At 36.3% G+C, this 71,146-nt stretch overlaps 5 protein-coding genes and 1 non-coding gene across 15 annotated transcripts; 2 read left to right on the top strand and 4 right to left on the bottom strand.

Annotated features, from left to right (window-relative positions):
- Positions 1 to 4,392: 4,392 nt before the first annotated feature.
- Positions 4,393 to 4,499, bottom strand: LOC131623094 (small nucleolar RNA R71). Its single transcript, XR_009290128.1, has one exon. It is a non-coding gene; the product is annotated as a small nucleolar RNA R71 (small nucleolar RNA).
- A 9,281-nt stretch (positions 4,500 to 13,780) lies between these two features.
- Positions 13,781 to 17,915, bottom strand: LOC131623033 (putative disease resistance protein RGA4). The gene is made up of 3 exons (XM_058894043.1): positions 14,484 to 17,915; positions 14,103 to 14,246; positions 13,781 to 14,023 (listed from the first exon to the last, which is right to left on the bottom strand). Exons 1-2 carry the CDS (start codon positions 17,794 to 17,796, stop codon positions 14,149 to 14,151), a joined length of 3,411 nt encoding a protein of 1,136 aa, XP_058750026.1. The 5' UTR covers positions 17,797 to 17,915; the 3' UTR covers positions 13,781 to 14,023; positions 14,103 to 14,148.
- Positions 17,916 to 18,738: 823 nt separating this feature from the next.
- LOC131623032 (protein DETOXIFICATION 34-like) lies at positions 18,739 to 69,309 on the top strand. 3 transcript variants are annotated; one of them, XM_058894042.1, is made up of 7 exons: positions 18,739 to 19,023; positions 19,221 to 19,846; positions 20,120 to 20,176; positions 68,363 to 68,601; positions 68,682 to 68,800; positions 68,894 to 68,980; positions 69,090 to 69,309. In XM_058894042.1, exons 1-6 carry the CDS (start codon positions 18,763 to 18,765, stop codon positions 68,930 to 68,932), a joined length of 1,341 nt encoding a protein of 446 aa, XP_058750025.1. In that variant the 5' UTR covers positions 18,739 to 18,762; the 3' UTR covers positions 68,933 to 68,980; positions 69,090 to 69,309. The 3 variants fall into 3 exon arrangements, with proteins under 3 accessions (XP_058750025.1, XP_058750024.1, XP_058750023.1); XM_058894041.1 differs by lacking the exons at positions 68,363 to 68,601; positions 68,682 to 68,800 and adding exons at positions 20,493 to 20,731; positions 20,812 to 20,930 and having other exon boundaries at positions 69,090 to 69,303; XM_058894040.1 differs by lacking the exons at positions 68,363 to 68,601; positions 68,682 to 68,800; positions 68,894 to 68,980; positions 69,090 to 69,309 and adding exons at positions 20,493 to 20,731; positions 20,812 to 20,930; positions 21,037 to 21,123; positions 21,233 to 21,518.
- Positions 24,258 to 32,982, bottom strand: LOC131623030 (uncharacterized). Of its 8 annotated transcripts, XM_058894038.1 has the most exons (10): positions 32,573 to 32,982; positions 31,560 to 31,660; positions 30,933 to 31,066; positions 30,021 to 30,522; positions 29,667 to 29,868; positions 28,732 to 28,848; positions 27,873 to 27,976; positions 26,237 to 27,757; positions 25,051 to 26,145; positions 24,258 to 24,979 (listed from the first exon to the last, which is right to left on the bottom strand). In XM_058894038.1, the coding sequence occupies exons 8-10, from the start codon at positions 27,752 to 27,754 to the stop codon at positions 24,359 to 24,361; spliced, it is 3,234 nt and encodes a 1,077-aa protein (XP_058750021.1). In that variant the 5' UTR covers positions 27,755 to 27,757; positions 27,873 to 27,976; positions 28,732 to 28,848; positions 29,667 to 29,868; positions 30,021 to 30,522; positions 30,933 to 31,066; positions 31,560 to 31,660; positions 32,573 to 32,982; the 3' UTR covers positions 24,258 to 24,358. The 8 variants fall into 8 exon arrangements, with proteins under 8 accessions (XP_058750021.1, XP_058750015.1, XP_058750018.1 ...); XM_058894032.1 differs by adding an exon at positions 32,376 to 32,466 and having other exon boundaries at positions 26,237 to 28,848; XM_058894035.1 differs by adding an exon at positions 32,376 to 32,466 and having other exon boundaries at positions 26,237 to 28,848; positions 30,933 to 31,027.
- Positions 58,503 to 62,167, top strand: LOC131623028 (putative disease resistance protein RGA1). The gene is made up of 2 exons (XM_058894028.1): positions 58,503 to 61,824; positions 61,920 to 62,167. Exons 1-2 carry the CDS (start codon positions 58,503 to 58,505, stop codon positions 62,021 to 62,023), a joined length of 3,426 nt encoding a protein of 1,141 aa, XP_058750011.1. The 3' UTR covers positions 62,024 to 62,167.
- On the bottom strand, positions 62,746 to 66,844 carry LOC131623029 (disease resistance protein RGA2-like). The gene is made up of 3 exons (XM_058894029.1): positions 63,461 to 66,844; positions 63,085 to 63,225; positions 62,746 to 62,990 (listed from the first exon to the last, which is right to left on the bottom strand). The coding sequence occupies exons 1-2, from the start codon at positions 66,771 to 66,773 to the stop codon at positions 63,131 to 63,133; spliced, it is 3,408 nt and encodes a 1,135-aa protein (XP_058750012.1). The 5' UTR covers positions 66,774 to 66,844; the 3' UTR covers positions 62,746 to 62,990; positions 63,085 to 63,130.
- Positions 69,310 to 71,146: the final 1,837 nt, after the last annotated feature.

The raw sequence follows: 71,146 nt of genomic DNA, 5'->3' as shown, positions 1-71,146 counted from the left end.
TCTTCTTTTTAAGGTGGACTTCTAGAAAGCTTAAGATAATGTGTCTTGGGATTTCCTTATATTCATGTTGAGGAAGATGGAGTTTGGAGCTACTTGGATGAAGTGGATGGAGGCCTTAATTTTTTTGAGCAAGATGTCGGTGTTATTCAATGGGGGTCCAACGAAGGAGTTCATAGTTGAGAAAGGGTTAAGGCAAGGCGATCCTTTATCGTCGTTTCTCTTTGTGATTTTGGCGGAGGATTTGAAGGGTATGGTTAGTAAGGTGGTGGAGAATGGTGATTATGTTGGTTTTGATGTTAGGAGAGCTTGTAGTGTGGATATATTACAATTCGCGGATGACACTCTTTTGATAGGCGAAGGGAGTTGGAAATAAGTTTGGTCCATCAAAGCTATTTTAAGAGGTTTTGAGATTGTGTCGGGTCTTGGGATAAACTACTTCAAAAGCAAGATTATAGGCATTAACTTTAATGATAATTTCTTGGATATTGCCTCTAACTTTTTGTCTTGTAGAAGGGAGGAAAATCATTTTTATTTTCTTAGTATTCCTATAGGTATTAATCCTAGAAGGATATCAACTTGGAACTTGATTTTGAATAAAATCAAGTCTAGGCTCTTGGATTGGAAGGCTCAGTTGTTAAGTTTTGGAGGTAGATTAACTCATCTCAAATTGATTATGTGTAGTCTCTCGATCTTTTTGCTCTCTTTCTACAAGGCTCCCAAGAAGGTTCTAAAGGAGATAACGAGGTTGCAATCCAACTTTCTTTAGGGTGGTTCGGGCGATGGTAGGAAAATTCATTGGGTAAGTTGGAGAAATATTTGTTTACCTATAGATAAATGTGGTCTTGGGTTGCGAAGAATCCAAGACTTTAATCTTGCTCTTCTTCATAAGTAGCGGTGGAGAATTTCTGGTGGTTTGGAAGCGTTATGGTATAAAGTTTTAAAAGATAGATATGGAGATATTAATCTTAATGTGGTGGCGAATGTTGGAAATGTTACCAAGACGACTTTGAAATCTTCATGGTGGAGGGATATTTTGTCTTTAGAAAAAAGTTATTGTGACATTTTCTTTGTTGATAAGTGTAGGCTTGTTTTAGGGAATGGTTACAACATTTCTTTTTGGCACTCGAATTAGATGGAGGATAAGTGTTTGATGGATTTATTTCTGGAGGTGTATGAACTTTCGGAGTTGAAGTCCGTGGCATTGGCGGGAATGGGCGGTTGGAGAGATGGTGGATGGGTGTGGGGGGATTTTGGGTTAAGGCATAATAGCAGCCCGGCTGCAGTAGCTGCAGTACTATTGGGGCAGCGGTTGCTGCATTTTTGGGCGGTGTGCATCCGGTGATAGCGTAAAGGGATGGAGTCGTTTGGTTGCCGGAACCGGACAAGGTGTTTTCGGTTAGTAGTTGTTATGCTCTTTCAAATAGTTTTCATGTTCATTTGGGTCCGGAGAAGGAGTTTGCCAAAGTCTTCAAACTTATTTGGAATTTGGATGTGCCCCAAAAGGTTAAGGATTTTGGATGGAGATGTTTTATTAATAGATTGCCCACTAGTGCTTCTCCTTCATAGAGGTATTTTCTTTCCCTCTTCTATTTCTTGTGTTTTTTGCGGCTTGGAGAGGGAGTCTTTGAATCATATTTTGTTCAATTGTGGGGTTTCCAATTTAATTTGGAAAGAGGTGGCTAGTTGGATTGGATTTTTTGATTATAATTTTGTTTGAATTATGAGTAGTTTTTAGAGTTGGTTTAGTTTTTGTAAATCCAAGAAGGTGAAGTCGGGTAGAGAAGGAACTTTTTGGTTGGCTACTTGTTGGTCCATTTGAAAGCTTAGGAATGGTATCATTTTTCGGAATGATTCTTGGAATATTTTTAATTCGGTTTGGAGCATTAAGGCACTTATTTGGCGGTGGTTTTTCATAGGGAAACTTACTCGTTCCAATTATAACTTTTGTGAGTTTAGCAAGTCCCCTTTGCTATATCTTTCTTAGGTTGTATTTGGTTTGTATTTTTTCTTTGGTTCGTGTTTTGCCTCGCCCTTTTGTAATCTTTGTCTGAACTTTTGGTTCTTATTAATGATATCTTGATTAAAAAAAGAGTTTCACCATTTTTTCAAATGATGTGTCCTTCTCAACTTTTTCAAGTGCCCCAATAATGACATTATACAAAGTCATCAAACTAGCAAGAATCCTAAAGTGGGAACCTAACTGAGTTTCACCGTTATAGCAACAAATGATTATTGATTTAATCCATTACCAGACTCCAAACTGAATTACTTGTTTGTATCAAAGTAATGTGTCTCTTTTTAGAAGATCACATAAAATTAATAAGCATGTTGAACTTACAAAAAAACAACTAACATCTTTATGAGTCTTAGCACATGCAACAATTTTTCTAGAGGCAGTCAAATTTATAGTGTGTTTAAAAACAGTGTTTTCGTTAATTGGGGCGGCTAAAGCTGCCACAATTTTCTTAAATTGACATCCATAATTAACATATTTTTATAAAATATATATGACACAAAAAAAATGGTGTGGCTATACCCACACTCAGCCATAGAGTGGATCCACCCTTGTTTACAAATCTCTTCAAGGATACTAGTCAAATTTGGGTGTGTTTGGAATGGCGGTGGACAGAATTGATTCTAGTAGAATTGAGTTTGGTAGAATTGATTCTAGCAGAATTGAGTTTAACAGAATTGATTTATGTTTGAATACATTTTTGTAAAAGTGAGTTGAATAATAAATTACAGTGTAAAAATCATCCAGAATCAATTCTAGAGGCAGAAGCTACAAATTCTAGCTTCAAGTAGAATCAATTCTGGAGACAGAATCAATTCTACTTTTGTCAAACCAAACATCTTAAAATCACATAGAATTGATTCTACACCTCTAGAATTACTTTTGGCCTTTTCAAAAGCCAAACCAAACATGCACTAAGTCTTTATACAAAATGTCCTAATCTCTCTTATGAAGGGTAATTCATGACTAAGGATTCTTTCTCTTATAGGGTAATTCACGATTAAGGTCGATGAATGCTTTTTCTATAACTCAAATATTATACTCTTGGATAAATTAGTCACTTGATTGTTCGAGTATTTGCAGATAAATACTCTTTCTATGAAGCGACCCTATCCTCTATCACTTAATATTTCTCAAGGAAAGTTCCATTCAAGATTAGGGGTGGGAACGCGATCGGTTTGCGTTTAACTCAAACCCAAAAAGTCAAACCAGCTCAAGCCATGAGTTCAGTATTTAAGCCCAATTTCGAGTGAATTGAACTTCAGTTTGAATGGGTTCGGTTTAATCGATTTATCGGTTAATACAAATCGATTTGTTCAATTAGTTGATCCTTATTTTATTTTTTTTAAAAATCAGCACATAAGACTTTCATGCATTTTAATTTTTTAAAATATTTTAAACTACATAAAAATAAAACAAAACCATCTAAAAATCATTTCCATCAACCTACATAAAAATAAAACACAATAAGTGGTCTCCAAGAAATCATTTCCATCATCCTGATAATTAGATAAAGCCATAACACAACCATCTAAATATTAAACACAAATGGTCTTAGTGCAAAGCCACATTATAAATGCCCTATTTGGAACATTTCCATCAACCTAATAATAACATAAAGCCATAACACATCCATGTAAATATTACAATCATCTTAACTTCAGTCTTGAAATATTTTACAACTAAACTCTACAATTCAAATATCCAATAGTGTTTGTGTCACTAGCAGTCAAGGTGAAGCAGTTTGTTGATGGATCGAAGGTGAGATTCTTTTTGCACTTGCTGTAAACACATACATATTTAAACACTTTAAATGTATATAACTATATAATTTGCAAAACAAGAGATTGCAGAATTCTTCTGTTCGAAATACATACAATGTATAGAGGCTGAAACAATGTGTGGCCAATTCTGAACATTCAGAGCAAACAACTACCATTTTCTCCTGCATTAGAAATTGAAAAAAACAGTATGTAAAGATACTCATGGTTGCAGCAAGGCTTCTCTTTTTTGTTGTATTTTAAATGAGAAAAAAAATCCAAACTGTGCTTTGTATCTTAATATTGTTCCTTGGTGTTATTTGAGACATCCCATAATCATAATCACTATCATCATTATGGTAATACCAATTCTGGATCGATGCTTACATAGCATGCAGTGTTAAAACAAGAAATGACTAATAATATTCATTTCATGAAAAGAACGTAGAAATGTCTAAATCTTCTTCATACTCATACCTTTCACACGTCTTTTTCCATTTTCCCTAAGGGACGGAGCCAGAGTCTAGCTACAATCCTACCTTTAGACTGCATTACTACATGAGACCAACTAAAGAAGGCTTTTTTAGCACGATATTTCCCTCCAAGCAAAACCACACTATGCTCAGAAGTCAAATAAACGGTTTTATGCAGAAAGAAACCGAGTCACTTTTTGAGGCTTGGGAAAGATATAAGGATATGATGAGACTCTATTCACATCACGGATTAAAACAATGGTTGATTATCCAAACCTTTTATAATGGTCTTCTTTATAATACAATACTAACCATAGACGCTCCAGCTAGCGACGCTTTGATGGACAAACCCTTTCAGGAAGCTTAGGAGCTTATATAAAACATGGCCCAAATGGGGAAGCGAACATACTCATGTAGAGATGTCCCAACCTAAGGGCTCTATGTATGAAGTTAACGACATAGACCATGTCAAAATGGACGCTCTTACCCAAAAGGTTGATAATCTAACCATAACTCTCGCGGCTACCGTAGCTGCTGTCACTCCAAACTGTGAAGTCTGTAGTATTCTTGGACACACCGTTGTTGAATGTATCCTTCTGACTAGAACCTAACCTAGCTAGGTAAACTATGCTCAATGGAATGCATATTCCAACACTTATAACACCGGCTAAAAGAATCATCCAAATTTTTCGTATAAAAACAATAATGCTTTGTTTGCTCCTAGCCCACCACCAACCACTCCTCCGGGTTTTCAAAAAGGAGCCCCTGTTGCTCCTAATGCACCTAGAAAGTCTAACCTTGAGCTAATTATGGAAAACTTCATTGCCTCACAATCTAAACAAAACAAGGAGTTTTTGAACAAAAACGTTCACACGAATGAACATATCAAAAAACTAGCGAACAAGGTAGATGCTTTGGCCACCCACAACAAAATGATTGAGGCACAAATCTCATAAGTAGCTCAGCAAAAAGCGGCTAACGCTACTCTTGCTGGCACATTTCTAGGCCAACCTCAACCAAATCCTAAGGGTCATGCTAATACCATCATACTACAAAGTGAGACAAAGTTGGAAGGACCCAAAGACTCGAGAGTTTGAAACCAATCAATGACTGAAAAAGTAAACAAATAGCCATAGAAGGTAACTGTCAATACTCATGCAAGAGAGCTCGAAAATAATGACATCCAAAGAAAAGGGGGAAGTTAAGAAAGAAACATCATATATACTTCACCTCCATATAAGCCACCCATTCCTACCCTCAAAGGCTAATCAAATATAAAATTGATTAGCAGTTTAAGAAGTTTATAGAACTCTTAAGAAACTTTACATTACTATCCATTTCTCAGAAGCCATCACCCAAATGCCCTCTTATGCTAAATTTCTTAAGGAAATCTTATCCAACAAGAGAAAGCTAGATGATGATAGCACAATGGCACTCATCGAAGAATATAGTGTCATCCTCCAAAAAAAATGCCTCCGAAACTAAAAGACCCAGTGAGTTTCTCCATTCCTTGTTTTATTGTCAAGTTTGTAATCCATAAGACACTCTGCGATCTAGGAGCTAATGTTAATTTAATGTCGATTTCCATTAGCAAGAGGTTAAACCTAGGAAGCCTAAAACCCACTAGGATGTCCCTACAGTTGGTAGATCATTCATATAAATATCTAGCAGGAATCTTGGAAAACGTTCCAGTAAGGATCGATCCACTATACATCCCCAGACTTAGTAGTGATGGATATAAAGTAAGACTCAAATATCCTGATTCTTTTAGGAATACGCTTTTTGGCTATTGCATGTGCAATAATCGATATAATATGAGGAAAGCTTACTTTTGAAGTTGGTGAAGAGAAAATTGAGTTTTTTTTTCAATTTTATAAAAGCACCTGCTATAGACGACACTTGTTGTTTTATAGATATCATTGATGAGTGCGTAAAGGAATTTGAACTGAAAAACCCTCCAGATACAGAAGTTCTAAAAATTCCTAAACCACCTATGCTCGAAGATTGTGAATTTCATCAACCATATATAGACGACATCCTAATAGAATGTCTAGCACTTACCACTGATCACATGCCTGACCCTAAGAAACCATTAGTAGATCTCAAAGAGCTACCCAAAAACCTTAGATATGAGTTCCTAGACGAATAACTTAACTGTCCACTAATAAATAATGCATACCTAAGAAAGGAAGAAACTGAGAAACTCTTAGTTATGCTAAGAAAATATCCTAAAGCTTTGGGATATAACATATCTGATTTAAAAGGGATCAACCCTTCCATATGTATACACATGATCATGTTTGAAGAGGACTCAAAAACCTCTAAAGAACATCAAATAAGGATTAATCCTATCATGAGTGATGTATTCAGGAAAGAAGTGCTGAAAATACTTGATGCTAGAATTATTTATCCTATTTCAGATAGCCAATAGGTCAGCCCAATACATGTGATACCCAATAAAGGAGGTGTAACAGTGGTTAAGAATGAAAAGGGTGAATCCGTGGAAAAACAAGTTGAAACAGGTTGGCGAATGTACATTCATTGTAGAAAATTAAAAAAAGCCATTTGTAAAAACCATTTTCCTTTGCCCTTCATAGACCATATGCTTGAACGCCTAGTTAGACACTCACATTTCTGTTATTGAGACAGATATTCTGGATTCTTCCAAATTCCTATCCACTCTGACGACCAAGAAAAAAGAACATTCACTTACCCCTATGGTACTTTTGTCTACCGTTGTATGCCATTTGGTTTATGTAACGCACCAGCTACATTTCAAAGATGCATGATGGAAATATTCACATATTTCCTAGATGACATCATGGAAGTTTTCATTTGATGACTTCTCCGTATGTGGCAAAGTTTCGAAGGATGTCTTACTATATGTATGATGGTTAATTTAGTTCTTAATTGGGAAAAATGACATTTTATGGTAAAGGAAGGCATTGTCCTTGGACATATATTGTCCGAAAAGGGGATTGAAGTTAACAAAGTTAAGATAGAAGTAATTGATAACCTTTAGCCACCTAAAACAGTAAGAGAATTACGAAGATTTGTTGGACTCGCCGACTTCTACCGACATTTTATTAAGGACTTCTCTAAAATAACAAAACCTCTTACTGGTCTTATAATGAAAGATGTTGAATTCGTCTTTGACAAAAAATGTCTTAAAGCCTTTGAGCTACTTAAGCATGCTTTAATTTCAACACCTATTATGCAACCACCTGATTGGAGTCTACCTTTATGTGCAATGCAAGCGACAATGTTGTAGGCGTTGTCTTAGGACAGCAAGTAGATAAGAAATTGCACGTTATTTATTATGCAAGTAGGAATTTAGATGAAGCTTAGATTAATTATGCCACAATAGAAAAGGAGCTTTTAGTCGCGGGCTTTGCAATCAATAAATTTCATTCCTACTTAGTGGGAGCTAAAATTGTCGTCTACGCATACCATGCTGCCATTATGTACCTACTAAGCAAGAAAGATACTAAACCGAGACTCCTTAGATGGATCTTACTGCTACAAGAATTGGAATTAGAAGTAAGAGACAAAAAAGGAAGAGAAATTGTGGTAGCAGACCATATCACCAGATTAAAAAATGCCAAGTCTGAACATGTACCAATTAATGATGATTTCCCTTATGACAGACTTATAACACACTTAAAAAGTGACATACCTAGTTTTTCCTAACTCGATGATTCCTCTAAAGGGGATAGTACCAGTAATAAAAACGAAGAAGATGTGGAGACTGCATTAGCTCAATCCACAGTCCCTTGGTATACTGACTATGTCAACTACCAGCAGACGAAGTACTACCCCCCGAACTAACTTATCTAAAAAGAAAGAAAAATTTCCATGCTCTGAAGCAATATTATTGGGACATACCCCTCCTTCTCAAAAGAGGTGGCGAAGGTATTTTTCGTTGTTGTTTCCCAGAAGAACGAAGGGTAGAAAAACACAAGAAATTGGGGTTTGAATTGGGGTTTTTAACAAATAAAACTTTTAAGACAAGTTAGTTATCATGATTTTCTTATAAATAAAGCTACTCCAGTCCACCCTCCAAGGTGATTTCACCTTTCTCAATCGAGGTCTTAATTCACTAATCAAATTTGATTACAAAACACGAAGACTACCGTCAACTTCTTCTTAAGATCAAACCACAACTTGGTTTCTCAAGGAATTACAACTCTAAAACAATTATACAATGTGTTTACACTTGCTTCAGAAAGGTATATCACAAATATGATGTTTACACACTTTTAGCACAAAAATAAAGTAAGAGATACAATAATCTTTGAAACGGTTTTGAACGTTGTTATTTGTATGCGTGAGAATGTTGTATCAGTTCTTCTTCATTGTCTCCTTTATATAGAGATTAAATTGTGAGATTCATCGGGAGACATCTTTGATGGTTTTGGAAGGATGATGAATTGAGAATAATTTCCTTTCCAAAAATAATGATATGCAAATCGATTTATAATGTTTCCAAACGTTCCTTTCTTGATCCAGTATTAAATGTATTTAATTTGATGTTGGATCTTCAGAGCTTCAGAATGACTTGTTCTTTGAATGCGTGGCTCGAAACTTTAATTCACTGTTCTTTAAGAACTTCTTTATAAACAACTAGATCTAAGGTTTTAAGGAGGCGGAAGACGTGTGAAAAATACTTCTATAAGGCCTTTGATTTGAGTGTTTGTTGCTTCTTGTTTGTCCATCATTCCCTTGATCTCATTGTTGGTTTCATTTTGTTTATCCAATATTTGTCTAACAACTTCATTTTCTTTCTTCAATTCATCCATAGTTTTCAGCACAAGAGATGTTGGAGCAACTTCTTCAATCGGCGGTTTCTCAGAAGATTCCTCAACAGATTTCCCTTTGTCTTGAAAAATGACCAGAGGTTGAAGTTCAGGAGAAGGTTCTCTAGATTCGGGTTGCTGTGGGGATTCCCATGGAGTATTGTCCAGAAGGAGAAGAGGTTTCTTTTTCCACAGCTTCAGAACTTGTTCCTTGAAGACATTGAGCTGACCCGAGAAGTTATGTTGTGCATACTCATAGTTGAGTTCCTTCAGCTTGATGGATTCAGAGTTGAACCATTTTCTGAACTAGGTCCAGAGAGAATTAGAAGTAGTTAGGTTGAAGTTGTTGAGAACTGCTTCAGAGTGTTGAGCCATTCCCGCACTTCTGTCTCAAAATCCAGCATCAATTTACCAACATCTAGCTTGGTTGATTTTGGTTTTGGGATGAAAATTTTCTGGGAGGAGTTGATTAGGTTGTTTCAGGCTTGCTGATCAACTACAAATCAGAGATGATCTTCTTATTGTTCTATGGAGGTGTGATGTTCTAGGGAGATGTGAATGGAAGGAGGTGAATTTTGTTTAGATGTTTGAGGAGATAGAGTATCTGGAATGATGTGAATGTTTTGTGGTTCGGGGATGTTTTGAGGGATAGTTATGCCTGATATTTCTGGTGTTGTTTCAAGCATTTTTTCCAGAGATAACGTTTGTATTTTTTGGTTAAGGAGTATCTTTGGATGGTTCATACTGATCAATATCAGCCAGGACTTGGTGTTGTTTCAAGCATTTGTTGTTCAGAGACAACGTTTGGATTTTCTGGTTGGGGAGTATCATTGAATGGTTCATACTGATCAATATCATAAAGAACTTGGGAAAGTTCTGGATGAGATTAATCAATGGAAGTAGCGGTGGGATTAATTAGAGTTTGGTTGGTGGTTTAGGTGGTGTTTGTTTCAAAGTCAAAATCTTCACAAGTTTGGGGTGAGTAAGGTTCATAAGGTTTTAGAGACGATGGTGTTTCCGATGTTGATAAAAGAATTGGTTCAACGACAAAAATGAAAAAAGGATCGCCTTGTTTCTTAGCAGCTTTTGAAGTTCTTGTAGAAGTTCATTCACCATCAGCTTTCCTTTTCTTGGTTCTTCTGAGGTTCACTTCTGGTGTAGGTGGAAGGTTGTGAATATCAATTTATGGAGGGATTCCAGCTCTTTTGCATGCATCTAGATAACTAATAATAACTTTAGGAGGATCTTCTTGAGTAAAGAGAGGAAAGTCTTCCAGAGGGATTCTCCTAGTTGAGATAACTTCCTTGGTGACTTTTGCTGGGTTTCAGATTATGTTTTGTATGATCTTCATCTTCTTGAGGTTTTTGGCGTTGAGTGTTTTTCCGACACAGGTTTCCAGCTCACTTACTTGCTAGGCTTCAGTAAGATATTCTATCAACTTGTTTTCTGTCAGAATATATGAGATTAGCCTTCCCAAGAGAATCCAATCTCTTTTGGTCTTTTCTTCTTCTCTTGTTTCTTTTACCATGCTCTCCATATGATTGAACAATAGAAATGGGAGGTTGATTTTGACTCCGCTGGCAATGTAGTACAACAGATATTGTTGATCATGTTGATGTAATAAGGAGAACTTGTCAGCTTTATGTGGTGGATACATCCCAGAATGATTCTTGCCTATATTCTGAGGTAGTCCTTCAGATCTTTGATCTTGTTGGAGTGCTGGCCAGAAACAAAGTTCTCTTTGGAGACCTTGTCGAGATCAAATTTTCTTTCAGCCATGGCGTGACACCTGAGTCCAGTTCCATCATGCCCAATTAGAGTTGCGATGAGTTTTTCTGTGATGACGATCTTATTCCCATTACAAAGGAAGTAACTTGAATATTTGAAGCTTTTGCATGAATCCAGAATTCCTTAACCACATTAGGGAAAACTGGTCCAATCATTTTATCAAAGAACTTAGACCAACCTTGAGTTTCAACAGCACTGATGAGGTCGAAGTTATTTTATTTAAATCTTGAATCCACCATGAGTTCACATAGAACTTCAAGGTTTTTGTTGGGAGTGAGAAGGGTTCTTTCCGATTCGGTGTAGTTCTCTTCGTTTTGGATGGAACTTGTTGCAGGGATGGTGGTTGCATGTTGACCGTGTTCTTGTGAAGCAATTTAGTGAGTCAAAGAAGACATTGTTCACACAAGTTTTAGAGTTTGAGAAGAGAGAAAAATGATTCAAAAAAGGCAAGTGTGTGAAGGTGAATAAATGATATGTGTAACGAGTATAAATAGACAAAAATAGTCAAGTAAAAACATGAATTTAATCACAATTAATAAATTACACACAATGATTAAAAACATTAAATAATTTCTGACAAGGGAGTGGCATAAAAATATTCAAAACAGTTACCAATGTGACTCGTGTAATGTGACTCGTGTCTCAATGCATCAACTCAAACGTTTCTGACCAACTAGAATGTGAACATGTGTCCAAACTCAGAGATTGACGTTACGTTTTAGGTAACAGATGTTGATGTGGTGAACTGCTGACACTATCTTGAAATGAACCGTTTATACCTTAAGTTCTGATCTTTTAAATAATTTTAAATAGTTTCTGAGTCAATCTTCATTCTCACTTCTGAAGAATAATTTAAAATAAATGGTTAATGTTTTGTATTTTGTTAGTTAACAAAATAATAAAATAATAAAAGGTTTGTAAAATAATTGATAAATTACAAATATTTTTATTGTTATTGAAATGATAATAAAAGTTGTTTTAGAAATATTTGTAAAATAACTTATAAATAAATAGAGTGTACTTATTCATTTCATTTCAATGAATTTGAGGGAGAGAAAGTCAGTATTTCAATGGAAGAAAACTTTTTCAAGTGATACTTTCCTTTCCCTAGAAAGCTTCTTATCCGATGGATCCGCGTTTTCCCCGTGTAACGGTGTCGTGCTCGTAGCTAATGCCTAATCCAACAATTATTTTGTTAGCATTATCTTTCATATCGATACAACATACTCAGGCTGTCAGGCATGTCCCATCCCCTCAAAAGGGGAAAAAACCATTAAACTAATTTTTAGAATTTACAATAATAGTATAAATAAAAATTAAATACTATATTTATCATAAATTATAAGACTAAGACCATTTCACTTAAATTAAAAAATATAATTGATTTTAAATAAAAAATAAAATTGTTTATTACCTTATGAAATCATGTGTTCGATTCTTCTATTATAATATATATCTCTAGAAAGAAAACTCTTAGAAGGTATTTGGATGAGTATTTTTACGAGGTAATGTAATATTTTAAGAAAATTTAAAATTAATTGTTGTTTAGATAAAAAATAAAGAATTGTTAAAATGATAAAAATTTATGGAGTATTTTATCTAAGTTAAATTTAACCATTTTGAAATAATATATCAAAAATCAAAGAATTTTATAAAAAATGACCTAAAAAGACTAACAATGAATTATCTTAATACTCCATCCAAATAAAATAATTTAAAAATGAATGAATTTCAATTGAATTGCTTTGAATTTTAAATTCCTTTAAAATTTCTTATTACCTTACACACTGAATATATTTGAATTGAGTATTTTAATGAGGAAAAATAATTTTTTGAGGAAATTGAAAATGACTTGGCCAAAAATGGAGAATTGTTAAAATTATATAAATTTATGATGTATTTTATCCTAGTTAAATTTAAGGAATTTTAAATTACACCAAAAAATAAAGAATTTGAAATTATTCATCTACTCTATACAATGCAAATGTTAAATTGTTTATTATTAATGTTTCAAAATTTGCAAAATAGTCTTCATATTTTATAAAAAATTCAAATTCATCAATAAAAATTTTCAAAAATTACAAATAAGTCCTTAATAATTTTCAATTTTTACAAATTAATCCCTTCAAATTTCAAAAATTGTAAATTAGTTCCTATTTTTCATTTTTTAAATTTGACCCAAAATTTTTAAAATTTATGAAAATGATCCAAAAAATTTATCAATGAATCATTTTAATATTTCATCCAAACAAATGAATTTAAAAATGAATGGATTTCAATTAAATCATTCGAATTATTTAAAATTTTGAATTCTTTAAAACGTCTCAATTACTTCATCCAAAGACACTTTTAATATATCACAATGTGTTATTTTTAGAACAAATGAGAAAGTTTTGAATTCACTTCAGACCAAAAACATGGTTAATCCACTTTTGTCATTTCGTCCAAATACAAAAAATTGTTTTAAACTGGTCAAGGATCAATCCGCTTTAAGTTAAGTCTTAACTAAACAGACATAATGTGGAATGGATACGCTCTACTCTACAAGTGCATTTGATTAAGACTAATTAACTAGTGCATTTGAATAAGACTAATTAACTTTTAACTACTGTTAAATGAAAAAGAACGAGAATACTCTAACACCTCGTAAGTAACACAATTGTCTTAAGAAGGGTTATAGGGCATGTATACACTAAACCCTTGTTATAATGCAGAATTAATAGTTCATATTCAACTACAAACTATTTGAAACTCAAACTTCACATACAACTTTTATTAACTTTAACGTCAATAGAGTACACAATCATTCTATCTTTCTACTAATTTCTCTAAACTTCCTCTGTGTGTCATGAGTTGATCTCCAATAACAATAATTTATAATTTGATTAATTGAATTGTTAAGTATCACAGTCAAAATAATATTCATACTTTTCAATGACAAAACTAGTATATCATAAATCAAGCCAAGAAGATTTATTGCATAAGATAGTTTAGTTGCAGTTAAAACTGAAATATAAGGATTCTTCCTAAGCATAAATTAATTACAAAGAACCACTCCATTGCATGAAGATAATGAATTACTCATTCCTTCCAATGTCTAACTTGAATAAGGAAAATGACTTTGAATTACTCATTCAGCCTGAGAAATATTTCCATGTGTCTAGAATTTCTTCGGCAGATTTCAGTAAAAACCTGCAAGTAAGTTTTTATATAAATGGAATGAATGTAGCAATAGTAAAGAAAGGAGAAAGATATGTTTCTTAGGGCTCACCATTTTTTGTCATAAAGGAGTGTTATCCTTATGCCATTAGGTGCATTCAAAATGTATCGACTACCAGGCTAAAGTCATTATCTAAAAGTAGACCGTAGTAGTACCCCAATTCAGAATCCATCTTCGATCTTGAAAGTTCATTCCCTACATTCAGAATTCCAATGTCAAAAATCATCAAACATTTGCTGCGAAAAACAAGATATATGACACCGATAATTATTTGAGAAAATACAAGTTAAGTGATTCAATATAACTAAATACGTAGGTGTTGTGTATGTGTAGACACTTGTGAAACCTTAAATCAGAAATGTATGTACGCATAGAACTGAATATATAGTTAAAAAGAACAAGATGAAAAAAGCAAGGGATTCATTAGATTACTCCAGTTTGTTCCTTTTGCAGGAAACTTCAATTCAGGAACGTGAGCAATCTTGTGCCAATCTTCCCCAGTTCCTTTCTTGCATCGCTTCTCCAACTTAGGGCATCCAACAATAATCAAAGTATGCAAGTTTTTGAGGTTCTGAAAGCTATTTGGTAGCCATCTTACCTTATCACACAAATTAATTTGTATTCTTTGAAGTGAAGTCATGGCTCCCAATGATTCGGGCAAGTCATCAAAGAATGATAGAGTCAAACTATGTAGGAAGGGGATAACTTCTAAACCCTGTAGCACCCTGCTGTTTCCATCATAGCACTTAATTGTCACTTGACGAAGGGAAACTAGCTTGTTCATGTTACTTGGTAAAACTAGTTGTGGACAGTCATCAATTTCAAGTATCTCAAGACAAACCAAGTCTCCAATACCTTCAGACAATGATATTAATTTGGGACAATTCAAAATGGTCAAAATTCGAAGAGAAATCAAACCCTGCCACGCATGCATTGAAAAAGACTCAAGTTCATCACAGCGTGCAATGTGAAGCTCCTCCAGGGCACTAAGAGAGCCTAGCTCATCAGGTAATACCTTGAATTCTTTGAAAAGTGTGAAAAAAAGTGACTTAAGATTATGCATATTACACACAATTCCCTTAGGAAATAAATCCAAATTTTCTTTAGAACAGTACTTAGGGAAGAGACTAAATAACCTATCGGTTATTCCACCAGAATGAAGGGTTTCAAGAGATGGAAGTGATGGGAGTGCCAACTTGGGAACACCAGAAATTCTAAAGTAGGAAAGTTGTGGTAGCATCTCTACACCTTCAGCTTCTAAGATCCTCTCTAAGTTAGGTAAACCACGCAGAGTCAATCGCTTCAATGACACGAAAGCCCTCTCCGATGTAGATTCATATAAGTCATCATCAATGTACTTTAAATCTCTCATTCCAGATACATAAAGAGTGGTTAAATAAGGTAATTTACCAAGTCGGGGAAGCCGCTGACAGTTTTTACAGTTGTAGAGTATAACATCAACTAAGCCTTCCAAAATAGAAATATTTCTCATCCAATCGGGAAAATGTATTCCTGCATATCCCTTAATCCCAAAACCCTTGAGACCTGTGTGAGGCTCAAGGACTTCAAGTACTCGCTCAACATTAGTATCAATGCCTTGTGAATTAGCATAACTATCCCATGACAGGTATAAGCGATTTAACTCCTTTTTACCAATCAAATTAGCTTCTTTAGCATCCCATTCACTTGACACATTCTCAAGGCCTTTGATGTGCAGCTTCCCTCCTAGTTGCAAGTCACGTAACTCTGCTAAACCAAATCCCTTCTTCGAACCCACTATGAAAATGCTCAATGTTTTTAGACAGGTTAACTTACTAATGTTGGAAGGCGTTGATACTAATGAATCGCAATTTTTAATCACAAGATGCCTGAGAGCTTGTAATTGTGTCAATTGGTTGGGTAGACTTGATAGATAGAGACAATTATCAAATTTTAGTATTTCCAAATTCTGCAACTTACAAACAGACTCAGGCAAGGTTTCGATGAAACAATAAAAAAGTTCCAAATACCTTAGATGTGTTAAACTCTTTAGTGCCGAAAGTTGTGGGCAACTTGTTCGTAATGCTCGAAGAGAAGTGATTGATGGAAATGAACCTGTGTTTTCAAAAGGAACATCTAACTGAAGAAAAGTTCGTAATGATTCAGCTTTCTTGAAAGGGATGGTGTTGTACTTGATTGGCTTATAAAAATTAATAACGGAACAACTTATATGGTGAACTCTGATAGACAAACTAGTCAAGCTTTCAGCCCCAGAAGCGAGACATTCTTCTCCCATAATAGACTGAGCTAAATCATGAAATAAATCATGCATTTTGAAAGTAACATTACCCTTTTCATCAGTTTTGACTTCTTGAAAAAACGACTTCGCGTATAATTCATTCCACACTTCATGACCAACATGCTCCACCTCTAAATTTCCTCTGGAAGCAATAAATCCATTAGCCAACCAAAGATGGATTAGTTGTTCCTTCACCATTTCAAAATCCTTAGGAAAAACAGCACAAAAAGTAAAACACAGCCTCAGTGATGATTTCAAATTAAAGTAGCTTAGTCTCAAAGCAGACATGATAGGATTATCATCGGATAAATTCCATAAGTTGCTTTCCTTTATAGAAAGCCATTGATGTTCCTCACTCTTAAAGCGCAAAAGGCTTCCTAGTGCTTTGGCTGCAAGAGGCGAACCCACACATTTTCTAACAATCTCCTTGCCTATTGCTACAAGCTCTGCACGCCCCTCTCTATTTGGTCCAAAAGCGCATTGTTTGAACAAAGACCAGATGTCATCATCAGCTAAACCTGCCAAACGATGAGACGGATACGTTCCCATAATGGACGCAACAATGTCAAGTCGAGTAGTGACCAAAACAGATGCCCCTTTCGTTCCATTTCCACATTGCAACAAATACTTCAACTTATTCCATTTCTCTTGGTCTTCACTCCACACATCATCAAGAACAAGTAAATACCTTTTGCTTTCCAAAATTTCTCTAACCTTTTTTTGCATTGCTTCTAAAGACGAGAGATCTGGATTTTTTCCATCAGCAGATTCTATAATGGACTCCAAAATTCTCATCATACTAAAATCATCTGAAACACAAACCCATATTTTCAAGTTAAAATGTGTATTTACCCTTTCATCATTGAAGACCAGTTGAGCAAGTGTTGTTTTTCCATATCCACCGTGGCCAACGATGGAATAGACAGAGAGTTCCTCATTATCACTAGCATCGTTAAGAAGAAACTCGATAATCTTGTCTTTATCTTTGTCTCTTCCATATACTTTTGGTTCAGCAAGGACAGAGGTAGTTTGGCGCCATTCATCATCTCCTTGTAGGTGTTCCTCTGGGACTCCCACTTGTAATCCATACTTCAGTCTGTCTTCAGCGATAACATCAATCTTTTCAGCAACTTGTTTCATCCTCCTTCCGATGTTACGACGAGCGAGAATCTTCTTAGGATGGAAACGGGTGGTCCATTTGTTTTCTCCATGTGGTTTTGAAGTTATTGAACAATCATCCAGTATATCATCAAGAACATGAGCGACATCAGACAGTTTTTGCAGCCAATTTTTGACAGCATGGCTTGTTATTTGCCTCTCTTCAGCATCTTTGAGAACAGCTCTAATTGCAGTTAGATTTCCGGATAGCTTTTTGGTCAAGTCATCAACACCCAAAATGGATGAAAGCTCGTGTCGAACAAAGGATTCGAGGTTTTGAATCAGGATTCCAAGTAAAGCATCAGCCATTTGAAGGTATGAGAAGAGAAATGAATAAAAGTTTGTTGGATAGATTTGGAGATAAGTTAGGTGTAAGAAAATGAATTATCTATTAAATGAATGGTTATACGGTTTATGACAGTGAGACCAAACAACAAGTTGTGAGAAAAAATCAAAATTTGGATTCTTTTCATATGAAGCATCATGTCCATTCATTTAAAGTTGATAAGGTTAGACCAAATTTCAGTGGTATAGCTATGTGAATTAATCACAATTTGTCTTTTAACTGTAAAAATGGTGAATAAAGTTTTGTCTCGGTCGTTTTCCTGGTAACGGACTGTTTTTCAAACCTTGATTATTTTCCTTTTTGAAAGATAATGGTGAATATTGTAATTATTGGTAGAAAAGTAAACCTGAAGTGCAAGTGGTTAATCTTTCGGAGGAGGAAAATTTCATCGGCCATTGTATGGTGGTTCCTGTCCGTGACAATGATGATGACCTTGCACCGGCAAGTTCCGTCAAAGTGAGAGTACGTATTTAGGTGGTTCACATTCTGAAAGGAAAAAATCATGTTGTGGACTTGGTATTTGGAATTAGAAATGACACTTGAATGAAAATGATGGGAAAGGATTTACTGCCTTACTGACTTGGTATTTAAAGTTTGGGTCCTTTGCAACCGAAAAAGGTAGACTGTCTTTTAGAATTTATTTGGTGCACAATATGTCATATGGCCCTCTCCTTCACTCTCTTTTTATGGTGGTTAGCTTGTACTGTCTTTGATCCATCAATTATCAAAGTATATAAGATAGAGTTACTTTAATCAATCTTTATCCAACGTGGGACCTCTCAAAAAATATGTGACATCATCCATAATAAGGACAAATTACATTTCCAAAATAAGCAAAGTCTAGATCTACCATATATACTATAAACATTGTGCTTTTGAGTCTTGATTTAGAAGCTCATACCAAACTTCAGTTAAAGAATCTCACTCATATGGAAACTCCTTTGGTAATCAAAAGCTTTACTACAGAAAATGATTATTTGGCAGTGAAAAGCTTAAAGGATTTGAAACATGTTTTGTTGAGTGAAACATTGAAGATATGGAAGATAGCAATTCCAGTGGCTTTGTCTTTACTTTTTCAGTTTCTTAATAACTCTTCAACTTCAATCTATGCTGGTCATCTTGGAGACATTCAACTCTCTTCTTTCTCTATCTATCAAACTGTCATTTGTTCTATCTATTTCTCTTTGCTGGTTAGTTACTCACTCACTCTCATTCATCCAAACTTCTTATCTATTTCTCTTTTTTTTTTTAAAAAGTTGTTGATTTGTAAATATCAACAACTAGCACATAAATATAAAAGTTTACACTCATTTAGTTTAACTAGCACATATCAGTTGATTTTTGAAAACTAGATAGAGTTGTGAAATCTACTCGTGTAAAATTGCAGTATGGAATGTCAAATGCAATAACAACACTATGTGGGCAAGCTTATGGTGCAGGACAATTTCAAAATGCTGGTATTTACCTTCAAAGGTCATGGATTGTACTCATAACCACTTGCATACTTTTGTTACCAGTTCATATATTTGCAACTCCAGTCTTAAAACTTCTTGGCCAAGAAAGAGAAATTGCTGATCTAGCTGGAAAATATTCAATTCTAATGATTCCATATATGTTTTCCTATGCTATTAACTTACCACTCATGAAATATCTTCAATCACAAAGCAAAGTTAATGTTATTATGTACATAGCAATTGTTACATTGCTAATACAAAACGGTTTACTTTATACCTTCATCAATGTATTTGATTGGGGAATAATTGGTTTAGCAATGGCAAGTAATGTATCAGGATGGGTATTTTCTGGTGCATTGGTAATTTATACGATTGGTTGGTGTAAAGAAGGATGGAATGGATTTTCTCTGATGGCTTTTAGAGAATTGTGGGAATTTATTAAACTAAGTATCGGTTCATGTGTAATGATCTGCTTGGAACAATGGTATTCTGCTTGCATTATACTCCTTGCTGGTCATCTTGATAATCCTGTCATTGATGTTGGTTCCTTTTCAATTTGGTAAGAATACCTTTTTTCTTTTAGTTGTGGAATAAATTCACTAGAGTTATTATTAACTCGCACTAGGATCTTGCTTTGGCTATCCCACCAAACCGAACAATGGTTATGATATTATCTGATGAAAAGTTCAAGGGAGTGTTGTGAGCAACAATTGACTAAACATCTAGAACCATAAGAGAATTTGACACCACACATATTTTTTTTTGCCACTTATACTTTTAAACTGTATTTGTTCTTGGTTTCCAATTCATATTTTTACTTTTGTATTTCTAGCTTTAATATTCAGGGTTGGCACGTGATGTTGCTACTTGGAGCAAGTACAGCAGTAAGGTGCGTGACTATAAACTTGTAGTGAAATCTACTCAAAGTCAGGGCTATCTTTGAAAACGTGTAAGGCAGACGATAATATATGGTCCAAAACTTGTTACGTTTAAACCGTCACTAAATAGAGTCTCATAAAATATTATGACGGTTTAATTGTGGTTAAATAAGACTGTTGTTTGTTTTGTCATGATTAAATTGCGGCTAATTTATACATGGCTTCAAAAAACTTGAGACGGCTCTACTGAAAGTGTTGATTATATTTTTTTCCATGTATTTTTTCAATGCTCACACTAATTATTTATTCATTCTAATGCTTTGCAAGTGTTCGTGTGTCTAATACACTTGGCATGTCGCATCCAAGAGCAGCCAAATACTCTTTTTTGGTCTCAATGTTTGAGACTCTTCTCCTTGGAATCATTTTCATGACTGTGATTTTCTTAAGTATAGACAAATTTGCCATCATCTTTACCAACAGTGAGGATATGATACATGCTGCTAGTGAATTAGCATACTTTCTTGGTATAAGCATGATTCTCAACACGGTTTCGCAGATTATATCAGGTAATTGATTGTTTGCTTTTATGAATAGAAAAAAGTTATATTTTAATAGCTTCTAATAACTTTAAAGAGATTTTATATAGGTGTTGTAATTGGATGTGGATGGCAAGTTATGGTTGGTTACATAAACTTGGCATGTTATTACATTGTTGGACTCCCCATTGGAATTTTTCTTGGTTTCCACCAACATTTAGGGGTCAAGGTATAAAACTATTATTGTTTTAGAAAATTTATCTTCAATAAATCATCAATAAACTTCTCTATTATATGATTTACATTTCATGAAAATTTGCATCTTTGTGGTATAGGGTCTATGGAGAGGCACAATGTGTGGCATGATTCTTCAGATTTTAGTCCTCATAGTCATTATTTATAGGACCAACTGGATCAAAGAGGTATTTATGTTTTCTTTTTGTATGTTAAAATCATAACAAGAAATTTGCTTAGTTAAAGTATTTTTGTTAAGATTTTATAGTGTAATTTATGAAATATGATTGTTTGTAGGTAGAGCAAACAGCTAATCGCATGCGAATCTGGAGCTCTAACAAAGAACAACCTTCAAAAGGAAGTGATTGAAATTAAATGTTGTGTGAGAAGTTTCTTTCAAGTCATAGAGTTAGAAATTTGCAATTAAGGACCATGTATAATATTCATTTATGTTGTTCAAGTGAGATAAGTGTCTATCATGGTTTATCTCTAGGTCCTTCCATCCTGCATTACCATTCTATAAACTTGTAAGGAATGAAACTGCATTTAAATGAACACCAAAGTGTGAAACTGTCTTTATCAAGCTCAAAGAAGTATTGTTGCAACAGCGTGTTTTGGTTTCACCCCGGGGACCGGAAAATGCTTTTTTCATATTTGTATTCAGAAGCCGTAAATGTCATTATGGTACGGGAATGCAATATTTCTCATTACGTGGTGTATTTCATTAGAAAAGTACTACCAGAGCCAGAGGTATACTATAACAAGATGGAGAATATTGACATAACCCTTATAAATGCGGTAAGAAAATTGAGGCATTATTGCCTTGCTGTTGTGGTAAGAATAGATTACTCCATTAATCAGATACTCTTCAAACCAAACTTAGCAAGGAGAATGACAAAGTGGATTCACTACAAGAAAATTTACAATTAGCTACGACAAAAACCGAAGCTAATTTGAAGCAAATCTCTATCAAACAAAATTAATCTGAGATTAGTTGTGGATTGACTAGATATATGCCATAGCATGGATTGAGTGGCTAATTGTCTAGGAAAATTTTCCTAGCAAAATTCCAACTAATATTTCAATATCTCTAGCTAAACCACAGCTAAATTGTAGTAAATAATGCTTCTAAATTAAACAGCTTCAATATTGCGTAACCAATATCATAGTAAATCTCAAGCTAATTTAGGCTAGTTGAGTTTTTTTTTTATAATTATCTTGACAAACAATCGTTAAAACTCATTGCAAATTAGTAGAGCTTAAATTGCTAAGCAATTCTAGAGACAATTCATGAGTATTCATCGGCAATATATATAATTTTTGTCCAATTATATTCAACTATATGAATCATTGGAAGCAATACAATATACAATTGATAAAGAAAAAGTTCAAAAGAACTTTAAAATACACAAATTTGAAGCAAGCAACATATGGCCCCTAATCCACTATCCTAACTAGTGCTTCTACACAATTTCTTTACATATGGTCCCAATCATCTATAAGACTTTACCTATGAATCTTCATCAAATATAGAGCTCCTCAAATAATATATAAGTTTCTGTCTGCCATATCTGCTAGCCCAATGCCCCTGATTCATGATTTCGGGGAAGCATTAACAATCACATGAATATACCTAATTGAAGGCAAGAACTCAAAACTAAAGATAAATCACATCATAATATAACACTGGCATAACCATTCTGTCATATTCTAAACAAACAACCATTATATTAGTAACAATCAAACCCTTCGCGTTCAATGTATAACTATTTGTTTCACTTTATCAAACTTTTTGAGAAGACATATAAACCCAGAACCAATACCCACATCACACACTCAGTGAATAATAATGTTCCAACAATTGATGGAATGCTTCATTTGATTCTACAATTGATGCATACCCATATTATAACTTCAATGTTCCAACACTCAACACCCAAAAAATTAATGCTCACAATGATTATCTATATCAAACTGAAAACATTAATATTTTATATAGGGTTAATTATGCCAGGGGTCCCTACAAAAACGCGACCCTGCACTTTTAGTCCCTGTAAAAATTTTCTTAGAAAAATGGTCCCTATAAAATTTGGCGTCACGTAATGTTGTCCCTCCCGTTAGTTTTCACTAACGGAGGGTGACGTGGCTGGCCAGCTGTATGTTTTCATTTGACACGTTGGAGTCTCATTATAATTATTCCGAAAACCCTAATTGTTCCCTCTCATTGCCTTATTCTCCCCTCTCACCCATTTATCGTCTTCTTCCTTCTTCATTGTTCCAAGCAATATTCTTCTTCATCTTTCTGCTTCGTCTTCTTCAGCTTCGCGTGAAATCCATGGCGCCTTCTTCAAATAGAGGCAACTCGATTTCAGCAGTTCATTCAACAAGTGTGAGCAATCGTAGATGGAGAATGTGTGCCTGCAATGTTCGTATGACATCGTATCGCTGCAAGAACGGCCGTAATCGAGGAAGACTTTTCTGGAGGTGTCCCTTTTGGCAAAGCCATGAAACGTGCAACCTCTTCGAATGGGATGATGATATGGAACCAGGGCATAACATAACGGAGAGTTTACATGAAGAATGGACAAATGACCCAACTAAGACAAGAGAGATGCAATCTGTTGAAGCCTTGAAGGAGTTATATGAGTCAGCAATGAAGAAGAATGTTGAATTGCAGATCCAACAGAAGGCAGAGGGATTTTATGGAAAGATGAAGACAATTTGCTTAGCAATTTTGTTCATGGTTAATTTGTATTTGTTAATAAAATGTAAATGTTAAGGATCTTGTGTTAAGGGTTAAATGTATTTGTTCATGTGCAATTTTAAGTTTAGCAAAACCTGTGTAAGGTGTAATGTTCAATTTTAAGTTTTCTGTAATGTACAATTTGAAGTTTCTGAAATTGAATGCAATGTTGTGGATTGGGTTTAATAATTGTTTGTTACTCATGTTGTTGTTTTAAAAACTACAAGACCTCTAAGTTGACAGGTTCCATAGTGAGCTATAATCCTGTTGGCAATGTTACAATTTGTATGATATAAACCTGTTGGATATGGGTAACATCTAACTTGACAGGTTCCATAGTGACCTATCTACAATGACCTATAAATTGACTCATATATTTTGTTTACAGCAGCAAGTGTATTCCATAATATATAATGCATTGTAATTGTCGTATTTAACAGTAAGACATAGTATAATTAGTAACCTCTAATTTGATTACAGCACAGAATATATAAGTAATTGTATTCCATAACATAATAATGCATTGTAATTAGCACATGTTTGCAGCATATTAAGCTGACTTGAGTTAAACAAAATAAATGTCTCAAAAGATGGTAAATAACCATAACAAGCAGCACCATAACAAACAAAGCAGTTGATTACAAAAAAATAGTTTCCAAAATCAACAAAAACAAATTGAGTCACTGAGTTAAGCCTTTGTAGATGTCATCCCATTTCTTCATCTTGGGGACACCACTTGTTGAATCCTCTGTTGCTTCATCCTCCTCAACGATCACCAATGGATCATCTGGTTTTTTCCCTGGCCCTGGAATAGCCTTTGTCTTGAGGCTTCTGAGTCCATCACTTTGCCTTTTTGCCACATCCATATCACTTTTACTTTTTTTTGCTTTGGGCTGCACTTGTGCTGAAGATGTTGTAGGTGGTTTAGGAGGAACCTGTCCAACAGATGATGCACCTACATGTTGTTTGAGTGGTTTGTTCTTTGGCTTTTTTGGAGCTGGGCCAAAGAAAATTTTGGGTCCATCCCTGGCCTTTGTAGCAGTAGTTGCAGTAGATGGTCCAAAATCATTGGCAGCAACAACTGGTTCTTTATCCTTTGTTGGCTGAGCATCCTTTTTCTTGATGGGTGCAGAATCCACACTCAAAGGCCTAATGTCCAAAATATCATCCCAATCCAGCAAGGCTTCTAGTGTTTCAGCATCCCATTCATAATACTTATCAACAGGTGAAGAGTTTGATGGTTGTGTTGTACCACTTGTTCTAGACTTGGCATTTTTTGAAGCTTTGCCCTTAGCCTTATGCTGCAAGAAAACAAATTAGTTAAGTGAATGATTCAGATAAGTAAACAATACATTTAAGTGAATTTGAATACCTCTTTTTTTGCTGCCACATTTGCTTGGGCAGTTTGACTGGCCTGTGTAGGCACATCCTCAGTAGTTATCACATTATTAGGTGGAACTTCTTCATTTTGCACATTTGCTTGGACACCACTTGTTGGACCCTCTTCAATTGGTACATTTGTTGGGACACCTATGGCAACAATTTGCTTGTTTTTCTTGCAAGTCCTTTTGTTGTGACCTAGTTCAAAACAAACTTTGCATCTATGACTAGTATTAGTTCTCTGCCATTTATTCTGATTAACCTCATCAGCTTCTCTCCTACGTAGTTTTTTGGGCCTCCCTGCACCACGTTTGTACAGTGGTGGAAACATATCAGGTTGAGTTGTTTTGGGCCATTTGTTCTGGCCATTCAAAGGGGTGATGACTTCATTATAGCATGCCTCATAGGTACTCTTGTGATAGCACTTGTTTACATAACTCACTGGGTCATCCACCTTCCTATATATGGCTGCCACTGCATGTCTACATGGTATCCCAACTATTTCCCAAAAGTTACAACTACATGTATGTTTCTCAAGGTCAACTACAAAGCTGTCAGTAAAGAGTACATGGGTAACTTGAAATGAATACCTACCAGCATATGTTGCTGTCCAACTAGCACTCTTCTCAATCTCTCTATCTAATCTCTTTAATGGTTTAGACATTATTTGACCATTGTATCCATCTACTTTTTCTCTAAGGGTTGCAAACCTCCCCATTAAATAATTCCTAATCCACTCAAGCATTGTAATAATTGGCTTGTCCCTTTGCAATAAAATGGTTGCATTAAAAGACTCACTCAAATTGTTCATTAACACATCACACTTTGAGAAAAAAGGGAAAGCATGCTTACACCATTTGTTCTTGGGAATTGCCTCCAACCACTCATAAGCTTCCAATTTGGCCTCCTTGATCATAAGCATCTTTGCTTCATGTGCCTCAAAATAGGTAGCCTTGGCAGCTGCCATCATGAGATCCCTGTACAAAGTTCCTCCACCAAACTTTTTTTTGAAGTTTGCATATAAATGTCTTAGACAAAATCTGTGCTCATAAGCTGGATACTCCTCTTCAAACACTTGCACCAGTCCCTATTCAAACAACATGAATAATCAATATTAAGATACTACATGTTACATTTAAACAACAAATAATAATCAATTTTAAGATACTACATGTTACCTTCTGTTGATCAGATATGAAACACCATCTGCCATCTCCAATATCTTCAATAAGTAACTTCATAAACCAGATCCAAGAGTCTTTTGTTTCACTCTCAACTACAGCAAAAGAAACAGGAAGATATTGGTCATTTGGATCTCTGCCCACTGCAATGAGTAAAATACCACCATATTTGTGTTTCAAATGGCATCCATCCAATCCAATAAAGGGCCTGCATGCCTTTGTCAATGCTTTCTTGGTCCCATCAAAGGATATGTAACACCTCTCAAACCTAGGCTTCAATCCTGGGGCAAATGAAGTAGTGTTGATTTTGAATGTATTGCCTGCTGAAGCCCTTCTCAACTCAGCACCATAAGACCACAACATACTAAATTGTTTGCTTGAATCCCCCTCAACTATTTGTCTTGCAATTTGTCTTGCCCTAAATGCCCTGCACCTTGGAATTTCAGTGGAATACCTTTGTCTAATATCAGCAACTACCTCATTCAGTTTCATCTTAGTGTTGTTCTTCAAACCATCTACAATAACCTTAGCAACCCATTCTGCCTTAGCACTTTTGTTAAAAAACTTTCTCCCACACTTATGTTTTGCAAATAGTGTCTTTATCCTAAAAGTTGTGGATGTTAACACCCTACTACACAATACTGTATAATTACACTTTTTCTTGTCCTTGCAAACAACCCTGCATCTATTAGAATCATTCTTCTCAAACTTCACATCTCTTCCATTTAGCACATTATGCTCAAGTATGGCATCCTTAAACTGTCTCAATGAACGAAATTCCATTCCTACTTTGAAGACATAATCCTTGCTCAATTTATCTTCCTCATTGAACCTTATAACACATGTCCTTTCATCAGAACTATCATCCTCAGCCCCACTATCCAACTCATCTGTCATGTATTCTTCTTCAATGACATGTTGCTTCCCCATTTCTTCTGTGATACTAATTTTGTTAACTTGTTGACTTGCTGCACCAGGATTTGCTTCCCCATTTTCTTGATTTATATGCTCAGCAGAATTTCCATTCACCACATCATCCATTTCTTCAGCAAAACCCTTCATTCTTTCCTCCTCACTATCATCAAAATGCACATCCCTTACTGATTCATCACTTGATTCATCCTCACTATTATTCTCATTTTCTGCTTTGCCCTTCCCCTTCTCCCTAATCCTATCCATAAAGGTACTACCACCTTCTTCAGGTTGTGGTTCACAAAATATCTCAGCATCACAGTTATTTCCAACAACAAACATCACTAACTCAGCAGCATCTGAGTCATCCCTAAATGGCAACATGTCTTCTTCAAAACTACCATTTCCAGGTTTCCACCACATCTTAACAGTTTTTTCATCAAAGTCAGGTTCAATGGTTTTCACTAAGTCACGTGCTTCATAAAACGACCAATAATCTATGTCTTGGTTGTTAAACCCAATTACAGTCCCACCTTCGTATCTAATCTCTGGGTCTTTCACGAAACAACCTTTTATATAAAACACTACCTTAAACGTAATCATTTCCTGACCAATACATATTACTAACAGTTTTAGGTTGACTTCAGATAAAGTATAAACTAAAGAGAAGTGAATATAATACGAAACCCTAACAATTCTAAATTGGGAGAAGTGCGATTACCTGGGTCCACGAAGATGGAGACAGCAACGATTGTGAGGGACCACGAGGAGACAACAACCGGAGCGAGGGACCACGCAGAGGATAGAATAAGAAGCACACAGAAGCTGGGACCACCAATGGAGAACCAAAACCACGCGCAGCTAGGGTTAGAGTTTGGGGGGGGGAACGAGAGTGTGAATTTGACTTTTGTTTTCTGAAGATGTGTATTTGATAGACTTAAGTTTAAGTTAATCTCCTTATCCAGTGTGGCAATTTCAATTTTTCTTTTTTTCCATGTCAACAATGCCACGTCACACTCCGTTAGTGAAAACTAACGGGAGGGACTATATTACGTGACGTCTAATTTTGTAGGGATCTTTTTTCTAAGAAATTTTTTAGAGGGACTAAAAGTGCAGGGTCCCTTATTTATAGGGACTAAAAACGTATTTAACCCTTTTATATATCATGAATATAGAATTATGATCCCTAAGCAATTTTTGTCATTATAAGAAGCTAATTGACAAGGTGAAGGAACTGTAAGCTCTCTGCTTCTTTTTTTTACACATACACAAATCATTGACTATCAAAGCAGAATCTTTGGAAATGTAAGATAGTGTTGTTTAGTTCTAAAATTGCATAGGATTCATGTAACATGTAGGTATAATTTCCGCGACTTCATAACAAATTATCTATTTTGGTTGTTTACTTTCCATCAACTATAACTCAAAACATAGTGTAGAACAAAAATGAGGAGTTAAAGTAGATTACCTTAATAACTCATTCATTATAATAGTAGTGGAATAACTAAGTTGTAGAAGCAAGAATTAAGCAACAAATTACAGTAGCCATTATTTATGTAAAACACTAGATGAATACTCACCTTATAGGGACCTTTGATAAAAGGGATTGCAATTGGCCTAAAATATTCACTTCATCGGCGAGTTTCATTGCTTTAGTGTAATCCTTCATCCATGAGTCTGAAGAGGATGTCATTGGCCTGAAATTATGTGAAAAATAAAGAAAAAAACAATGAGATCCACATTATGGTGATTAAATAGAAGAAATCATTAATGGAAGTCGTACGCTTGTAAGATTATACAGTGAAAGACACCAAACATGAACAAGATATATAACTATTCCATATAATCAATAATTTAGAAAGTTCCAAAAACCTTTGAGTAGTTTCCAGCACTATAAGGAACTATTTCACTCCACATATTTAACACAGGATGAATTCTACATGGCTAGAGAAACACTCATAAAACTATGATTTTGATATAGTAACATATTTACTAACTACAATTTATTTGACATGGCTAGAGAAACACTCATAAAATAGAATACTAGCGTTCAATCTGGAATATAATTGTGATAATATTAAATAAATGCTATTCTGTTTTACTGAATACAATTTATTATATTATGTTTGTGTATTAATTTACGTGACAAAAAATCAAAGTTACCGGTATTTTATTAGTTGTCGCAAGTCAGAAGGCATATTCTAGTCAAAAAAAGTAGTCAGAAGGCATGAAATCTCTTACGAACTCTGATGCCATGAGTGACACAATGAATTGGACTTCTATCGAAAATATTAATGACACAAACTATTTCAATTGTGGTGATAATAGAGTTATAATAGTAATATTTTATTTAATATTTCATATAGTCGTTATTTTGGACATAAAATAACATCCATTTAATTTGTGACACATCCATTTAATACTATACGACAATTATTAAAATTGATATTACCATTTTAGACACAGTTCACCTAATTATGAATTTACATACCAAGAAGAAGAAAAATTATAGTACCTTTTCATTGAATCCATTGACGTAATTGACAGTTCCACATCCACAAGTAGATGGGGGTGAAGATCTTAAATGATACAAAGCCTTGTTCATCAAAAGCACTCAAGGAGAGTCAGGACCACCTAGAAACTTATGTGGACTGATAAACACAGCATCATACCCATCAACCTTCCCTGATCTCATCTTGATCTCCTCATAAGGACCACTAATTAAACAAACAAATTAATGTAACTATTATTATGCTATCAAATAGATAAATGGTGCAACGCACTTAGTCCTACTTATACAAAAATCAAATTATTTATCATCTGGATCGTATTTGAGGACGTGCAAGAAAGAATATCATACTATGCATACCTTGCTGCAAAATCAAAAGATGCAAATCCGTTGTATTGATGGAGAAGCCTAGCAATCGCGCGCGTATCCGAGTAAATTCCGGTAACATTACTACAAGCAGAGAAAGATCCCAACAATGGTCTATTAGAATCTTTATAACCTTCAAGTTGCATCTTTAAAGCTTCCATGTCAAGCAATCCTTTATCATCAAGTCCAATCTCTACAACCTCAGCCAAGCTTTGCCTCCATGAAAGTAAATTTGAATGATGCTCATAAGGTCCAACAAAAACCACCCATCTTTCTTCTTCATCAAGGCACCTCAACATCCTCTCCCTCATAATAGAAGGGGCTGCAATTCCCATTACTTCTTGTAGCCTCTTGATCGCCGCGGTTGTGCCCGAACCGCATAAAATGAGTGCTTCGTCTTCTCCTCCTCCTAAACATTTCTTAATATACTCGGTTGCTTCATGTAGCATTTTTGTTGTTCTACTTCCAACGTGACACTCAGAAGTATGAGTATTACCTATATACATAATAGAAAACAACTTTCATTAACACTATCAGAATATTAATACCGAGATGCATAACTATACGTAGTGAATATTAATACCGTAGAAAGGAAGAACATGTTTGGTGATGAATTTTTCAATGCAATGAAGACTGTGACTATCAGAATATTACAACTGAATAAGTCCTTCCTAGTTTCTAGTATACTCTGACATTATATGAATTATGAACTCAAGCTTTAGAAACAATATGGAGCCATAATCCAAAATGTAATGTTACAATAACGTCGAAAATGTACAATGTGACCCAATACTCCAGGATTACTGAAGTTAACCATCGCAAATAATTCTTTCGAGTCAATCTACAAGTGGCACTTGCCATACACGTTTAAAATAAAATAAACAGAGACTTGGGATAATAACTCACAGCACAATGCACATGGCTAATCATGCATAGATCCTTGCATGCAAAGCAGTTTCTGACAGAAAAACTCTACGTTTGCACATGAGAGCAGCCAATGCCTAATCCAAGAAGCATTTGTGAGTAACTCAGAAACATGCCTGTAAAGAGGAGGGGAAGGAGATTAAATAGCTAACTATTCTTATATGCAGAAAACAAATCACTGGACAGCGCAGTTGCTGCTAGATATATAGGACTGCTGACTTGAAATTGAATATTCAGAATAGCATATTTTTGTTACTGGTAGTTAGAGTGAATCTTTGACATAATATAATAGAAAGTTATAAGAGAAAAGATAAAAAGAAATAGCACACATATTAAGACTTGTTTAATTTCCCAGACATACATAACCCTTGATTAACATAAACTATGCACTTAAAAGTGAATGCACATAACTAATGTTCTTAGAAAACTAAATTATTTTTGTTACGGTTAGTCAAAAGTCTATATTTGTTCTCTTTTATATAAAAACCTATAACTCTTATATGGATTCTGTTTTATCAGTCTTGCAAAAACTATCAAGGAATATAATCAAACCATATACAGTGATAGAATATGAAGAAAAAAACTTCAAACATCAAATCTCAACCATACCTTGTTGGAGATCTTAAATGAGAGTTGCTTCCATGTAATTGAAGTTCTTTGTATTCTTTGTAGCAATCAAAAGGAATTACAGCTTCAACCTTTAGTCTTATCTACAATTATAATGAAAAGGAAATTAGACATAGCTACATATCGCTTAACGGTAGACCCAACACCCCATTTCATAAACTACACAATAACAAAGAACACAAAACATCCATACTCTCTGCAGCTGAAAGTACAAACACTAAGTTTATTCAGCCAACATATTAACAAGTTTTCTAGAAGTATGAAGACACAAACAGAGCCAAACAAGCACATTCAAATTCCAAATCTAGCTCAATTCATGTCATAGGCATAACTGATAGTGCTATTGGTCTAATCTTAACAAAACCTTAGAGGTTTTGAAAACAAAAATTAAGGAATTTGTGTATTAAGACTTACTAATTTAGGGTCGGTTTTCCATTTGAATTGACTTATTGGAGTTTATCTACTATCATAAGCAATCGTGAGACTAGTGAAACAACTTATTTCTTAAGCTGTTTTCTCCTACAACTTATTTCCATCAAAGGTAAACCTAATAAAGCAATTTATAAAATAACATGAAAACACTAAATACTTGCACTATACAAGTGTATAACTAAACTATCTATCCAACTTTGTCTAGTAACTTGGAAATCAGTTTCTACTAACAGAATTCTAAAGAATATTCATGATAATTTTATCTAATTTAAATCAGTCTCATGTAGCTTTATCTACTTATTGATATTATATGAGGATATTCATGATAACTATATCTGAAAATTTTAAAATCAACATCAACTATACCTTAAAATAACTAAAAAAGAATATCGATTGTGTCGATCCGAGAAAATGCATCCTTGTAGCGAATATCGAAAAGAGATTCCGCAACAACGAACTATTATGATGGAAACCGTGTGAATCGGAGAAAGAGATTCTTCAGATAAGTTTTACTAGAGTGAATGAGTGATTCTGTGAGATTTGATTCAAGAAAAAACAATTACCTCAAGTATTAGGTTTTGAGAAATGCGTGAGTGATTTCGAATGGTAAAGTAACTAATTCGAAAGTTGAAGCAGCGATTTTCGAAGAAAAAGTTGAAGCAGCGGTTTTCGAAGAAAAAGTTGAAGCAGTGATTTCCAACGAAGAAGGAGAAATAGATATTTCGGTCCATGAAGGAGAAGCACTGATTTCAATCAATGAAGGAGACGGTAGGGATTTCGATCAATAACAGAGAAGCCTTGATTTTCAGTTGATGAAGGAGAAGCAGTTGTTTCGAAGACGGAGAAATAGTGATTTTGATCGGAAAACAACAGTTTCGATGGAGAAAAGTGATTTCAGAAAAAGTGATTTTGATAGAGATTTTCATCTGTGAAGGAAAAGTGATTTTTGGAGAAAAGGATTCAGTGAGATTTCTTTTAATTATAAAATGATTTTCCTTAAAAGAATAATATGTTTTAAGAAATCACCGTAACATATGGCAATAATATTTAATTTTTTTATTTTTTAATTATGTAATTGGAGTTTTATAGATGTTTTTTAAATTAAAGTTAACTATGAAAATAATTTGTAGTAAATTTTGGTAGCTAACCTGTCATTTTCTTGTAGTGATTGTAAAACTTGTTGTGAAAATATAGTAATTTAAGTTGGTGTAACCACTTACATTGAGAGTGGCACTCTATTTTTGTGAGGCCAAATACATTGCAGTGTCTATGTATGCGTCTCAAATTGTATGGTCGATGAATTTGATGAAGGAGTTGTGCAGCGAAGAGTATGAAACTGTGACTTTGATGATAGACAATGTTTCAATTATAACTCTTGCTAAGAATTTCATTGAACATGGGTGAAGTATGTCATGAAAATTGGCTTGATACATTTCTCCATTGCATTCTATACTATATATAATAGTATCAATAATTACACGTAATTACATATTATAGGAAATAGGTTCGATCATGCTCATAGGTTATCGTCGGGTCAGGTCAACAAGACATGTTCTAGGAAATTGGTTTCTTCAGGACGCGGCTTGTAAGAATCTCGTCCCCGGAACAAGCCCCCTAAGTATATGTTCTTGTTTTGCTGAGAGGATGTACTCGGATGTAGTCCTCGGATTCTTTTATAGCCATTTGAGGACGTGTCAGTGGAGCGAAAGGATGCATGTCTAGCAGATTTTTAGGCTTGTAATGATGGCTTTTTATGGGAAACGAGTATTTCTAGGGGAACTGTTCCACCTAGCCCTCATTATTACGTTAAAACCCTATAAAAACCCTTCCATTCCAAGGCTTCTTTCCATCATTATCGTAGACACTGTTCTTCCTCTTCCAAGCCCTTTTTTTAAAGCAAGTCTTTTAACTCTCAGGTATTATTTTTCCTTCTTTCTCTTCGCTCATCTTAATTCGTTTTTGTGTGCGTAGGCGTATTTTTAGAAAATGGCACGTATAGGTAAGTACCATGAACTAATTTCCAAACCTACTAACGTTGTTGAGAGGAAAGAGACGTGGGATTCGATTTTAAGGGACATGGAGGAGAGTTTAGGGAAGGATGAAGTAGATAGGGTCCTTAGAGAGGTCTATTATAACCCTGATTCATCTTCCTCTTCCTCCTCAGGTTCCGTAGAATTTATCATGCAGACTGTCGTTCCCTTTGACTATGAGGTTATGAGCTATAAAGCTAGCTCATTCGATGAGGTTGAGATTGCCAAACTACGTTCCCTCAGACAAATATCTTCGACCGGAAACTAGGATGACGTGGTTTTAGAGCCCTGTGGTCCCGGGAGAGGGTTTGTACTCTTCGCCCAGCCAGCTCGGAAGACGAGTTGTTTTACTTCTACCCGAGCGTGATAGAAACTTTTGATGTGAGGATTCCCTTCGCGGACTTTGAAGTGGATCTTCTCAAGACTGTGAACGTCGCGCCCTCACAACTTCGTCCGAACAGTTAGGGTTTCATAAAGGCTTTCCAGAGAGTTTGTGAGGCCGTTTCCATAAAACCTACAATGGGCCTATTCTTCTCTTTCTTTGAAGTGAAAGGTTTAGAGAAGAACAGTTGGATTTAGATCAGCGGCATTCCCTCTCGGAGTTTCTTGATTACTTTTACCAGCAACTATACAAATTATAATGATAAGTTTGTGAGGGTGAAGGTCGGCCCAACCTGCCCTCAAGTCTTGTACGCGGCTGATGGCCATGCCCGGTTCCCTCATTACTGGACGAATGATCTGGTTCCTATTTGTGGCTTTGCCTTTGAGACGCTCAGTGAGGTGGAGCGTGTTTGTTTAAAGGATTTATACTCCTTCAGAATGATGAAAATTAAAACCCTGCTTCCGGTTCCGGACAAGGAATTTATGGATTTCCTTGGTAATGTCCCTTTTATCGGATAAGCATTTGTTTTTATTTTCCTGAATTGTATCTAATTCGTTTAATTTCTCTTTGTGCAGATAAGATGACTGACTTGTCTCACCGAAAAGAATAAACTTCTGCTCGAGGCCCGTGCTGCTCGGAGGGGAACTGGAGGTCCAGCCGAGAACAAGTCCGACCTTACCGGCCTTAAGACCCGGGTTAAGCGTAAGAAAGTGATGGCTTCTAAGTCATTGTCTGCAGATGTTGCCGAGTAGGAATTACCGGTTAATTATGCAGTTGGGGAATAGTGTCAGCCCACTCCCAAAAAGCAGCGGGTGGTCATGAGCGGGGATGCCAGTCACCGTGATGCTGACATGTTGGCACTCGTGAAGGGACCCGGCGAAAGCAGTGGTGACAAGTCCGGGGAGTTCAGGTTCTGGAACAATGATTTTGATGGGCTTAAATATGCCTATGACTACATGAACACGGAGGGTGACGTTCAAAGGGAAAAAGCGTGGGTTCCCAAGAACTCTTTCAGAATCCCAACGCCTACCTCATGAAGAGCTTGGTTCTATCCAGGGGTTTCTTTGAAATCGGGGACAACAAGGTGAAGAGGACCCGCGACCTGGAGAAGGGACAAAAGCTCCAGTCGGAGAAGATGTCCAAGCTGGAGAAGAGTCTAAAGGACGCGGCAAGCAAGGCTTCTTCCCTTGAAAAGGACCTTGCCGAGCTCAAAACCAAGAAGGAGTCCTCTGATTCTGAGTTCACCAAGACCATCGCCGATCTGAAGGATCGGTTGAAATCGGTGATGGACGCGAATGAAGATCTAAGGGACTCTTTAAAGAAGTCGCAGATTGAGGTGCTTACCGCCGGTGACGAAGCTTTTGACAAGGCCAAAGAGCAAGTCTTGGTCCTTTATCCTGAAGTTGACCTCACCAAGGTGGATTTCCTTAAGGTGGTGCAGGATGGCCTCCTTGTGGATCCACTGAAAGCAGAGCCTACTCCTTCCCCCAAATCCGCCGAGACTGAAACCGACAATGCCGCCGGGCCCGATCATGCAGCCGTGTGAAGATGAAGTTTGTGACCCTCTATTTCAGTTAGTCATCTGTTATGGATGCAATTATGTAATGTTTATTTTATGGATTTGTTGTGCCCTCCTTTTTTGAATTTCCTTCATGTAATCCAAACATAGCCCTACCGAGGCTTTTAAATTTGTGCTTTATGGATCTGTTACTAATTCAGTTGTCTTTTTAAATTTATTTAACTTTTACACTTTGTCCAGATATGCAGCCATAGGTCGGCCGAGTTATGGACTTCAATGTGTACTGTATTTGATAAATTTTTAGACTTTGAGTGCTCGATAGTGAGCCCCGAGTTATGGCCGTCAGGCTTGCATAACCCAGGTTTGCTGACTCTACTGTCGCTTCACCTTTTATCCGAGTAGTCATTTGACCGAGTCCTGAACCGGTTTGAAACTGGACTTTTAAACTATTTCCGTGGTACCTTGTCGGCATGCAATAGGATTTACGTGTGCACCATTCCCCATAAATTTTAGACATTTAATGCACTTCGATACAACCTATGCTTCCCACTTTTTACTATATAAAAGGTAGTTGAGGCCCCTTTTGCCCTACAAATCTCTTATCCTCCCTAGTGATGGATAACTCCAAAGGTAAAAAATCCTCTGAAGTATCAAAATCCTGTTCTGCAAAGAAGAAAGGATCTTCTGAGGGCACTTCTTCGTCCCAGCAAAGTCAGGCTGTGAAGACTAGATCACAAACTTTGAAGGAGAAGCATAGTGTCAAGGAGCGTGACCCAGATTTGGAGTTTGATGAAGACTAGCTTCATTACCTCACCACTGAAGGCCTTATGCCTCCTAAATGAATATCAAAACATGTAATTGTTTAGGACGCATCATTTTCTTTTAATTTGAATTCTTGCTTTGTAGTCGTCATTGTATTACTTATGAATACAGAGTTAAAGTTTTTCCCCTTTACTGTTTTTATAATGATAATTTATAATGCTTTTCACCTATTTTTGTCAACTGGGTGAGTGCTCATATGATGTAAGCCCCAAGCGTTTGTTATTTGCATTGTAGCTTATATTAAACGTTTTTAAGTTTTTCGAGTTGTACTCAGTCGTGTTGCCTTCCCGTCCATTAAGTCGGGTGACTTGCTCGACGTCTGTTAAGTACCCGGAAGTTTTGTCTTTTGAGACTGTAAACGTGTTGGGATGTTGCTTTTTCCTGGAGCCGTAGTTTATTTGGGCTCGCTGGAACCGATTATGCCGAAGGCTTTAAGAGTGCGCTTGGACTTTATTTTTTCCACCATTTATTTATGGAATAAACAGCTTTAGTTGTCCGAGTTCATGAAAATGCTTGGAACTTTTAGCATTTTTTGGAGGCTTTTAATGTGTTTGGTTTAGGCTAGGCCAGAGGTTTAAGTTTACTTAGTATGTCCGATTCCGATTATGCCAGAGGCTTAAGAGTGTGCTTGGGCTTTTGACTTTGGGTGCCGAGGTCTGAGGACTTAACCGTCTTTAAGCGCGGACATAGGCCGGGAGGCTTAAGCGTCTTAAGCGCGGACAGAGCCCCTTGCAAGGGATCACCGGAGACTGGTTTGAGAGCCTTGGCGAGGTTGAACCGGCTTTGGTTGCGGTCATAGACCCGGATATGTAATCGCTTATGGTGCAGACAGAGCCCCTTGCAAGGGATCACCAGAGACCGGTTTGAGAGCCTTGGAGAGGTTGAACCGTCTTTAGATGCGGACAGAGCCCCTTGCAAGGGATCACCAGAGACCGGTTTGAGAGCCTTGGCGAGGTTGAACCGACTTTGGTTGCGGTCATAGACCCGGAGGCGTAACCGGCTTATGGTGCGGACAGAGCCCCTTGCAAGGGATCACCAGAGATCGGTTTGAGAGCCTTGGCGAGGTTGAACCGTCTTTAGATGCGAACAGAGTCCCTTGCAAGGGATCACCGGAGACCGGTTTGAGAGCCTTGGCGAGGTTGAACTGTCTTTAGACGCGGACAGAGGTCCTGGGACTTACTCGACTTCAGTAGCTAGAACACAGTTTTTGATATGGGTGCCTCGTTAAAACCCTTGCAACTGGAAGGGAAAAGAGTGCACCTTATTTTATTAATCATACTGGCTTATTACAAGAGAGCTTAACTGAAATAAATCCTAAGATTGGAAACAATCCAAATCCTAGGTACCTCTATCCCCTCTAAAGTTTTTAGCTTATAAGCCTCGTTGTCGAGTTTGTCTTTTACCCGATATGGCCCTTCCTAGTTAGGAGACAATTTTCCCTTGTTCGTAGGATCAGTCACCTTCTTAAGAACCAAATCTCCTTTGCTGAAACTTCTCTGCCTGACTTTCAAACCATACCTTCTTGCAAGTGTGTCCTTAGCCGCGTACTCTCGAATTCGTGCTGATTCACGGACTCTGTCAACCAAGTTGGCTGAGACATTGAGTCCCTCCAAGTTAGCGCCTTAGTTGAAGTGAGCCCACCTCCAGGTTGGAGTGTTGATCTCGATTGGAATCATAGCATTTGCTCTATATACTAGTCGAAAAGGAGTTTCTTAGGTAGTGGAGTGAGGTGTTGTGTGATATGACCAGAGGATCTCGTGCAAGTACTCGGCCCAGAATCCCTTTGCCTGTTCCAGCTTCTTCTTCAATCCTGTGAGGATTATTTTATTGTCAGCCTCAGCTTGCCCGTTGGCTTGTGGATACTTTACCGAGGTGAATCAGTTATGAATTCTTAAGTCCTTGCAGAAATCGACCACCGAGGCACTTGCGAACTGGGTCCCGTTATCCGTGATGATGACCTTGGGCAAGCCAAACATGCATATGATATTTTTCCAATAAAAACGATGTACCTTCTCGGCTGATATGGGGGCCACGGCTTCGACCTCGATCCACTTTGTAAAGTAATCGACAGCCATAATTAAGAACTTCAGTTTCCCAGGAGTGATGGGAAATGGGACCAGGATATCCGCACCCCACTGCCAGAATGGCCATGGAGAGAAAACTGAATGGAGTACCTCTGCGGGGACCTAGATAACTGGAGCGAACACCTGGCACTTGTTGCACTTGCTGAAGCGTAGGCCAGTAATATCCAGCTCGGAGAATCTTACTTGCCAGAGATCTTCCTGTTATGTGCGAGCCACATGCACCTTCGTGCACTTCCAACATGATTAGCTTAACATCCTCCTCAGCCACACACTTCAACATTGGGGAAAATCACCCCATTATGTAGAGCTCCGCACTTACTATAGTGTACCAGACTACGATTTTTCTGATCTTCAATGCTTGGTCGGGATCTCCGGGTAAGATCCCGGAAGTCAGGTATTGAATTATGGGGGTCATCCAGCTTTCCTGCTGCTCCACGGGCATGACTTCCTGACCTTCAATGCTTGGATTTTCAATCGTCTCATGAATCACCTTTTTGTTTAAACCAGGACCCTTGGTACTGGCTAGCCGGGCTAATATATATGCTCGAACATTCTCCTCACGAGGAATGTGTACAACTACGAACTCAATGAACCTCTGAGCCAACTCGTGGGTCTTCTCCAGGTATTTTTGCAATGAATCGTCCTTTGTCTGGTACTCCCCTTTTACTTGTGACGCTACCAGTTGGGAGTCCGTTTTTACGGTTAGGTGGGTGACACCCACCTCCTCGGCGAGTCTCATCCCAGCAATGAGTGCCTCATACTCTGCCTGGTTGTTGCTAGCCTTGAATTTGAAACACAGAGAATACTCCAAAATGAAGTCTCCGGGTCCTTCGAGCACTATCCCAGCTCCGGTGCCTTTGAGATTTGATGAGCCATCAACGTGTAGGACCCAGCCGAGGACGTCTTCGTCAGAACCCAGGTTGCTCAATTCAACCACAAAGTCAGCTAGAGCCTGAGATTTGATGCTAGTTCTTGGCGTGAACTGGATGTCATATTCTAATAACTTGACTGCCCAAGTAACCACTCTCCCAGCCAAGTCAGGCTTCATGAGGATTTTCTTTATGGGATAATTCGTTTTTACAATGACTTGATGCCCCAGGAAATCGTGTCTCAGTTTCCTAGCAGTGACTACCAAAGCCAGGGCCAGCCTCTCAATCTTTTGATACCTCTGTTCTACGCTCTTCAACACCTTACTGACGTAGTACATGGGTCTCTCCCCCTCTGCACCATCCTGCACTAGAACCGAACTCATGGCATTGTCGGTTACTGCGAGGTATAGCACTAGAGGAGAATTATCCTTGGGTCTGGTCAGGATTGGTGGAGATAATAAGAAATCTTTAACGGCTAGGAATGCCGCCTCGCAAGCTGGTGTCCACTCGAACTCCCTGGCCTTACGAATTGCTGTAAAGAAGTGAATGGCTCTGTCGCCTGCACAAGATAAGAACCGAGATAAGGCTGCCAATCTTCCCGTCAGCTATTGGACCTCAGTCTTGGAAGTGGGACTCCTCATATCGAGGACTTCTTGACACTTATCTGGATTTTCCTCGATCCCCCGGTTTGTCAACATAAACCCGAGGAACTTCCTGGCCTGCACCCCGAGAGTACATTTCTCCGGTTTCAGCCTCATGTCAAAGCTTCTAACAAATTTGAATGTCTCACTTAGGTCCGCAACGTGACGCTTGGAGGTTGTAGTCTTGAGCACCATGTCATCTACGTATACTTCGAGGTTCCTACCTCGTAGTAGTAGTTACTGCGGTCGGTCATGAAGGCGGTGAAGTAGGCATCGGCCAGGTTCATGTGAATTTGATTGTACCCGAAGTAAGCATCCATGAAACTAAGAAGTCGGTACCCAGAGGATTCATCGATCAACCGATCAATCAGGGGCAATGGATATGGATCCTTTGGGCATGCCTTGTTCAGATCAGTGAAGTCCACACACATCCTCCACTTGCCGGTTTTCTTTTTGACCATGACCACATTAGAGAGCCACGTTGGATACTTGATTTCTTTGATAAAATTTGCATCTAATAACTTCCGGACTTCCTCGGTTATGGCTTTTCATTTCTCGTCACCACCTTGACGCTTTCTCTGGGATACGGGCTTTTTCCCGGGGTCAAGTACCAAGTGGTGACACATGACGTCCGGGTCGATGTCAGGCATGTCAGAAGGTTTCCATGCTAAGAGGTCAATGTTTTCACGAAAGATTTCCACTATCTCGGCCTACTCATCGGGGTCAAGGTTAACCCTAAGATGAGTAATTTGCTCTAGATTGCTTCCGATCTAAACCTTTTTGGTTCCCTCGCAAGGGGATAGAGTGTCCCCGGGAGGATCAGCTCGGGGATCCATGTCGACTAGGTTCACAGCGTCCATTGTGCTTCTGCCCGGCTCATGGGACTGGCCTTTCTTATTCAGCTTCAAGCTATATTTTTAATATTTCTTTGCCAGACCCTGATCACCCTTGACAGTTCCAACCCGGCCATCCCACAACGGGTACTTCATGGTAAGGTATAGCGTTGATACGGCAGCTGCTAAAGCATTGAACGATGGTCGACCCATAATGGCGTTATATGGTAATGACGAGTTGACCACCAGATATCGAACCTTGATGGTCTTTACATTTTCGCCGCTTCCGAAAGTAGTGAGGACGGGAAGATGTCCCATGATCTGCACCTGTTCGCCAGCAAAGCCAACCAAGGTACCCCGGAAAGGAAGCAACTCGGATATGTCAAACTCCGTTCCCCAGAAGGCCTCCCTTTAAAGTATGTCAGCGAAGCTTCCCGGGTCCACCAATACGCGCTTCACGGTCCAGTCACGGATTTGGATTTTTATAACCATAGGATCATCCTCATGAGGCATGACGCCCATGGCATCCCGCTTAGAGAAACTGACTGGGTCCAGCTCCTGCTCCGTCTCCAGCACCATAGTCTCGAAGATATGCATGACAGCTCGGACGTACTTCTTATGAGAAGAACTAGTTTCTCCTCCTCTGGCAAACCCTCCAGCGATGGTATTAATGGTGTGGCGGACAGTCGTGACTTCGTGGGAAACTTCAGATTCCTTTCCCTTCTTATGACGCGAGGACCCCTCAGGCTCGGGCTCCCTCTTTTCAGGAGGCCTTTTTCGTTCGTCTTTCCTGTAGGCGGAGAGATGCCCCATTTGAATAAGCTTTTCAATTTCTCACTTCAGTTGTTTACAATTAACGGTAGTATGTCCCTGGAGACGGTGATAGTTGCACCATGCTGCGGGGTCATCGTCGAGCACGGCGTTGGCTCTCTTAGGCTTTGGAGAATCAGGGATGATATTCAAATGGGACACCTCTCGGAATCTATCACCGACAATGGTGCTAAGGGCAGTATTGATTTCCTCACGTTGCTGGGGTCGCTGAAGTGGTTTGTGAGAAGGCCTCTCGTCTCGCCTCTCCCGGGAGGCCGCCTTCTTACCGGGTTCACCATCCTGAGGTCTCGGCTTTTCGGAAGAATCCCGGATTCGCTTTTCACGATTGATGTCTTCTCCTTTGATATGGCATTCAGCCCGAGTTATGATCTCGTCCATTTGGAAGACCATAAACATAAGCCATTGATTCATGAAATATCACGTAAACAATATCATCATTTGCACGTTTAAAAAAAGTAACAAGTAACTCTAGCGAAGAACCTAAACATTTAGAAGGGTATGGTAACGTAACGAAAATGATATTCGAAGAGGATGGTGAAGATTTCGTTTCCAGAAATGAATGAAGATGGTGAAGAATTCGCCCACTATCGCCTCGTTCGCTAAAGTACCATAAATGGTATTCGACGAGGATGGTGAAGATTTCGCTTCCAGAAATGAATGAAAATGGTGAAGATTTCGCTTCCAAAAATGATATTCGATGTTGTCTCGTTCACTAGGGCACCCCTGTGTGCTATAAAAGGAATAAAGTACATGTTATGTTTTAATTTTGTGGAAAACAATTTCACAACGGTTGCATGATTCAACCGTAGTGAAATATAGAATATATAACCACGGTTTGTTAAAACAAACGTAGTTGTTATAGTTTCAATTTTTAAATAAAAATAAATGTTAAGGGACACACACTTATTTTTATTGAAAAAATAAAAAATGTTGATGTTGGAATTCGAAGTTTGTCACCTAAATTATATGACAACAGTTATTTAAAAGAACCGTGATGAAAAGTTTCTTAATAAAAGAAATAAAAATATGCTTATAAAAAATTAAATATGATTATGGTGAATAAATTGTCGTGGTAATATTGTGTTATCGAATTTGTTTTATATAGTAGTGATTTTATTTATTTATTAATTTTATTTATATTAATATTAATTAAAATATTAAATTTAATATTTTAAATTATAATAAAATTAAATATGAGTAGAAATAGAATATTAAAATGCGAGGCAGTTTTGTGAAATTTAATATAAAGTTTTAAATTGCATCATTTAAAAGTAAAAAGAAAATTTAATAAAATATTCTAAGATAATGTGTTGCATGATTAGAGGTGCTTTATTGCCAGATTAACAAGAATCTTGTTGGACGAAACCAGCTTTAAATATACTGGCATTCTCACTGTCAGGCAATTTGTTAACATCCTTCATTTCAATTCTCACCCACCTAAAACTCATAATCATGCCCTCCAAAGAATGTATAATTTGTTTAAGGGTTAAATAAGTTTTTGGTCCCTCAAAATATAGCGGTTTTCAACTTTAGTCCCTCGAAATATTTTCTTCAAAGAATGGTCCTCCTAAAAATTTTAATTTTAACTTTTGGTCTCTCCTGCAATTTAGCGACGGTTTTTTCAATTTAGTGACGGTTTTAGTGACGGTTTTAGCGACGGTTTTTAATTTAGCGACGAAATTAGCGACCATTTTAGCTACGATTTTGCCATGAGGGACCAAAAGTTAAAATTAAAATTTTTAGAAGGACCATTCTTTGAAGAAAATATTTAGAAGGACTAAAATTGAAAACCGCTATATTTAGAAGGACCAAAAACATATTTAATCCTTTGTTTAATTCATCTGATTTTTATAACATTTATAGAAAGTAGTGAGAACAATGTCCACTAAGTATATAAATACATGTAACAAACATGCAAAGAAAAAGAAGTGTAAAGGAGACATTGAGAACATTAGAAAATCAGAAATTAATTAATACAAATTGTTTCTTGTGATCATACTAGGCTGTCTCCTCTAACCTCAAATAAAGTAACATGATGTTTTCCGGAGCATGCGAAGAAAGGAGCTCTAATATTCTATCAAGTTTTAGAACAAGGCACTTTTTCAGTGGTAAGAATTTTTTTAAATATATATATATATATATATATATATATATATATATATATATATATATATATATATATATATATATATATATATATATATATATATATATATATATACGAGATAGGATCAAACGACAGTAAGGTGTCAAAGTTTAATTTGACACCAAACTCAACCGTTAAAAGAATTGATCAAAGGTCATATAAATAGCCTATTTTTTAGGCGAAAAAATAGACTATATATTTTTGTATTATTTTATTTAATTTAATACGACTGTTGAATCAATTCTTTTAACAGTTGAAATTTGATGTCAAATTAATTTTTGACACCTTGTGTCATTTGATCATATATATATATATATATATATATATATATCAAATGACATCAAGGTGTCAAAGTTTAACTTGACACTAAAATCTCAACCGTTAAAAGAATTGATCTAACGATGATACTAAATAAAATAAAATAAAATAATAATAAAAATATATATAGCATATTTTTCTCCTAATAAATAGGCTATTTAGTATCACCGTTTGATCAATTCTTTTAACGGTTGAGATTTGGTGTCAAATTAAACTTTGACACCTTGGTGTCATTTGATTCTTTTAACGGTTGATAACACTTGGTTATTATGAGAAATGAGAACAATGAATCACGACCTTTAACTTTTGATTTGTATGGAGCTTATCCAGTGATAACTGATATCTTTTGTGAGAAATGAGAACAATAAATATCAACCGTAAAATTTAATTAACGATTGTGATTTAAAAAATACAATTAAAGAGTATAATATAGTTTGCCTACCATTTTTTATACTAAAATTACACTCAATCATTAATTGCATCTTCCTTCAAAACCTACCAAATAATCACTTTTTTGTTCCGGTATTTTTCTCTTAATCATAATGAATTTCATTCCATTTGACATTTTTTGTTAACGAGATTTAAAAGTTTATATTAATTTTATACTGTTTTATTTTATCTTTAAGTAATTATTTGTTTCATGTTCATTCAACCGTGCCCTTGTAAATTGTAATATTTGGCTTTACTAAACATCTCAAGTATGTTGGAACTTCTAACTACCCATATATCTTGTCCATAGCTAACATATTAGTAAATAGATCATGAAAAATATGTACTTGAGGACTATACCAAAATCCAAATAAAAAAAAAAACTAACCTTTGGAACGAGTGAAATAAGGACATAAACTCATAGATATTTTTTAATCTTCTTTTTCTGCTGCTTAGAAATTACTATTGTGTGTTAGAACAAAATATATTCATATTCATTGAGTTTTAATGATAACAAAATATTTTAAGAACAATAGGATATATTAACATTTGTTCGAGTGTGCAGAATTATTAACCCATAAATTAACTTAGTTTTGACCTAGTTAAATTGCTTATACAGAAAAACAAATCACTAAGATTCTGATGGATCGGAATATGATGTCTCAGCAAAGTACCAACTCTCTCTCTCTCTCTCTCTCTCTCTCTCTCTCTCTCTCTCTATATATATATATATATATATATATATATATATATATATATATATATATATCTTGGAAATTGCTTCTCAGCAAATTCACTTATGTTAGTCATCTTCCAACAGCTCTTTAGTTGTCTCTATATAAGGAGCTGAAGATTTGAAGGAAGAAAACAATAAGAAATACAACAACAACAACAACAAGTGGAAATGTACTATAGGATTTATATATTTGTTGTATTGCACATAGTTTTGAGATTTCTTATCTTTGTATATTTTAGAAATCTCAAGAAGTAAGTCTTTTATTGTGTTATATTCTTTGAGTACCTATGATTGTATATCACGTACCTCTTGTTGTAAATCCTAAACATTTTGTTTAGAATATGTAAAGTCTCAGACCGAGTGTCTGAGCAAGGAAGTCCTAAACGTATGTGTTTAGGCAATGAAGTTTCTATCTAGGTTGCTTGAGTTAATAAGTCATGAACTAGTGTGTTTAGGCAAGGAAGTCTTCTTAAAATCCTAACTAGTTTTTTCCAAAACTTCATAAGAACTTTTGTAAAGGATAAAAATAAGATATGGATATCATTAAGCATTTAATGGAGTAAGATAATTCGTCCCCTAGAGTCACATACTCATGCTTCCTAGAGCACAACCTCTTGGACAACAAGCTAACTAGAGAGTCCCAAGTTGCTTCTATATGGGGATTAACCTCCACAAGTAACCCCAAATATATAAAAAGATGGACTTATGCTTACAATAGTGCACATGTAAACACTTTGACGTTCAAGTCAATCAATAGTTATGAGAGTGGAGCTTTGAATTTAGAAATTTTACTTTTGAACCTAAGTCATGAGTTAGGATTTATAGTAGACAAAATATGGATTTAGAATCCCAAATCCTAACTAGATAGTTGTCTTTGTGGAGGGTTGTAGGAAGATCATGATAAGATTTATTTCACACAGTCTTGATTAGATCACAAGATGTATATGGGGGCTCATTTAAGACATGCTCGGGATATCTAGGCTAGTGACTATTGGATTACATATATAGTTGTTAGATTGAGCTTGGCTCAATATGAAACTTTTTTCTTAAAATTTCAGTTTAGGGAGTAAGATCATTGTTTGAATTCACATTGTTTCTCTTTACAAATTAAAATCTTTTCTTAAGGTTGGAACAATGATAGTGTGATTTCTAGGTTATATAAGTAGTTGGAGCTGATAAAGTTTTGGTTCCTAATAGTTTCTAAGTGTGGGAATATTAAGGAAAAGGGATATATAGAAATATGGAAAGTGAAATGAAAAGTTACTTCGATGAATTAAAATCATACAACTAAAAACGATAAAAACACCATTGATCTCACACCCCATACTTAGACCATTGCTTGCATAAAAAAATAGGACAAATTGTTTTAAAAAGAAAACTTCATGGTCCATTCATCCTAAGGTTAATGTTTTTGCTACTTGTTTGGTCCTAAGGGTCTTGTAAAATGCTTTTTAAATAAACCCACAAAGATAACATTTCCACTATAGACTTGACCATAAATCTCTGTACCCAACTATTGTCACTTTCAAACATACGTGTTGTTATTTTAAGGCATTTTATACAGTTTTTAACTAATTTCACAACACATAATGCATTGTTCGAGCTGAGGAATTTTTCCTTTATTCATGACTTAAGAATCGACTAACCTTTAGGAAGTACAACTGGGTTAGGGTTATCCGACGTACTACAATTAAACATCCTTTATTTATTATACATACACACACGCTCGTGCACGTGCATCACACATACACAACACATACACACACACAAATGCATGCACACATACACACACGCACATATATTCTTTTCCATTAATTTTATATCAACTCACCGTTGGGTTGATTAACTGGTGAGGATTACCCAACTTAATTTCCCTTATTCAATTTTTATTCATCCTCAGCCAAACAACATAAATATGCAGAAATCAATACTATGTCAAACCACTTAATATGAAATACTTAAAAAATATGTCTTGGTAACAAATATTACATGTAATATAAAGCTAAGTTAATATCTTATTAGGGGGCTTTAGGCGTTAGGAAGCTTCTAATCTATAGCCTTATTTCTTACTTCTAAACACTGATTTACCAAGTTTTTCACAAAATATTTATTTTTAATCCTTACTTCTCATAAATCTATATGCTAATTCTCTACAATGAAATTAAAAAAATTAAAAATTTCAATATGATTTAAGTAGAAAAAAGTTTTGATCAACAACATGCACACAAACAAGAAAAACATTAAAACAGAAAATCAAACTAAATGCCATGACATCCAAATTAAACTCATCATCTTTCATAAGCAGAGCCCTCAGGAGTTTAGAGATTTTAAAGAAATCTCTAATGAAATGAAGCTAAAAATCTGCATGACCTAGGAAGCTTCTAATTTCTTTCATATGGATAGGAGATGTTAACTTCTCTATAACCTTAATTTTGGCTTCGTCTACCTATATCCCTCTCTCGGACATTAAATTCCCAAGAATTACCCTCTTTAACTATAAAGCGGAATTTCAAAGACCTTTTTCAAATCATCTAGATATTCATCAAAACTAGGTTTATATATTGAAAAGCGTCCACAAGAACATCCATAATGTCTTCTAGGAAATTGAAGAAAACTAACATCATACAACATTGGAATGTAGTGTGTGTATTACATATCCGAAAGGGAATTCGCCTATATGAAAATGTATCGTAGGGGAAAGTAAATGTAATTTTTTCTTGATACTTGGATGAATAGGGATATGGAATTTTTTTGAATATCCATTCAAGTAGCAAAATTGTGAGTGCTTCGTTAGATGTTCTAACATCTGATCGATGAACTGGAGCGGGAAATGGTCATTTTGAGTGCCTTTGTTTAATTTTCTATATTCAATGTACATTCTCCGCCCTATTAAAATTTTGGTTGCTACTGACTCATCTTTTTCATTTTTTATTACGATCATCCCTTCCATCTTAGGTACTAACTGATCGGGACTAAACCATTTGTTGTCTCAAATAAGGGTAAATTACCACAACTTCTAGGAGTTTCAACACTTCATTCTTCACTACCTCCCTCATATTTGGATTTAATCTCCTTTGATGCTCTCTCGAAGGCTTATAGTCCTCCTCTTGGAAGATCTTGTGCATAAAATATAGGGACTTATTCATTTCAAATCCTAAATTAATGGTTCACCCTATGGCTTTTGGGTATTTCTTCAAGACAACTAGTAGTTTTTTTATTTCTACTTTACTTAAGTTGGTATTTATAAAGACCAGGTCATTAAATTCCTCATCTAAAAACTCATACCTAAAACTTTGAGGCATCGATTTAAACCTGTCGTCAAATTTTCCTCGCTCTCAGTTTTGGGACTATGATTTGTAAGTAGTTTTAAGAAATGGTTTTGAATACTGAGATTTTATCCATCATAATTTCATACACTTGAGCCTTGTCATTCTTAAGGTTGGAACTAGCAATGAGACATGCCTCCTTCTTAAACAAAATTTGGTTCTACACTTTATCTCTAAGTTTTGATGATAACAACATATATATTTTGTATGTAAACAATTTCGTTTCTAATGTTTTCTTGAGTGTGAGGATCAGAAGCTTGTATGATTTAGGACTGTTGTCTAAGGAATCATCAGAAATGTTGTCTTTAGAAAGACTACGCTCTTTCAATTCCAAAAGAACATCAATAGTTCTATGGAATGTTGAATGTTAATCAAAAAGAGGATCTCTTGTGTACTTCTCCATAAGTTGCTGCTTCATAACTCTCTAGTGTCTCCAGAAGAAATAAAGTCTACAAGAAGTTGTTGCTTCAGATCAGAAACAAAGTCTACATCAAATACAAGCTGTTGATTCAAGATCAGATGTCAAGATATGTTCGTCAGAAGAGCTGTTGCTCGTTACTCTGAAGACATAGTCCGGATCAGTTGATAAAGATCAGAATCAAAAATACAAATTAGTTGATGACTCTTGTTCAGATATCTAGACGTATTCCTCAGATATGTAGTTTCACTATTATCTGGAGACAATGTTCTATCATGAAAGACTCTAACACTATTTCTTGTATTGCTCGTGTTGTATCACTCCCAAATCAGTTATCTTTTCAGATACATATTTGATCTGGGAAGTCTTACGTCACACTTCAGAAAGGCTACTTTCATTATTTCTGAAAGACAAAGTTCTGTTCCTATTGGTTTTAATGTTCTTATGCTATCCTAACAAAGTAGTTTCTGAACTAATCATTAGATACATCATCAGAAGAACAAAGAAAAGAAAATGATCTCTTCCAAGCTTACTACTTCAGAATCAGAAGTACGTCATTTGAAGATAATATCAAGAAACTTTCTCAAAAAGATTCAGTATAACGGCCTGTTCAATAACTCACACTTATCAAGACGTTAGTACTATTCAAAAGTTGTCTTCCACACCATCATGTCAAAGCTGAAAGCTACAGGCTAATGAAGTAACGTGTTCTACTATCCAACATCCTACTTATATCCGTTGGAAAGTAACAGTTAGCTTTTAAAAAAAAGACTCTTCTATTATCACAATGTCTCTTTCTCTGAAGACTATAAAATAAGATCAAGACTTCAGAAGAAATGCTTCTAAAAGGTGAACAACCAAATATGATGTTACTCAAATAGCCAAAGCTGTTGATTGCTACTACAAAATTCGAAGATGCTACGCAAATACCAAAGCTGAAGATGTTGTCCATCACAAATGCTAAAGTTGCAATGCTACAACAATGTGAAGAAGTCAAATTTCAATCAAAGCAAAGCACAAGTAGTTGCAACGTTACGAAGTTGAAGCTAAAGAGGACAAAGAAAAAGAAGAGAAGAAGATTACTACAAGATGCAACTTAAAAATCATCAAGAACATCTTTGTAGAATCTTGTAAAAGCAAGGAGTTTCTCATATCTTGCTCAACACTTTTGTGTTGCTTGTACTTAAACATTTGTGTAATCTGCTTTTAAGAAGAAATCTTGTAAACACAACTTGTTAATCAATTTCTATTGATTGTTCCTTGAGTGACTAGTTTTAGTATGTATATTAAAGAAGACAGTGACTGGTTATCATTGTGGGAAATCTTCGTTAGGGGACCAGTTGGGTCAGAATTATTAAAGGAGTCGTTGATCGTTATATCTCTTAAGGGATCAGTTGGGTCAGAATTCTTAAGGGACCACTAATAGAATGGATCAATGTTTTGTTGTTAGTCACTGGCAGTTGCCCCGTGAAATTGTAATCATTTCTATGATTAGTGGATTGAGTCATTTTCTAAGGCAAAATCACCTTGGCAGGTGGACAGAACTAACCGTTTCTAAGGGGAACCTGAATAAATGAATGGGTCATCTTTTTCTTTATTGCATTCGGTAATGTTTATCGAAATGAATATTTATTAAGAAGGGGAAAGTTTTGAAAACTTAATTCAAACCCCTCATTTCTTGTGTTTTTCTCTACCTTCACCTCCAACCCATCGATCGGATGTGAGTCTGACGAATACTCTATAAAATATTCATCAATAACATCAACTTGGCAATAAGAATCACCAACATATGGATTTCTCCTAAACTTCAACAAAATAAACTCTATTTTCTCTCCTCCCACATCAAAAGTAAGTTTTTCTTTCTTTACATTAATTATGGCTCCAGTAGTGGCCAAGAAAGATCCACCTAAGATGATTGGGATGTGAGCATCCTCTTCCATCTCCATGACTACGAAATTGGTAGGAATATATAATTGGTCGATCCTTATCAAGACATCTTCCAATATTCCTAACATATATTTTATGGATTTATCAGCCAATTGTAATGACATTTTATGGCCTTTATCTCACCGAGCTCTAGTCGTTTACAAATCTAAAGGGTCGTTAAGTTAACACTTGCCCCTAAATCAAACAACGCATTATCTATAAGATAGAATGAGCATGTCACCCATCTCGAGCTTAGGTCGCCCATTTGGAGCTTAGATTTTTTATTGGAGCTTGGATCACCCAACCCTAGCCCATGTCCATCAAAGGTCAACCGCCTCAGTGCACGGAAGGTGGAGTGTCCATGAAAGGGCTGGTTTTGGTCAAGGTTGTCGAGGAATTTGATATTTTGATTAAGGAAGGAGAATAAATCTTCTTACTCCCATGTATTCGTTGAGGAGTTAAGGAAAGACATTTTCCTTACCAACAATCCTACCAAGAGACAATGGCTATAAATATCTCAACCCTTAGAGAACCCACATAAGGGAAAAATATAGATGCAACATAAAGCACTAAAGTTCAGTAGAAAACAATCGGGGTTTGTAGAAGAAGAAAAAGATTAGAATTTGCACAAAAAGTGGATATATGGTTAGGAAGGTAAAGTAACTGGTATATATTGAGGTGAGATATGGAAATCAATAATAAAAGGAAATGGGAGGATGAAAGAAAACGATTGGATTTTCTTCGATATTGTAACAACACTTGGATACACTTAAGCTTCCTAGATGGAACGCCACACCATTGTCTAAGGATCTAAGGTCACTTGTAACTACAATTCTACGAGACCTTACTAGTATTTAGTGCGCATGTTTCCAAGGTTACTCCCGTCGGCAACCAAATATTTATCACTTCTCAAAGCAATGGATCTGACACTATAAGCCTAACCCAGCTTTCTGTTGAAAGTATATTGAAGTACTTTTAGTTTATCGTTTCCACAGGGATTGGTGCGATATCACCGCCGTTCTATAGTTTATATTGTCTTGAGTTAAAGTTGCTTTGGATTTGGTTTTGTAAAAGATCATTCACAAGTTTAGTAGCAAAGATTAAAATAAGGAAAGTTCTAAGTTTAAATAAAAGTATCAAGACTTGATTTAATCGACCTAAAATTGTATGTCTTCCTACGAACATGCGTATGAATTCATTATCAATCAATACTTCACGTATTGTTCGTCTATACAGTTCGTTTCCGCAACGTTATAGCAAGATTTACTTTATTGTTCAACCAACGATTTCTCAACCGATTGAACAATACAAATAACATTTATAAACCGATACAAAGTGATTATCAACCATTAATTCTATGTCTAGACTTAATGTTTGATAGATGATAGAGTTAGATCAAGATTGAAATATTGTATTTCACAAACATTTAAACCATAGAAATTCAAGAGTAAATAAACTAGATCATCTATATTGATTAATAACTTGTTCATACACAATATTCATAAGAAAAACATACAAAAGGTAAGGAAGATTACATCAAAGCCTTGACACCAAAAGGGTTTAGCTATCCATAGACATGGTAGCTTGCACAAGAAGGAAAGAAGGAAAGAAGGAAGAATAGCAAGCATCAACGGTGATTTCTCGACGATCAATGCTCCGATTCTTTGATTCTATGTTGCTACAGTTGTATTAGGGTTTCTTAGCTCTCAAAATGGTGTAACAATCCCCAATTTCTGTTCTGTTCCTTAAATAGAAAAACAGAAATCCGCAGACCGCGCTAAGCCCCATGAAGCCGGCTTAGCGTGCTATCCCAAAAAAGCTAAACCGCCCAATCACGCTAAGCGCGATCTGAACCGGGCTTAGCGCGGAAGTTTCTGCCAGAACTTCCATCTTTTTCTCAAAACCGCGCTTAGCGCGCTACTACCGTGCTTAGCGCGCTACTACCGTGCTTAGCACGGTAACTTTTTCCAAAATTCCTAGCTTTTGGTCTTGAAATCACTTCTAATCATTCTCCATGGTTCAAGCTTCCATCCATCAAGCAAAACTACAAGTTTCAACCAAAATTGCATAGATAAGAACTATTCGATGATAAAATGAATATACAAATATATATACTAAATCAAAATGAAATAACTAATACTTTGCACATAAAGACTCGAAAGTTACCAAAAATTACCCTAAATATTAACACAATTTGGTAACTAACAACTCTCCCCAACTTAAACCCTTGTTTGTCCTCAAACAAAAATAATGAAAATCTTCAAGGAACAACAAATTTCAGGAACAAATAGTCACATAAGCACAAATGGATGGTTCAAATTTCAAAAATATGCAAAGATAAATTCTTACCACTCTCACAAAAATACCATGATTAAGAAGCTAGTCCTATATACAAATTCTATGTCAATAATTCCTAAAACAAAATAAGTTCAAGAATGAATCACAACCTACCCACTTCTCTTGTAAGAGAACAAAATTGAGGATCCTAACACTCACACAACAATGACGCCAACATCCAGAATTAATTATGCATTCATCTACACAACATTTATACAAAAAGCGTAAAAGCATGAATCACAAAGGACTTTAAGGTTGTAGCTTGGTTTGGTTAACAAGGAAGTGTCATTTCTCACGGCTATTAAAACGATGGTGTCAAAACCTAAGAGAGCATTCAAATCACAACTACATCCATACATCTTTACCTACCGATTTCATTCTTTTATTGCTCAAGAGGTCAACCTTTTAATTTCAAGGAAACTTGCTATTCACAAAGCTCTTTTGTTTTCTTTTTCTTTCTTTTTCTTTTCTTTTTCTTTTCTCTATTGAGTAATCAATTATTTTCTTCTCCATACCATACAAAAAAAAATATTCTCCCCAACTTGAATATCATCATCATACAATTAAGAATGCTCCCTATTCTAAGGCAAAAAGGAATCAATCCTAACCATATTTCATGGTAACAATTCAAGGTTAAAAGAAAGTCATCAAGATTCAAATCAAAAGTCGGCAATGATATATAATTGAAACAAGGGTGTGATACCGACTGAATCTTGGCAAAAACGGCTCTAAGTGGTTAGCAAATACTCAAACACTCACTGGGTAGGTCATTTTTGGTAGAGAAGTTATACTCGTAATGCGAAACAAAATGCCTTGATCACTTTCATGCTTTACACAATTTAATAAAAACGCAAGATTAAACATAATAAAAACGAGTTAAACGCACATTGTTGGTATCCCACACAATTATATATATACAACGGAAAGTCTCCTCACACTAAATTGATTCACAATTGAACTATTTTTGCAAAATAAAATATTGACATCTAATGTGTACAATTAATAGCATCAAGATCATGGTATCTTAAAGAAAGCGATAAAAATGTACCTTGCTCGTACAATTTTCACATTATATCATCACCTCCTCATTTGTTTGTGACTACACTCTTTTTTTCAACAAGGAAGTTCCTTCAAGACACTCACTTAGGACAAACTTAATTTAATCACAATTGCATATATATATATATATATATATATATATATATATATATATATATATATATATATATATATATATAAATATAAAGAACTTTAACTAATAAAGAAACTTAATTATAACCAACAAATTAAAACAAACACCAAAAGGTGTCAAAATATCCAAAAGGCAAAGATTTGCCTAAGATTCAAAATACCTCATCCTTTGAAAGGATGAAACAAAACATAAACATAACTTAAATAAACAAAAGTCATATAAACATAAACATACTAATACTAAACATAAAACTAATAATAATAATCATCAACCACCCAAGAAATCAACCACCAACATCAAACTCATCATCATCATGAAGATTTTCTTCCACATTTTCATTCTCACCCTCGCCACCTACCTCCTCCTCAAGAAATGGCCTGACCTCAGGCCAATTAGCAAAATCCACCAAGTCCTGGCGAGAACTCCAAGGATGAGCCACATTGGGCTCTATCATCTGCAATCTCAACTGAGACATAGAGTCATGTAAAAACATGAACGCTCTCTGATGCGCCATATGAAATGCCAAGTTCTCCTCTCTATCAGGATCACTACGGCAGCGAGCAGGGCGAGCAGCAGCAACAGGAACAACAGTCAACCTGGATAAACAATAGCGATCAATAAAAATCTCATCAATAAAACCATCAATCGACACAAGACCCTCAGTAGGAATTTGCACTCTAGCCTTCTTGCACAAATTCATGATAAGACCAGGAAAGATCAACTTGCAGGGAGCACGATCACTATGGCGAGTACCACTCAAAGCAACTCTTTTGAGCTCATTCGCAATAATGCGAGTAGCATCTAAAAGTGTTTTCGGTTGTGGTTGAAGTCCATTTCTAAAGATATGGATTTGAGTCAATTCATCAAATCCATGCCCTTTGCATTTTTGAACCATAGATTTGAACCTCTCCCACGCTTCATTGAGAGCCTCACTTTGACCTTGTGAGAACACAGAAATGGAAGTTTTCGCTTCCATGAACCTATTATGTGGAAAGAACCGATCAAGAAATTTCTCCTCCAACTCATTCCAGTTAGTCATGACATTGTTTGATTGATCAAGATACCATTCCTTAGCTTTTCCTATCAAGGAGTGAGGAAATAGTCTCTTGAACACATGTTCTTCTTCGGCCTCCGGAGCACCAATGGTTCCGGCTATCTCATAAAACTTTGTGAGATGAGTGAAAGGATCTTCGTGATCTAATCCCGTGAAAGGATTTTGATATAACAATTGAAGTAACCCTGTTTTCATCTCGGAGTTCCTTCCATTGTTTTGACCACGAGCAAATTGAGCATTCAATCGAGGGCTATTAACGCAAGGCCCTCGAGGTAGAACATTAGGTACTGGTGCTACCATTTCTTCCTCAACTAAGTTTTCAACCGGAGTTGAGGAAGAAGAAGCTTCCCCTTGTTGTTGTCTTCGTTCCTTTGCTAGCTGCCTTCGTCTTCGAGTTTTGCTATTCAGTCTACGTGCAGTCCTTTCAATCTCAGGATCAAAAAGGAGTTGGTCTGCAAGTACACTTCCTCGCATAAACTGTTTTCTGAAAAGCTAACCAAGCAAATTAACAAACACAAGGAATAAGAACTTAGAAATAAGAGATTAATTATAAGACTCAATACAAAACAAACTATTGCAATGCTTGCAATATCTAAACAACAATCCCCGACAACGGCGCCATTTTGTTGAAAGTATATTGGAGTACTTTTAGTTTATCGTTTCCACAGGAATTGGTGTGATATCACCGCCGTTCTATAGTTTATATTGTCTTGAGTTAAAGTTGCTTTGGATTTGGTTTGGTAAAAGATCATTCACAAGTTTAGTAGCAAAAATTAAAATAAGGAAAGTTCCAAGTTTAAAGAAAAGTATCAAGACTTGATTTAATCGACCTAAAATTGTATGTCTTCCTACGAACATGCGTATGAATTCGTTATCAATCAATACTTCACGTATCGTTCGTCTATACCGTTCGTTTCCGCAACGTTATAGCAAGATTTACCTTATTGTTCAACCAACGATTTCTCAACCGATTGAACAATACAAATAACATTTATAAACCGATACAAAGTGATTATCAACCATTAATTCTATGTCTAAACTTAATGTTTGATAGATGATAGAGTTAGATCAAGATTGAAATATTGTATTTCACAAACATTTAAACTATAGAAATTCAAGAGTAAATAAACTAGATCATCTATATTGATTAATAACTTGTTCATGCACAATATTCATAAGAAAAACATACAAAAAGGTAAGGAAGATTACATCAAAGCCTTGACACCAAAAGGGTTTAGCTATCCATAGACATGGTAGCTTGCACAAGAAGGAAGGAAGGAAGAATAGCAAGCATCAACGGTGATTTCTCGATGATCAATGCTCCGAGTCTTCGATTCTATGTTGCTACAGTTGTATTAGGGTTTCTTAGCTCTCAAAATGGTGTAACATTCCCCAATTTTTGTTGCGCTAAGCCGGCTTCACGCCCCATGAAGCCGGCTTAGCGCGCTATCCCAAAAAAGCTAAACCGCCCAACCGCGCTAAGCGCGATCTGAACTGGGCTTAGCGCGGAAGTTTCTGCCAGAACTTCCATCTTTTTCTCAAAACCGCGCTTAGCGCGCTACTACCGTGTTTAACGCGGTACCTTTTTCCAAAATTCCTAGCTTTTGGTCTTAAAATCACTTCTAATCATTTTCCATGGTTCAAGCTTCCATCCATCAAGCAAAACTACAAATTTCAACAAAAATTGCATAGATAAGAACTATTCGACGATAAAATAAATATACGAATATATATACTAAATATAAATGAAATAATTAATACTTTGCACATAAAGACTCGAAAGTTACCAAAAATTACCCTAAATATTAACACAATTTGGTAACTAACACTTTCTCAGAGACTTCCCGTTGTTGTACCACGGCAAACGTTTGGGGCAACTGTAATGTACCGGCCGCTAGCCCAAAAGAGTGGAGGCTCAATCTTCAGTCCAAGTCACTCCACCTTAGCACCAAAGGTACAGTGTAACCATGCTGTGGAGCTCCAAACTGGATCTACACCAGAGGTTGCTGCTTACCGTTAGATGTCATCAGATGGCCTCCCGCATTCCACGCTGAAATGGCAAGGAACATCCATAACCACTCTTCATACATAAGGCATCCCACGGGAGACTTGAGATATTCTCTCCCCAATCCATAACTAACTTTACTCTTCATTCTCCTACTGATTTGGACATTGAAGTGCTAACTTTGCAGATCCCCCCTGCACCATCGTACCGAAGATCCACTCCATCGCATCAATATTCTCCTTCATCATTTCACCAAGTATTTTTGGTTCCCTAGCGGAACAATAATGAAAAAAAAAGTACAAAAATCAATTAAAAGACTGTTTTTATTAAATCGATTTGTAAAGAAAATTATCTGGACCTATAAATATATATTCAAACTCTATATCATCAAAACTCTTGACTGCACAAAGTATTAGAATAATCCAGCACTGCCTTGCTCTTTTGTTAATTGGTTGGTAGAACTAATATGGTAAACTAATAATACCATCATTATTTAATAGAGGCAGCCAACTATAAAAAGTGACGAGAGCCATAGTCTAACACACAGCTATCATCTCCAAACCTTTATTCATTTCAATTCTCATTACACCTGAAAATGGCTTACACTATAATTGGATCTGTGATTCAAAACCTGGCTCCTTGTGTCCGAGAGGAGTATGCAACATTTAAAGGTGTTAACAAACATGCTGAAAAGCTATCAAGGAATCTCACTGCTATTCATGCTGTCCTAAAAGATGCTGAGGAGAAGCAAATTTCATCTGAGTCTGTTAAAAACTGGCTGAAAAATCTGACTGATGCAGCACACATTCTTGACGATATATTGGACAAATGTTCAATATTTTCTGAAGCAACCAGAGACAACAAGTTCATCAAACTCCATCCTAAGAAGCTAAATGCTCGTCGGAGCATTGGAAAGAAGATGAAAAAGGTTGCTGAAAGGATTGATCATATTGCTGAAGAAAGAGTCAAGTTTGGATTAAATCCAGGAATGGCTCAAGATGAGGAATGGCGCCAAACTACCTCTGTCATCTCTGAACCCCTAATTCTTGGAAGAGATGAGGATAGACAGAAGGTTGTTGAGTTGCTTCTCGAGCATGCTAGTGACAATGAAGAACTACTCCCTGTCTATTCCATTGTTGGCCATGGCGGATATGGAAAAACGGCACTTGCTAAACTGGTCTTAAAGGATCAAAGCGTCATTCAACATTTTGAGGAGAAAATTTGGGTGTGTGTTTCTGATAATTTTAGTAAGATGAAAATCTTGCAGTCCATCATAGAACACAAAGATGGAAAAAGTCCACCTCTCTCGACTTTAGAGTTAAGGCAAAAAAAGGTTCAAGAAATTTTGCAAAACAAAACATATTTACTTGTCCTTGATGATGTTTGGAGTGAAGACCAACACAACTGGAATGAGTTCAAGTCATTGCTGAAAAATGGAAATGGATCTAAAGGTTCATCAATTTTAGTCACTACACGACTAGATACTGTCGCAACCATTGTCGGAACTCACCCTGCACATCGTTTGGAAGGTTTATCAGATGATGACATGTGGTCATTGGCTAGACATTATGCTTTTGAAACAAATGGGGAACAGCGTCCAGAGCTTGTAAAGATTGGAAATAATATAGTGAGAAAATGTGGTGGTTCTCCACTTGCCGCAAAAGTAGTAGGAAGCCTTCTGCGCGTTAAAACTGAAGAACATCAATGGGATTCTATTGAGAAAAGTGAGATTTGGAAATTATATGATGATGCAATCAAGTCTGCTTTGAGTCTGAGCTACTACCATCTAAAATTTTCATTGAGGCCATGTTTTACTTTTTGTGCTGTATTTCCTAAGGATTTTGAAATGGTGAAGGAAGATCTAATTCAACTTTGGATGGCTAATGGATTTATTTCGTCCGGAGGAAATTTAGAGGCGGAGCATGTTGGCAATGAGGTGTGGGATGAACTATACAAGAGGTCATTTTTCCAAGAAATCAAAACTCATGAAGAAGGAAAAGTTACATTCAAAATACATGATATATACCATGATATTGCTAGCTCCATTATGGAAGAACAATGCGTGGCTTCAACGGCTGCTAGCTTGACTAAGTTGTCAAAAAGAGTTCATCATATCAGCTGCTTCAATATTGATGAAAAAATCAAGTACAGCAAGATCCCATTCAAACAAGTGGAATCCTTGCGAACTTTTCTTGATTTTTATCCGCCTAAATCAGATTTAGGCGAGTTTCCATCAATTACTAGTCTCCGAGCATTAAGTACGAGTTCTTTTCAACTCTCGGCCTTGAAAAAATTTATCCACTTGAGGTACTTGGAACTTTATCGAAGTGACATTAAAATCTTGCCTGAGTCTATTTGCAGCCTGAGAAAATTACAAACTCTAAAGCTTGAACTTTGTGAACACCTTTCTAGTATTCCCAATCAATTGACACAACTACAAGATCTCAGACATCTCATGATCAAAGGATGTCACTCATTAGCATCAATGCCTTCTGGCATTGGGGGGTTATCTCATCTGAGAACATTGAGCATTTTCATTGTGGGATCGGAGGCTGGGTTCGGTTTAGCAGAGCTGCATAACTTACAACTGGGAGGCAAGCTACACATCAAAGGCCTTGAGAAAGTGTCAAATGAAAGGGATGCTAGAGAAGCTAATTTAGTCGGTAAGAGGGAATTAAATCGCTTATACTTGTCGTGGAGTAGCGATGTTGATTCACAAGGTAGTGGTACTAGTGCTGAGCAAGTTCTCGATGCCCTTGAGCCTCACATCGGCCTCAAGGGTTTTGGGATGAACGGTTATGCAGGAATAAATATCCCAAATTGGATGAGAAATACATCCATTTTGGAAGGCTTGGTTGATGTCATACTCTACAACTGCAAAAACTGTGTGCAGCTTCCTCCACTTGGTAAGTTACCATGTTTGACTACTCTTTATGTATCTGGAATGAGAGATTTAAAGTACATTGATGATGACTTGTATGAAATTGCGACGGATGAGGCTTTTCCGTCACTAAAGAAAATGACGTTATTTGATTTACCCAATTTAGAGAGGGTGTTGAAAAGTGAAGGAGTAGAGATGCTATCACAACTTTATGACTTAAGAATTCAGGGTATCCCCAAGTTTGAATTACCATCCCTTCCGTCTGTTGAGATTCTTTATGTGAGTTGGGAAACTGAAGATTCATCGGAGTCTCTTTCTGAAACTGATGATGGAAGTGATTCCAATGATGATGGTGCGTCTTTCTTGAAGGAAATTGCAGGCAGAATGCAAAATCTCAAGGAACTTTTCATTGAAAATTTTCATGAACTTGTGGTATTACCTGATGAACTCAACTCTCTGAATTCTTTACAAGAACTGTACATTTCATGTTGTGAAGCACTTCGGCGTATTCCCAAGTGTGTATTTGAAGGTTTGAATTCTCTTCGCGTTTTGAGCTTTGCACTTTGCAGTAGCTTAAGTTCCTTGCCCAGAAGTACCAGAAACCTAACTTGTCTTGAAAGACTTCAAATCACTTTTTGTCCCAATCTCATTTTACCACCTACTATGAACATGCTAACTTCCCTTCGTCAAGTGAGGATCTTCGGCGAGAATAGAAATGGCATGTTACATAATGGATTAGAAGGTATTCCCTCGTTGCAAAATTTGTATCTCACAAGTTTTCCATCTCTTGTATCCTTGCCAGACTGGTTGGGAGCCATGACTTCTCTTCAAACATTAGAAATGAGTGGGTTTGCTCAGTTAACCTCGTTGCCAGCTAATTTTCAACAACTCATAAACTTGAAAGAATTACGTATTTCTGAATGTCCTAAGCTGGTAAACCGATGCAAGAGAGAAACAGGCGAAGATTGGCTTAAGATAGCTCATGTTCCTAAATTGAAAATGGATTTTGAATCTGATGTGAAGCCATCAGCTTGCGGTAATTCAATGCATATTTTTCTTTTCTTTTTTAACTGTATCTAGTTTTCTCATCAAATATATAATGTTTTGTAACATATTAAACTTTGGCTGCAGAGAAAATGAAGTCATTATGGAAGAAGTTGAAGCAAGTCCAGCGTCAGCATCATGACTATTACCCTCATGAGGATGAATTTGACGGGATGGTTGATGAGCGATGAATGAAGAGAATGTATATGATAAAACTTGGATTTTATTTAAATCCTTTCTGGTTATATCCTCTTGTTTGTCAGTTGTTTCGGTTTGGTTTGTTGGCGCGTGTATTTTGCGGTTTGGTTAATAGGTTTGTTGTTGTGTGCTTTTTGATTTGGTTCTGTTTGTTTACTGTAATGGAAGATTGCTATGTATTCTTTTGTGTGTGATTCAAGGCACATCTTGGGTTTTGAATTTGTAATCAAATGAATTGTTGTTTGGATTCTTTAAAAAAAATGAAAAAAATGAAAAAACTTGTGTGCATAAACTCATGTCTGCTTACCTTTTTCTTTTTCAGTCTTTCAAACTTCTCTTTAAAACACTTGAATGGATAATCATATCAGATTAAGATTTGTTCGGCTTAAGTGTGAGTGTTAGTTCTACACAGACTATAAAGAGACGTAACGATGGATATATCAGAGATGTGACATTTATATATAATGACTTAAGACTATGCTCTCTTGTGGTTGTAAAATATTGGTCAGTTGCTTCAGGCATGCCGCATTCGCATAGCCTTCCTAATGTTCAACAACTCATACCCTTGCATGGAAGGCTTGAACACAGAGATAGCTAAGAAGGAACTGGAAAGAGCCTAAATTGGAATGTTATTTTTTATGGCAGTATTTTCTAGGTTAATGATGTTTGTGGTGATGGAGGTTGAAGAAGAATAGTTTTGAATATCTTTTGAAACTAGTATATCGTAAATCAAGCCAAGAAGATTGAATGCATAAGGTAGTTTAGTTGCAGGTAAAACTGAAATATAAGGATTCTTCCTAAGCATTAATTAATTACAAAGAAACACTTCCATTGCATGAAAATAATGAATTACTCATTCCTTCCAATGTCTAACTTGAACAAGGAAAATGACTTGGAATTACTCATTCAGACGATGATTGATGAAGCCCGAGAAATATTTCCATGTGTCTAGAATTTTTTCTGCAGATTTTAGTAAATAGCTGCAAGTAAGTTTTTTTTTAAATATAACATGAATTAGAAAAGAAAGGAGAAAGATGTGTTTCTTAGTGCTCACCATTTTTTGTCATAAAGGAGTGTTATCTTTATGCCATTAGGTGCATTCAGAATGCATCGACTACCATGCTAAAGTCATTATCTGAAAATTGACGGTAGTACCGCAAATGCGATTCCTTCTCCCATCTTGAAAGTTCATTCCCTACATTCAGAATTCCAATGTCAAAAATCATCAAACATTTGTTGCGAAAAACAAGATATATGACACCGATAATTATTTGAGAAAATACAAGTGATTCAATATAACTAGATATGTAGGTGTTGTGTATGTGTCAAACACTTGTCAAGCCTTAAATCAGAAATGTATGTACTGTATATAATTGTATATATAGTTAAAAAGACCAAGATAAAAAGAAGCAAGAGATTCATTAGATTACCCAAGTGTATTTTTTCTGCAGATAACTTCAATTCAGGAACGTGAGCAATTTTATGCCAATCTTCCCCAGTTCCTTTCTTGCATCGCTCCTCCAACATCGAGCATCCAACAATAACCAAAGTATGCAAGTTTTCGAGGTTCTGAAAGCTATTTGGTAGCGATCTTACCTGAGAACAACAAAAAATTTGTATTCTTTGAAGTGAAGTCATGGCTCCCAATGATTCGGGCAAGTCATCAAAGTTTGATAGAGTCAAACTATGTAGGAAGGGGATAACTTCTAAACCCTGTAAACCCCTGCTGTCTCCATCTAAGCACTTAATTGTCACTTGACGAAGGGAAACTAGATTGTTCATGTTACTTGGTAAAACAAGTTGTGGACAATAATGGATTTCAAGTGTCTCAAGACAAACCAAGTCTCCCATACCTTCAGACAAGGATTTTAATTTGGGACAATAAAAAATGTTCAAAATTCGAAGAGAAATCAAACCCTGCAACGCATGCATTGAAAAAGACTCAAGTTCAATACAGCGTGCAATGTGAAGCTCCTCCAGGGCACTAAGGGAGCCTAGCTCATCAGGTAATACCTTGAGTTCTTTGAAGTGTGTGATAAAAAGTGACTTAAGATTATGCATATTACACACAATTCCCTTTGGAAATAAATCCAAAATTTCTTTGGAACAGTAATTAGGGAAGAGATTAAATAACTCGTCGGTTATTCCACTAGGATCAAGGGTATCAAGAGATGGAAGCGATGGGACTGCCAACTTGGGAACACCAGAAATTCTAAAGTAGGAAAGTTGTGGTAGCATCTCTACACCTTCAGCTTCTAAGATCCTCTCTAAGTTAGGTAAACCACACAGAGTCAATTGCTTTAATGACACGAAAGCCCTCTCGGATGTAGATTCATATAAGTCATCATCAATGTACTTTAAATCTCTCATTCCAGATACATAAAGAGTGGTTAAAAAAGGTAATTTACCAAGTGGAGGAAGCCACTTACAGTTTTTACAGTTGTAGAGTATAACATCAACTAAGCCTTCCAAAATAGAAGTATTTCTCATCCAATGGGGAAAATGTATTCCTGCATAACCCTTAATCCCAAAACCCTTGAGACCTGTGTGAGGCTCAAGGACTTCGAGTACTCGCTCAACATTAGTATTAATGCCTTGCGAATTAGTGTAACTATCCCATGACAGGTATAAGCGATTTAACTCCTTTTTACCAATCAAATTAGCTTCTTTAGCATCCCATTCACTTGACACATTCTCTAGGCCTTTGATGTGCAGCTTCCCTCCTAGTTGCAAGTCACGTAACTCAGCTAAACCAAATCCCTTCTTCGAACCCACAATGAAAATGCTCAATGTTTTTAGACAGGTTAACCTACTAATCTTGGAAGGCATTGATACTAATGAATTGCAATTTTTAATCACAAGATGCCTGAGAGCTTGTAATTGTGTCAATTGGTTGGGTAGACTTGATAGATAGGGACAAATATCAAATTTTAGTATTTCCAAATTCTGCAACTTACAAACAGACCGAGACAATGTTTTGATGTGACTTTCAAAAAGTTCCAAATACCTTAGATGTGTTAAACTCCTTAGTGCCGAAAGTTGCGAGCAACTTGTACGTAATGCTCGAAGAGGAGTGATTGATGGAAATGAACCTGTGTATCCAAAGGAAATATCTAACTGAAGAAAAGTTCGTAATGATTCAGCTTTCTTGAAAGGGATGGTGTTGTACTTGAATGGTTTATCAAAATTAATAAAGGAACAACTTATATGGTGAACTCTGGTAGACAAACTAGTCAAGCTTTTAGCCCCAGAAGCGAGACATTCTTCTCCCATAATAGACTGAGCTAAATCATGAAATAAATCATGCATTTTGAAAGTAACATTACCCTTTTCATCAGTTTTGACTTCTTGAAAAAATGACTTCGCGGATAATTCATTCCACACATCATGACCAACATGCTCCACCTCTAAATTTCCTACGGAAGCAATATATCCATTAGCCAGCCAGAGATGGATTACTTGTTCCTTCACCATTTCAAAATCCTTAGGAAAAACAGCACAAAAAGTAAAGCATGGCCTCAGTGATGATTTCAAATTAAAGTAGCTTAGTCTCAAAGCAGACATGATAGGATTATCCTCGGGTAAATTCCATAAGTTGCTTTCCTTTATAGAAAGCCATTGATGTTCCTCACTTTTAAAGCGCAAAAGGCTTCCTAGTGCTTTGGCGGCCAGAGGTGAACCCACACATTTTCTAACTATGTCCTTGCCTATTGCTACAAGCTCTGCACGCTCCTCTCTATTTGGTCCAAAAGCGTGTTGTTTGAACAAAGACCAGATGTCATCATCAGCCAAACCTACCAAACGATGAGCAGGATACGTTCCCATAATGGACGCAACAATGTCAAGTCGAGTAGTGACCAAAATTGATGCCCCTTTCGTTCCATTACCACATTGCAACAAATACTTCAACTTATTCCATTTCTCTTGGTCTTCACTCCACACATCATCAAGAACAAGTAAATACCTTTTGCTCAGCAAAATTTCTCGAACCTTTTTTTGCATTGCTTCTAAAGACGAGAGATCTGGGTTTTTTCCAATAGTAGATTCTATAATGGACTCCAAAATTTTCATCATGCTAAAATCATCTGAAACACATACCCATATTTTCAAGTTAAAATGTGTATTGACCCTTTCATCATTGAAAACCACTTGAGCAAGTGTTGTTTTTCCATATCCACCGTGGCAAACGATGGAATAGACAGAGAGTTCTTCATTATGACTAGCATCGTTTCGAAGAAACTCGACAATCCTGTCTTTATCTTTGTCTCTTCCATATACTTTTAGTTCAGCGAGGACAGAGGTAGTCTGGCGCCATTCATCATCTCCTTGTAGGTGTTCCTCTGGGACTCCCACTTGTAATCCATACTTCAGTCTTTCTTCAGCGATAACATCAATCTTTTCAGCAACTTGTTTCATCCTCTTTCCGATGTTACGACGAGCGAGAATCTTCTTAGGATGGAAACGGGTGATCCACTTGTTGTCTCCATGTGGTTTTGAAGTTATTGAGCAATCGTCCAATATATCATCAAGAACATGAGCAACATCAGACAGTTTCTGCAGCCAATCTTTGACAACATGGCTTGTAATTTGCTTCTCTTCAGCATCTTTGAGTACAGCTCGAATTGCAGTTAGATTTCCAAATAGCTTATTGGTCAAGTCATCAACACCCAAAAAGGATGAAAGTTCCTGTCGAACAAAGGATTCGAGGTTTTGAATTAGGATTCCAAGTAAAGCATCAGCCATTTGAAAGTTTATTGGATTGATTTGGAGATAAGTTTGGTCTAAGAAAATGAATATGCTGAATTATCTATTAAATGAATGGTTATACAGTTTATGACAGTGAGACCAAAAAACTAGTTGTGAGAAAAAAAAATCAAAATTTGGATTCTTTTCTTATCAAGCATCATGTCCATTCATTTAAAGTTGATAAGGTTAAACCAAATTTCAGTGGTATCGGCTATGTGAATTAATCACAATTTGTTTTTTACCATGAAAATGGTGAATAAAGCTATGGGTTCAGAACCTTTAGATACCGTTTTGTCTCAGTCGTTTTCGCGGCAATAGTGTGTTTTTCAAACTTTGATTATTATATTTAAATTTTGATTGTTTTCTTGTTGAAAGATAGTGGTGAATATTGTAATTATTGGCAGAAAAGCAAACCTGAAGTGCAAGTGGTTAATCTTTCGGAGGAGGAAAATTCCATCTGCCATTGTACCGGCAAGTTCCGTCAAAGTGAGAATACTTATTTAGGTGGTTCACATTCTGAAAGGAAAAAATCATTTTGTGAAAATGATGGGAAAGGATTTACTGCCTTACTGACTTGGTATTTAAAGTTTGGGTCCCTAGCTCATGCATGAGCCAACCGATTTTACATTGGCTTTGATAGTTAAAACAAGTTCAAGTCATGTCTTATTCAAAAAAAGGATTATCTACCTTGCAACCCAAAAAGGTAGACTGTCTTTTAGAATTTATTTGGTGCATAATTTGTCATGTGGCCCTCTCCTTCACTTTCTTTTTATGGTGGTTAGCTTGTACTGTCTTTAATCAATCTTTATCCAACGTGGGACCTCTCCATCCAAAAATATATGTCATCATCCATAATAAAGACAAATTACATTTCCAAAATAAGCAAAGTCTAGATCTAGCATATATACTATAAACATTGTGCTTTTGAGTCTTGATTTAGAAGTTCATACCAAACTTCAGTCTAAGAATCTCACTGACATGGAAACACCTTTGATAATCAAAAGCTTTACTGCAGAAAATGATTATTTGGCAGTGAAAAGCTTAAAGGCTTTGAAACATGTTTTGTTGAGTGAAACATTGAAGATATGGAAGATAGCAATTCCAGTGGCTTTGTCTTTACTTTTTCAGTTTCTTAATAACTCTTCAACTTCAATCTATGCTGGTCATCTTGGAGACATTCAACTCTCTTCTTTCTCTATCTATCAAACTGTCATCTGTTCTATCTATTTCTCTTTGCTGGTTAGTTACTCACTCACTCTCATTCATCCAAACTTATTATCTTTTCTTTGGATTTTGTTTTTAAAAGTTGTTGATTTATAAATATCAACAACGTGTTTGCATTAATACATAAATATAAAAGTTTACACTCATTTAGTTCAACTAGCACATGTCAGTTGATTTTTGAAAACTAGATAGAGTTGTGAAATCTACTCGTGTAAAATCGCAGTATGGAATGTCAAATGCAATAACAACACTATGTGGGCAAGCTTATGGTGCAGGACAATTTCAAAATGCTGGTATGAAATCTACTCATGTATTTTTTCAATGCTCGCACTAATTATTTCTTCATTCTAATACTATGAAAGTGTTCGTGTGTCTAATACACTTGGCATGTCGCATCCAAGAGCAGCCAAATACTCTTTTTTGGTGACAATGTTTGAGACTCTTCTCCTTGGAATCATTTTCATGACTGTGATTTTCTTAAGTAAAGATAAATTTGCCATCATCTTTACCAATAGTGAGGATATGATACATGCTGCTAGTGAATTAGCATACTTTCTTGGTATAAGCATGATTCTCAACACGGTTTCGCAGATTATATCAGGTGATTGATTGTTTGCTTTTATGAGCAGAAAAAAGTTATATTTTAATAGCTTCTAATAATTTTAAGGAGATTTTATATAGGAGTTATAATTGGATGTGGATGGCAAGTTATGGTTGGTTACATAAACTTGGCATGTTATTACATTGTTGGACTCCCCATTGGATTTTTTCTTGGTTTCCACCAACATTTAGGAGTCAAGGTATACCACTATTCTTGCTCTAGAAAATCTATCTTCAATAAATCATCAATAAACTTCTCTATTATATGATTTGTATGAATATTTGTGGTATAGGGTCTATGGGGAGGCACAATGTGTGGCATGATTCTTTAGATTTTAGTCCTTTTAGTCATTATTTATAGGACCAACTGGACCAAAGAGGTAATTATGTTTTCTTTTTGTATGTTAAAATCGTAACTAGAAATTTGCTTAGTTAAAGTATTTTTGTTAAGATTTTATAGTGTAATTTATGAAATATGATTGTTTGTAGGTAGAGCAAATAGCTAATCGCATGCGAATCTGGAGCTCTAACAAAGAACAACCTTCAAAAGGAAGTGATTCAAATTAAATGTTGTGTGAGAAGTTTCTTTCAAGTCATAGAGTTAGAAATTTGCAGTTAAGGACATTGTATAATATTCATTTATGTTGTTCAAGTGAGATAAGTGTCTATCATGGTTTATCTCTAGGTCCCTCCATCCTACATTACCATTCTATAAGGCTATGTTTGGGAGTTTGGAGGGGAGGGGAGGGGAAGGCTTCCAAAAACAAAATTTTAAAAAAAATATAGGAAAATATTTGACATTTTTGAAAAAATGATTTTGTTTAGAATGATAAAAGAGTCATTATCATTACTAAATTTTTAATTTTCAAAATACTATAACAACCTAAAAGATATTTGGAAAATTTATGTAAGCCCTTCAAAACCTTCCAAAACCCTCTTTCAATACAATTTTTGAGTTCCCCCATTTTATGGGGTTTTTGGTGTTATGAATAAACTCAAATCCTCCAAAACCCTCCTACCCAAAATCCTTTTATCCTTTTCACCCAATTCTTCCTATTTTTCAAAGCCCTCCCCTCCCTTCCCCTCCAAACTCCCAAACATAGCCTAAAATTCTAAGGAATGAAACTGCATTTAAATGAACACCAAAGTGTGAGTCTTTATCTAGCTCAAAGAAGTATTGTTGCAACAGCGTGTTTTGGTTCACCCCTGCAACGGGAATGTGATATTACTCACTACCTGGTGTATTTCATTTGAAAAGTACTACAAGAGCCAGAGGTCCACTATGACAAGATGGTCCTTACCGCAAGGGCAAACTTGTCGCGAATTGGGAAGGTCCTTATCGCGTCCGAGCAAAAACAGACAACGGGGCCTATTACCTCGAAAATCTGCACAGAGAAGAACTTGCTCGATTATGGAACGCCGAAAAGTTAAAGCAATATCACAGTTACGTTATATCTAACGATCGTTTAGGCCTAACAGTCGGCATGCCCCGTTCGACAGCAACAGGGCACACCCGGCCACAGAAGCGTGTTACAGTATGGACACAACATCCCAAACTTTAAACGAAGGTGGGTTTTCGCTCTTTGGACGAGCAGAACCTTAGCCCAACAGGGATACCTCTACCGAGATCCGCCGTCACAGTACCGATGAGGTAGAACACCCTACTCGCGATGGAAAAGTTCACGCCATGAGATTAAGACCCCGACCGAGATTCTAGTCTCATTATCAAGCAGAAACCAATTCCGACTCCTCGACATGTTCCCTAGACTATCGAACGTTGATTCTGTCAAGCAAGAATCCCCACACCAACGGAAACTGTTACAAACTTAAATAACGACGAGGAAATAAAGTACTGGAGCAAGCATATAAACTACATAAGTAAAAGTGTTAACCACACGGGTTGACATTGTCAAAATATTACAACAAAACAGGCAGAGCCCAATATCTAAACATTCAAATAAAAGCACTTGGCGCGCAGGCCAAACAAATGTATGGCACGCAGGCCAGTCAAATACAAAATTCAAGCATCTTCCCCCTCTTCGGATCGAGACTCCCCCTCGATACAATAACCCTCGGGAACAACTATCTGGCTGTCAACAACCTGATGAAGACCTGATCCCCTCGATAACGAGCTGAACCCTGGGATTGACGATCTGAAGTTGCTCCACCGCATTGTTAAAACCCATCCCAAGGGTTTCCAGGCAATCCTATTCGAGCATCTGGATCTGAGAAATCAGCTCCCCGCGGGTTGACAAGGCTTTCTCTTCTTCAGTTTCCTCCTCGGCATGCTTTGCATCAGCTTCCAACTCGGTGACCTTCGCACAGAGGTTGTTTGTTCTCTTCGGTCGCTGTTTACAGCTTCTCCTTCACCTGAGTCATCTCCTCATAAAGCCCGAACTGGAATTGGTACTTCTCTTTATGATGAAAGAGATTGGTCTCTAGTCTGTTTATGTCCGCACCGAGCTCAATATTTGGCTTGCACCCTCCTCATCTCTTTTAGCGAGCAGGTCTCTGCATCGTTAAGGGCTAGAGCAGTCTCCAGAACC

The sequence above is a fragment of the Vicia villosa genome, unplaced genomic scaffold (assembly GCF_029867415.1).
Source record: "Vicia villosa cultivar HV-30 ecotype Madison, WI unplaced genomic scaffold, Vvil1.0 ctg.000048F_1_1, whole genome shotgun sequence".
In the NCBI taxonomy this organism is placed as follows: Eukaryota; Viridiplantae; Streptophyta; class Magnoliopsida; order Fabales; family Fabaceae; genus Vicia; species Vicia villosa.
Note: the sequence above shows the minus strand (reverse complement) of the source record. Positions and strands in the feature narration are given on the sequence as shown.

Excerpts from the sequence above, each read along its gene's own strand:
- LOC131623033 (XM_058894043.1), bottom strand. The coding sequence starts at position 17,796 with ATGGCTGATGCTTTACTTGGAATCCTGATTCAAAACCTCGAATCCTTT. Across the intron at positions 14,247-14,483 it reads TGCAAAAGGAACAAACTGGA|GGAATGAACTTTCAAGATCG; the intron begins GTAATCTAATGA and ends TTCTGAATGTAG.
- LOC131623032 (XM_058894040.1), top strand. The coding sequence starts at position 18,763 with ATGGAAACTCCTTTGGTAATCAAAAGCTTTACTACAGAAAATGATTAT. Across the intron at positions 20,931-21,036 it reads ACCAACATTTAGGGGTCAAG|GGTCTATGGAGAGGCACAAT; the intron begins GTATAAAACTAT and ends TTTGTGGTATAG. Across the intron at positions 21,124-21,232 it reads GGACCAACTGGATCAAAGAG|GTAGAGCAAACAGCTAATCG; the intron begins GTATTTATGTTT and ends GATTGTTTGTAG.
- LOC131623030 (XM_058894032.1), bottom strand. The coding sequence starts at position 27,754 with ATGATTACGTTTAAGGTAGTGTTTTATATAAAAGGTTGTTTCGTGAAA. Across the intron at positions 26,146-26,236 it reads TCATATCTGATCAACAGAAG|GGACTGGTGCAAGTGTTTGA; the intron begins GTAACATGTAGT and ends TTGTTTGAATAG. Across the intron at positions 24,980-25,050 it reads ATGTGGCAGCAAAAAAAGAG|CATAAGGCTAAGGGCAAAGC; the intron begins GTATTCAAATTC and ends GTTTTCTTGCAG.
- LOC131623028 (XM_058894028.1), top strand. The coding sequence starts at position 58,503 with ATGGCTTACACTATAATTGGATCTGTGATTCAAAACCTGGCTCCTTGT. Across the intron at positions 61,825-61,919 it reads TGTGAAGCCATCAGCTTGCG|AGAAAATGAAGTCATTATGG; the intron begins GTAATTCAATGC and ends CTTTGGCTGCAG.
- LOC131623029 (XM_058894029.1), bottom strand. The coding sequence starts at position 66,773 with ATGGCTGATGCTTTACTTGGAATCCTAATTCAAAACCTCGAATCCTTT. Across the intron at positions 63,226-63,460 it reads TGCAGAAAAAATACACTTGG|GGAATGAACTTTCAAGATGG; the intron begins GTAATCTAATGA and ends TTCTGAATGTAG.